At 44.5% G+C, this 72,089-nt stretch overlaps 2 long non-coding RNA genes across 3 annotated transcripts; both read left to right on the top strand.

Moving 5' to 3' along the window:
- Positions 1-21,151: 21,151 nt before the first annotated feature.
- Positions 21,152-31,296, top strand: LOC139005260 (uncharacterized). Its single transcript, XR_011470653.1, has 3 exons — positions 21,152-21,243; positions 25,571-25,636; positions 31,211-31,296. It is a non-coding gene; the product is annotated as an uncharacterized lncRNA (long non-coding RNA).
- Positions 31,297-53,095: 21,799 nt separating this feature from the next.
- LOC139006819 (uncharacterized) lies at positions 53,096-58,469 on the top strand. 2 transcript variants are annotated; one of them, XR_011470798.1, is made up of 5 exons: positions 53,096-53,255; positions 54,326-54,406; positions 55,484-55,640; positions 56,486-56,669; positions 56,945-58,469. It is a non-coding gene; the product is annotated as an uncharacterized lncRNA (long non-coding RNA). The 2 variants fall into 2 exon arrangements; XR_011470799.1 differs by lacking the exon at positions 54,326-54,406.
- Positions 58,470-72,089: the final 13,620 nt, after the last annotated feature.

The raw sequence follows: 72,089 nt of genomic DNA, 5'->3' as shown, positions 1-72,089 counted from the left end.
AAATATATTTTAAAAAAATTTTCATATCTCTGGAGAAATAAGGTGAGGGCAAGGTAAGTACTTAGAGTTCTCCTGGAAGGTTTTGGGAGCTGAAGGGGTTAGAACCTCAGGGCAAAGTACAGAAGAGCTCAGGTTTAGTAACTTGCGTTCTGTCATTATCGAGAGCCCACTGATGAGTCTCACTGGATTGCTGTCAGGAGATCTGATCCCCTCACCTGCCTTGGTCCTCTGTGTCCTCACCTGGATTATGGAGGGTCACACTGGGCAGTCCCTGACATTCCTTTCTGTCTTGTCATGTGATGGTCTGTGACTCCACAGGTGCCGAAGGTCCTCGTGCACTTCATTGAGATACTGGGTCAGCATAACTACTTGGCCTTGCCCCAGGGGAACGCTCTAATCAGCTATATCATCAAGCTTGTGGAGTCTGACTCATCAGTGAGCAAGGAGCTGGGCAGGGAGAGACCAAGGATGGGAGCACACCTCAGGGGATGGAACAAGAGGAAGGCAGGGTTGGGAGCAGGAGGGAAACAGGAGGGTATGCCTGGCACATGTGAAGGGTCTTTGGCCTGTAAAACCCTAAGCAGTGAGCCAGGGAAGGCCGTGAACCCAGAGACTTAGCTAGCATTGGTTTTAGATTTAAATCTTTCCTTTTCTCATCCTAGAATGAAGAGGACATCCGAATAATGTGTTCCAGAATCCTACAGATGGTATAAACAGCTAGGGCCAAACAGGCTTCTCCATTTCCTCCTCCCCTGACTCCCCAGATCACTACGCTGACCCGCACCCACTCCCGATTGCCTCCCACCTTGCCCTTCCATCAAATGCCTTGTGGTGTTTCTGTCACCTCAACCCACCTGCATTTCATTCCATACAAGTGCCTGGGGTTCCACTGAGAAGTGTTCAGTGCAGCAAAGGAGGGTCACTGAGTGTGGATCTGGAAGCCAGACTCTGAGTCCTGATCAGCCAGTTTTCTAGCTGTAAAATCTTGAATAACTTGTTCTCCCAGCTGCAGTGTCTTCTTTTTTGAAAAAGGGGGTGGTTATATTTCCTGACTGTTCTCAGCAACCTCCAGGGATTCTGGGAGGCTCATATGAACTGATTTGCATCAGAGCTGAGGAGAGGCCTGTGTTGTGGGAGGAAAAGGACTTAAGATTCACTCTCCCTCCCAGTGAGCTCTGCCTCCTGACCTTCAGCATGTCTCTGACTCTGGAAGGTTCCTCAATGAAGGTGATTACAAGTCACACATTCCAAATTTCAAGAAGTCCTCAACTGTCAAGTCAACTTATGCCTGCTATAAGTTTAATCAGGACCTTGGTTATACTTTTCCAACATGCAGTGAGGGGTTGGGGGTGGGGGAGAGAGAGAAAGAAGAGGGAGATGATGGAGAGAATAGATATGAATGGGTTAAGGGGGCTCTGTATACAGGCCTCAAATACTCGGTCCGGAAGGGAGACAAGGTCTTGGGGTTGGAGACTGATGACGGGCTGACTTGGGGCTTGGCATTGAAATTCTTGCCACATCTCCTGCCAGGTATCTTTGCCCAAACTGGTCACATTGGTGTGTGAGCCCAACAACACCTTGGCCTTTGTGCCTCTGTGTAAGGCAGCCACACAAATGGCTTCGAAGGCCTGTTCCCAGGGCCAGGTTCCTTACCTCAGCAGCTTTTACCAGGATCGTAAGTACAAGGGTGGGGCAGCCTGTGAAGAGGTGCTCACTGTGAAAATTAAGTCTGTTTGTGGGCATGGACTGTTGTAGTTGGGGGCTGGCTGAGACACTACAGGGGTGATGGGTGTGGGGAAGAGGAATCAGAGGATGCTGGATGAGGGGCTGTAGATCCCAAGCTTGGGCCATGATGGGAAAAGTAAGGCAAAGGGTTAAGGCAGCTGCTTAAGGCCATTTGGCCTTATGAATGAAAAGGGGATGCCTCTCAAAGTCGCAGTTCCTTCTTGCCTTCACTCCTTATTATAAAACACTTGAGTCAAGATGTACAAACATTGTTAATTACAAAGTAATGAATACACACACTCCTGACCCTTAGTTCTTCCTTTGCCCTAACTCTGAGCCTCACTGTGCTCACCCCATCCCTGACCTCTAACCCCAGTGGGACTTAGGGTTAGAGTTAGGATGTCTGTTCAGCATACCATTGGTGTGTGTGTTTTTTTAAAGGCTGTAGATATAATGGTTTGTGTTTTAGTCTGAATCAAAATGTCACAGCTCCCGTGGCATTGACACTGATGTTCCCTCTCCTCTCTGCTCTTTCTCCTCGTCTAAAGTACTGATGGGGAGCTGCCAGTGGAGGCTGGGGGTTGAGTATCCTGAAGTGTGCACTGACTCTGTCCTCTTCTTTTATCCTCTCTCTAACTTAGCTACTGAATACATTTCCCCTTAGAAACTCCTGACCCATCTTCTGGTAAGTGATGCCAGAATGAGTACTACAGTCATATATTCTTCCATCCACTATTCAACCCATCCATCCATCCACTCATTTCACAAAGAGCTGGTTACTACTTTGTCTCAGGCATTATGCTGGGTATGGAATAATGAGATAGGGGCCAAAGAGCATGGAGGAGGGACCTGGGAGCATAGTGGTGAGGCCTGGAGATGAGGATGTGGGCAATGGGAAAGGCTTGCCTTTCTCCTATGTGGCCTTATTGTGAGCTGCTCGCTGTTGACTGTGGATAAGCCCACATACCTTTCTGGATCTCTGTTTTGAGTTTCTCTATTAGCCCAGACATTATGTGCTAGAAATATGCACACTTGGAATGACAAAGGTAGTCCTGCCCTTGAGGTGTTCACAGACTTAGTGGGGTAGACAAGTGTGGGAATAGCTATCTATAGTCTAGTGTGACACATGTACTAATAGATGAATACATAAGGTGCAACGGGACTTAGAAGAGCAACAGGCTGACATGGTCTCCAGGAGGCAGGAAGGCATCACAGAAAAGATGATGTTTCCAGAGCATCTGGGAGGATGTAGGAGTTCAACAGGTGGCAAAGAATGGGCAGGGCCTAAGCTCCAGCTCTACCATTCTATGGACTTGATTTCATTTTTTTTCTCCTCTTCTTTTACATATTTTCTCTGCCTCCTGCTTGCTTCTCAGATGTGTTCCCGGAAGCCCTACAGGGAAAAGGAGTTTGGTACAAGCTCTCTGAGGCTACTATCTGCCCTGCATCCTATCACTTCTCTGCATCCTGTTATAAACCACAGTGTTGGCCAGCTGTGGAGGAAGGTGATCCCACAGATGTTGGAGATACTGGATGGTAAGGGCTTGGTTAGCAGGGGGAGGAATGAAGCTGGGACAGTGGCCAGACTCCAAAAGAGATGGCGTCCCCAGGTGCAGGATGGACCTTCCTTGGGGTGAGGAGAACTGGAACCAGTCTCTCTGTCCCTTTGAGGTGCTATTGGATGGGTCTGCTTTTGGGGGCAATGTTGTGAACTGAGCAGAAACACAGTCCAAAGTTCTGTGGCTCCAGGGTTCCCAGAATGACTCCTGCACTTGCTTATGGGCAGATCAGGGAAGAGTGTGGGCTTTGAAAACAGACAGACCAGTTTTGTATCCTTGCTCTGACACTGGTCAGCTGTGTGTATTTGACCTTTGGAAAGTCATTCATCTTCTGGAGGCTCTGGAAAGTGGGAGAGCAGTTACCTTGTAGGCTGAGTGCCGCATAGTACTTAAATGTTTTCTTCTCCCTGGCTGGGACCTTCCGGTTGAGTGGGTCCCCATGCTCTCTCCTTTCCTAGATCATACTGAGAAGAGCCTGAATCAGGAGGAGTGGGAGGACAGGCTGTTCCGGGTAAGCACTCCCTAAGTCCTCCCTCCCTCCACACTTGCCCTCTTTCCCATCTTCAGGTATCTGAGGGAGGATAGCCCCCTCCAGAGACTGGGGCCATGATCAAGGGCCTCCCTGCTCAAGCAAACCTCTTTCTGTGGTCCCCTTTTTTTCCTGGTCTCTGAATCAGAATATCTGACTATGTGCTAGTGTTGAGCCCCCTTCCATACCCTTACGACCCTATATCAAGGGGGAGTAAGGGAAAGGGCCCTAGCTGTATGTCCTTGGAGAAGGTATTTAACCTTTGCATGTCTCAGATTCTTCATTGGTTAAATGGGAGTACTTCCTGCCTCCCAGTATTAAAAAGGATGATATCAGAGAGGACCTTGTAAATTGGAAAGGGCTTCACACATGTAATAGCCATTACCATCATTGTCACTGTAATATCATTCTTCAGTCCTAACTCCCACCATGTGTTTCACCTCTTTATCCATATTTACAGGCCATAACCCCTTTCTCTTGCTTCTTCTTGACCCCACATTTGTGGAGCAGAACAGCCTACCACTGTCCTTTGTGGTCCTCTTCTCCCTTCTTCTTCCTTCTTCCTCAGTTTTTGAGTAAGTCATTAGTGGCTATTGATGATGACAGCTGGCAGGAGTAACTCATCAGAGTCATCTTGGAGAGGATGCATTTTTTCAGTGATGATGGTGATGAGAAGATGTGTCTGGGTGTGTGGTGGTTGTAAGGTGGGAGGGCATTGAAGGTGGAGGGTGGTGTTGAAGAAATATGGTGCTCACACAGGTGGCTGGGGAAAGAACAAACCAGTGTTCCTGCATCCTGGGAATCAAGGTGTGGAGAGGACCACAAACTGGAGGTCACACTGGCCTAACAAAAATATCAGTGTCTTACTTTTGCTTAGCCTTTTAGGCTTTATCAAGAACTTTGCCATCTATTGTCTTCATTGAAACCTCCTAATATTCTGTAATAGAATGGAGCTTGTACTTGGTGCAGTGGAAAGGTTGTTGATTTAAGAGTCCTATTTAAGCAATCAATTCAAGTAATATTTGAGGGCATCCCATAGACTGTGCTTCATGTTGGGGATACAGAGTTGAGGAAGAAATGTGGGCTCCTTTCCTCACAGAGTGCAAGGTTGGTGGTGGTGACGGCCTGGGGTCCTGCCCTGGCTTTTCCATGTGCTCCCAATTTAGTCTTGATAAAGTGTCAATAATAAAGATTTTTAAAATATTAGCCTAAATAACCTATAGCTGTTGTCATCCCTACCTTGAAGCTGAAGAAACACAATCCAGGAGGATTTAGAATCTTAAGAAAATTATTGGTTAAACTGGCACCTGAATCCAAGATTTTTCTTCCTTTCTTTCTTTTTTCCTTCCTTCCTTCCTTCCTTCCTTCCTTCCTTCCTTCCTTCCTTCCTTCCTTCCTTCCTTCCTTCCTTCCTTCCTCACCTGAGGATATTTTCCCATTGATTTTTTAGGGAGAGTGGAAGAGATACAGAAAGACAGAAAGATCTAGGTGAGAGAAACACATCAATTGGTTGCCTCCTGCATATGCCCTGACTAGGGGCCAGGCCAGGGAGGAGCCTGCAACCGAGATATGTGCCCTTAACTGGAATTGAACCCAGAACCGTTCAGTCCGCAGGCCAACACTCTATCCACTGAGCCAAACTGGCTAGGGCCTGAATCCAGGTTTCTTGATTTCGATTCCTGTTTTCCTGTCACCGAGAAATACTTTATTTGAGCTCTGGAGGTTTCCAGGAAAGAGGCCTTATTTCCAAGACCGTTTGCTCTCTCATTATTAACAGTGCTTATGAAGCACCTAATGTATGCACATCTTTGTGGTTGGTAGATTAGGGACACAAAATGAAGCAAGAGAGAATTCTGATCTTTTTAATTCAGTTATTTAAAAGGTGCACTAGCCCTAGCCGGTTTGGCTCAGTGAATAGAGCGTTGGCCTGTAGAGCGAAGGGTTCTGGGTTCGATTCCAGTCAAGGCCACATACCTTGGTGGCAGACTCCACCCTTTCTTGGGCCCTGTTCAGGGCGTGTGCTGGAGGCAACAATTGAGGTGTCTCTCTCACATCGATATTTCTCCCTGTTTTTCCCCTCTCTCTTCCACTCTCTCTAAAAAAAATCAATGGAAAAATATCCTTGGATGAGGATTTAAAAAGGGGTTCACTAAATGCCTAGAGCAGAGCAGACACTGGGCTGGGCCCAAGGTATTCATGTAAAAACAGCCTCTGCCGTCAGGAAAGCATCATCTGCTTGAGTGCATAGACAAGAAAGTGGGCAATTATTCTAAGCCTTGTAGGTGTCAGGGTGGAAATATGCCCTGTGTGCTTGGGAGCAGGGAGGAGGCCTGAGGGGGCTGGGCAGAGAAGCTTTGTCAGAGGCGATCCGCTGTTTAGGTTTGCTCAAGACTGTTTTGATGTTAGTGCTGAAAGTTCAGTGTCCGGGGAACCGCCTCAGTCCTGGGCAAAATGGGAAGACGAGTCTCATGCAGAGGAGTGGATAAGTCTGGGAAGATGAGTAGTCTTTGCCAGTGAAGCAGAAAAGTAGGTGCCTTAGGTCAGGTTTAATTGATGCAGAGCCTAAGGTGAGGATTCTTATCAAGTGACTTGGCGAGGAAATGCTCTCAGGAGAACTTGTGATAGAGTGAAGGGCACAGGATAGGGGAGAGGAGAAGCCAAGCCAGGATGTGGCCTGATCCCATGGGAGCCCTGCATGGAAACTGCACAGTCTATCCTGCCTGGAGACAAGTGAGGGGGCTTTTGTACCCTCTGACCCCAGGTTGTTTGTCATTGGCCCAGGTTTCCAAGGTTGGTCCTGTGCAGGGAGGGGAGAGAGAACAATGTAGCGCCTGAGCATCTGGGGTAAGGAGGCCCTAGTCACCTCAGGACAGTTCTCCCCCAAGGCTGCAGGGAGTAGCTGTTCAGAAAAGTTCCTGCAGCCAGTTGAAGGGAAGGAACCCTAAGGTCTGGGCAAGGCACCATGAGCATCTGCTAGAGGGGGAAACATACCCATAAGAGGGGGAGTTAAGGCATTCATTGAACAGCCGGAATGTCCTGTTTGCCTACTGCCTCAGGCACTGATAGCAATGGGGCAGAGTAATGAACTGGGTAGACACTGCTCTTGAGCTCCATTCTCACCTGAGTTGTGGGGTTGGTGCAAGTTGGGAACTAACGGAACAAATCCACAGTCAAGATGAGTGATTATGATGAAGCCCTGAAAGAAGGAAACAGGGTGATGAGCTGGAGAGGGACTTCGGAGGTCAGAGCAGGCTCACTGAGGTGATATCTGAAAGATGAGAATGAGACATTTTGAAGAGCCTGCGGAAGAGGGTTCTACACAGAGAAAATGGGGAGTACACAGACCCTGAAGAAGGGAGTGGTGAGTTGACACAGTCTGGTATTACAAGGTAGACAGGACAGTGTGCAGTAAGCAAGGATAAAGGCCACTGAAATTCAGAGGAGGGAGAAAGAATTACATAAAAGTACTTCTTCAATTATACAATTTTGGTTTTAAAATTATGCAAGTTTAAGGAACTTTTTAATTTCCTATCTGTAAGTGGGAGGTATGGGGGTCAGAGAAAGTTCCTAAAGGATGATCCCTAAGAGGCTGAGACATTGGAAAGGCAGCTTTCTCTTCGCTGTAACTTGAACCCCTGCTCTATGGGATCACTGCCTTATCCAGAAGCCTCTAGAGAGCAAGGGCCAGGGTGGAGGATGGGCTGTGGGCAAAGGTGGTGGATAGTATAGGAAATGCTGCCCTACCCTCATTTCAAGCTATGCGTGACCCTGCCCTCCTACCTTTCCTAGGCTTTTCTCTATAAATTCTTTGGCTTCGCCCTGTGGACCTCAAGAAGTGAGAAACTGGTGAAGATGATGCTCTCCGCCATCCTTCAAACTTCCCATGAAAACGTGCAGGAGAGGGAGGTGAGGCAGAGTGCATTGGCCAAGCATTTTTGGGTTGAGTCAGGATGGCAAGGTGGCTAAAAGCTTGGGCCTGGTAAACCAGAGCACCTGGGTGAGAGTTCCAGCTCTGCCACCTACTCGCTTTGGGCCCTTGAGCAAGTTACCGAACCTCTCTGTGCCTCAGTTTCCTCCTCTTTAAGACAAGGCTATGGTACCTTCCTGATAGGATATTTCTTTAAAAGATTTATTGAATATTAAATAATTTTATATTTAGAGGAAAGTTGCAAAAATATCCCAAAGAATTCCTATTTATTCTTCTCCCAGATTCCCAAAGTATAAATGTTTTTCCATGTTTGCTTTATCATTCTCTTTCTCATAAATTACATAATTTATTTACTAACATTATTACTGTTTTTTTTTTAATCTGAAGTGAAAGCTGCAGTCATGAAGCTCATTTACCCCTAAATACTTTACTGTCTACTAGCTAAAAATAAAGATATTCTCTTACATAAGCACCGTGTAATGATTAAAATCAGGAAATTAACATTGCTACACCACTGATATCTAAATTATAGACCCAGTTTTAAAATCATCAATTGTTCCAATAATGTGTTTTAGAGCAAAAGAAAAATATTCTTTTTTTTTTTTTTATTTGTCCAAGGTCAAATTCAGAATCAAGCCGTGCATTCAGTTGTCATTTCCCTTTATTCTCTTTAATCTGGAATAAGTTTCTCATCTTTATCTTTCATGACCTAGACATTTTAAAAATGCACAGACCACTTATTTTGTACAATGTCTCTCTCTTTTGGTTTGTTTCATATTTCTTCACGATTACATTCAGAGTGTGCATTGTTGGTGGAATACCACCGAAGTGATGTGTATTGTAGGATGGTTTTGAGGATTCAAATGTAAAACCACTAAGAGCAATGCTGGTACATAAGCAATCTCTACTTGCTGATTACTGGTAGTGCTGCTGTTCATGCCCTAAGGCTGAGTCATGCCTGAGACTGGGACATGGGCAGCCATTTTGCCCTGAAGAGATAGCCCCTCCCCTCCAGTATCCAGGCAACTAATAGCTCCGCACCCAAATTCCACCCTGATTGGTAAAAGGATTAAAAAACAAAAACCTAAATAGTCCCCGAGAGCATAAAAGGGGCTGGGCTAGAGACTTTGAGTTTCAGCAATAGGATCCTGAGAAACACTACCATACAGAAGACTGGGATCTTAAGCCAGCCAAAGGAACGCTTCACTTTTTCATTTTTATTTTATTTTATTTCTTTTTTATTACTTTGTTATCTATTTTTTCTTTTTTTTTTTGTTTACCTGTTTTTGTTTGTTGCTTTATTTTCTATTTCTTTTCACATTATTTTTCCATCACACTATTTTGTTTTATTTTTATTTGCTATTTTATACCATTTTTGAAATCAAATTTTTTGTAAATTTATTATTATTATTTTTTCTCATTCTCCTTCCTCTTATTCACCATCCCCTTTCTACTTCCTCTCTACTGAACTGAGATCCTCCCTATATTCATCCAACTCTTAACCTTATCTTCTATATATAAGCTCAGCATCTATAGATTCTGCCCCAACCTTCTTTGCTGGGGGTTTGGTGTTTGTATTTTTTTTTACTTTTATTTTATTATTATTATTATTATTATTATTATTTTTGTTTTTTTGTTTGTTTCTGTATTGGATCTGTGGTGTTTTCCATATATATATATATATATATATATATATATATATATAATCTCCTTTTCTTCCTTCTTCTTTTCTCTCTTATCTTTTTCGCTCTCTTCGATATCATTTATGCTCTCTTTTCTCGCCCCTAATTCTCTTTTCTCAGGTGGTCACTTATAGTAGGGTTATTGTTGTCGTGAGTACATTCGTGCTTTGGTCCTTTTCTGTTGTGTCTTGTCGAGGTGAATTTTATCCTGTCTGGTCAGGTGCTAGAGAATGAGCCTCATAACCAGACACCTGGAGAGGAAACTCCATCCACAAATGGGTCAATAACACCCCAGACCCAACTACAGAGGCAGGAAGAAGGCGGCAGTGAAGGAGAGAGCGTAAGTCAGTGAGGGACCAAAAGAGGTGTGTGGTCATGTGGGATGTGTGCGTGTGTATGTGAGTAAGGCACAGATAGATCCCGCAGGGCCTTAGAGGTCAGGCTAAATGGGCTCGCCTAACGAGGCAGCCTCTTCTACTGTATAAGCAGTTCCAGGAGGCCAACTTGTCCCAAGAAGCCTAGCGTTTATAAGGGGAGAGCTGCTGTAACTGGGAGCCAGGCCTCACCCCCACCCAGGGTGCCCTCAGAAAACACCTGGGATTCTACAGACACCCCTGCCAGGGACCTGCTACATTGGCTGTGGTCCCATGATCAACGAGTCTCCAGCCACCCTGGGCGCAGGCTCCTGTGACTTCTGAAGCACGCTCCCCTCTGACCGGTCCAATGCCTTAGCCCAGGGCACTGCAACCACCAAGCAGCAGACACGTGAGCAGCCCAATCCTGTCCAAGGAGCAGCAGCCCCACGAGCAGCCTGCCTCAGAACTAAGAGCAGAAACCTCATGTGGCCTGCCCCTCTCCAAGGAGCAGCAGCTGTCAGCTGTGTGAGCGCCCCGCTCCCTCGTCGGAGGAGCAGCACCCACATGAGCAGCCTGCCCACAATTGAGGAGCGGCAGCCCCACGCAGCCCACCCCCATCCGAGCAGCAGCAGCTGCACAGCCCACACCCTCCTCCTGTCTGAGGATCAGTAGGTGTGCGAGAAACCTTCCACCATCCAAGGAGCAGCAGTTGCACGAGCAGCCTGCCCCCATACGAGGAGCAGCAGCAATGTGAGCAGCCCATACCCATACGAGATACAGCATCGCTGCAAGCATCCTGCTCCCATTCAAGGAGCAGTAGCCGCCCGAGCAGACTCCCCCAATCCGAGGAGCAGCAGCCACAAAAGCAGGCCACCCTCATCTGAGGAGCGTCAGCCCTGTGCAGTCCACACTGGTCCAAGGAGCAGCAGACACACACAGCCTGCACTTGTTCGATGAGCAGCAGCTGGGTGAGTGGCCTGCTCCCATCCGAGGAGCAGCAGACACACGTGCAGCTCGCTCCCACCCGAAGAGAAGCAGCCACACAAGCAGCCCAACCCTCGTCCAAGAGGCATCAGCCACGTGAGCAGACAGCCCCCATATGAGGAGCAGCAGCCGCATGTGCAGCTCACTACAGCCCAAGGAGCTGCAGCTGCCCAAGCAGCTTGCCCCTGTCTGAGAAGTAGCAGCCACACAAACAGATAAACCGACCACATCTGAGGAGCTGCAGCCCTGCGCAGCCCACACTGATCCAAGGAGCAGCAGCCACATGCAGTCTACACCTGTCTGATGAGCAGCAGCAGGGTGAGCATCCTGCCCTGATCTGAGGAGCAGCAGCCGCACGTGCAGCTCACTCCCGCCCGAGGAGCAGTAGCCATACAAGCAGCCCATCTCCCATCTGAGGAGCAGCAGCTGCATGAGCAGCCCGCACTCTAAACAAGGAGCAGTAGCCCTGTAAGCAATCTGCCCCTGTCCAAAGAGTGGTAGCCTCACAAGCAGCCCGCCCCATTTGAGGAACAGCAGCGGTATGCAGCCAGCCTCGATCCAAGGAGCAGCAGCCATCTGAGCAAAGCAGCAAAGTGAAACAGAGGCATGGAATATGTCAGAAAAATAATTCAAACTCAGGGTACAAGAGTGCATAAACCGGATGGAGGAAAAAAATCAAAAACTTATGCAAGAATCAAGAAGAGACAAATGAAAAAATCAACAACTTATGTAAGAATCAAGAAGAAATGAAGAGTGATATAGCTGCCATAAAAAACATAAATCAGAAGAGTGATATAGCTGCCATAAAACACCATGGAAAGTTTCAAAAGTAGACTAGGACAAGTGGAGGACCGAATTAGCGAATTAGAAGATAGGGAAGCAAAACACACCCAAAACTGAACTGCAATTGGAGAAAAAAAATTAAAAGACAGGAGGAGATCATAAGGGAGATATGGGACAACATGAAACGAAGCAACATACGGATAATAGGGGTGCCAGAACAACAGGAAGAGGAACAATAAATAGAAAACCTATTTGAAGATATACTGTCTGAAAACTTCCCTGATGTGGGGAAGAAAAAAGTCACACAAGCACAGAGAGTCCCAAAAAAGAGGAACCCGAAAAGACCCACGCCAAGACACATCATAATTACCATGGCAAATGTTCAGGACAAAGAGAGAATCTTACAGGCTGCAAGAGAGATGGAAAGTTACATACAAGGGATCTCCCATTAGATTACCAAATGATTTCTCAACAGAAACACAACAGGCCAGAAAAGAATGGACAGAAATTTACAAAGTGATGCAAAGCAAAGGACTGAATCCAAGAATACTCTATCCAGCAACGCTATCATTCAAACTTGAAGGGGAAATAAGGAGCTTCATAGACAAAAAAAAAAAAAAAAAAAAAAAAAGGCTAAGGGAGTTTATCACTACCAAACCAGCAATGCAAGAAATGCTAAAGGGACTGGGGTAAAAGGAAGAAATAAAAAGCTCAGAAAGAACACAGGCACAAAAAATAAAAGTGGCTACAAACAAGTACTTTTCAATAATAACTTTAAACGTAAACGGACTAAATGCTCCAATCCAAAGACATCAAATGGCTGACTGGATAAAAAAACATGACCCATACTTTGGCTGTCTAGAAGAGACGCACCTCAGAAGGAGGGACTCACACAGACTGAAAGTGAAGGGATGGAAAAATATCTTAAAGGCTAATGGAAATGAAAAATTAGCTGGGGTAGCAATACTTACATTGGACAAAATAGACCTCAAAGTGAAGGCCATAAGAAGAGATAAAAGCCGAAACCGGTTTGGCTCAGTGGATAGAGCGTCGGCCTGCGGACTGAAAGGTCCCCGGTTCGATTCCGGTTAAGGGCATGTACCTGGGTTGCGGGCACATCCCCAGTAGGAGATGTGCAGGAGGCAGCTGATCGATGTTTCTCTCTCATCGATGTTTCTAACTCTCTATCTCTCTCCCTTCCTTTCTGTAAAAAATCAATAAAATATATATATATAAAAAAAAGAAGAGATAAGGAAGGTCACTTCATAGCACTAAAGGGATTGATACAACAAGAGGATATAACCCTGATAAACATATATGCACCCAATGCAGGAGCACCCAAATACATTTAAAAAACTCCTGCAAGATATCAAAGGAGAGATCCACAACAATACAATCATAGTAGGAGACTTTAATACACCACTGACATCACTGGATAAATCCTCTAGACAAAAAATCAGCAAAGAAACAGCAATCCTAAATTACTCACTAAATCAGATGGACTTAATTGACATCTTCAAAAGTTTCACCCCAAAGCCACAGAATGTATGTTCTTCTCAAGTGTACATGGGACATTTTCAAAAATAGACCACATATTGGGTCACAAGCAAAATCTCCCCAAATTCAAGAAGATTGAAATCATACCAAGCATCTTCTCAGACCACAATGGCATAATATTAGAAATAAACTACAATAAAAACAATCCAAAACACTTAGAAGCTGAATAGCATGTTATTAAATATTGATTGGGTTACCAATGAGATCAAAGGAGAAATTAAAAACATCCTGGAAACTAATGACAATGAAAACAAAACAATTCAAAACCTATGGGAAACAATGAAAGCATTCCTGAGAGGGAAGTTTATAGCTCTAAAGGCCTACCTCAAAAGCAAGAAAATAATGGTAGTAAATCATCGAACTTGATAACTCAAAGAATTAGAAAGTAAAGAACAAGAAAAGCCCAGAGTGATCAGAAGGAAGGAGATAATAAAGATCGGAGCAGAAATAAATGTCATAGAAACCAAAAAAACCATACAGAAAATCAATGAAACCAAGAGCTGGTTCTTTGAAAGGATAAACAAGACTGCTGAACCTCTAGCCAGGCTCCAAAGAAGCAAAGAGAGAGGACCCAAATGAACAAAATCAGAAATGATAGAGGTGAAATAACAACAGAACCCCACAGAAATACAAATGATTGTTAAAAAATACTATGAACAACTCTACTCCAACAAACTAGACAACCTGCAGGAAATGGACATATTTCTAGAAAAATACAACATTCCAAAATTCAATCAGGAAGAATCTACAAATATCAATAGGCCAATAAGAATGGAAGAAATTGAAGCAGTCATCAAAAAGCTTCCAACAAAAAAAAGGCCGGGGCCAGACAGCTTCACAGGGGAGTTTTACCAAACATTCAAGGAAGAACTAAAACCTATCCTCCTCAGACTATTCCAAAAAATTCAAGAGGAAGGAACACTTCCAAGCTCATTCTATGAAGCCAGCATCACCCTAATACCAAAACCAGACAAAGACAACACAATGAAAGAGAATTATAGGCCAATAACCCTCATGAAAATAGATGCCAAAATCCTCAACAAAATCCTAGCAAATCTGATCCAGCAGAACATCAGAAAGATCATACACCATGACCAAGTATGATTTATCCAAGGGATGCAAGGATGGTACAATATCTGCAAATCAATAAACCTGATACATCATATAAACAAATTGAGGAGAAAAAACCACATAGTCATATCAATTGATGCAAAAAAAATCAATTTGACAAAATCCAACACCCATTTTTGATAAAAACTCTCAGCAAGGTGGGAAGAGAAGGATCATACCTCATCATAGTAAAAGCCATATATGACAAACCCACAGCCAACATCATACTCAATAGGCAAAAACTAAAACCATTTCCCTTAAGAACAGGAATAAGACATGGATCCCCACTTTCACCACTCCTGTTCGACATTGTACTGGAAGTATTAGCCATTGCAATTAGACAAAGAAGAATAAACAGCATCCAAATTGGAAAAAAAGAAGTAAAACTGTCCCTATTCGCAGATGACATGATAATTGTACATAAGACACCCTAAAGATTCCATCAAAAAACTAGTAGACTTAATAAGTGAATTCGGCAATGTAGCTGGATACAAAATCAACGCCAAGAAATCTATGGCATTTCTATACGCCAATAGTGAACTTTCAGAAAGAGAGACTAAAAATCAATCCCATTTACCATCACACCAAAAAAAATTAAGATACCTAGGAATAAACCTAACTAAAGAGGTAAAAGACATCTACTAAGAAAACTACAGGAAATGGAAAAAAGAGATAGAGGAAGACATAAACAGATGGAAGAACATACTATGTTCATGGATTGGTAGAATCAATATCATTAAAATGTCCATACTACCCAAAGCAATCTATAAATTCAACACACTTCCCATTAAAATACCAACGGCATACTTCACAGATCTAGAACAAACTCTCCAAAAATTCACCTGGAATAAAAAAAGACCCCGAATAACTGCAGCTATTCTGAGAAAGAACAAAGTAGGTGGGATCTCAATACCAGATAGCAAGCTGTATTACAAAGCCACTGTTCTCAAAACTGCCTGGTACTGGCACAAGAACAGACATATAGATCAATGGAACAGAATAGAGACCCCAGAAATCGGCCCGAACCAATATGCTCAATTAATATTTGACAAAGGAGGCAAGAACATACAATGGAGACAAGATAGTCTCTTCAATAAATGGTGTTGGGAAAATTGGACAGATATATGCAAGAAAATGAAACTAGACCACCAACTTACACCATACACAAAAATAAACTCAAAATGGATAAAGAACTTAAATATATGACAGGAAACCATAAAAATACTAGAGGAATCCAAAGGCAACAAAATCTCAGACATATGCCGAAGCAATTTCTTCACTGATACAGCTCCTAGGGCACTTGAAACTAAAGAGAAAATGAACAAATGGGACTACATCAAAATAAAAAGCTTCTGCACAGCAAAAGAAACCATCAACAAAACAATGAGGAAACCCACTTCGTGGGAAAACATATTTGCCAACGTCATATCTGATAAGGGCCTAATCTCCAAAATTTATAGGGAACTCATACAACTTAACAAAAAGAAGATGAACAATCAAATCAAAAAATGGGCAAAGGATCTAAATAGACACCTATCAAAAGAGGACATTCAGAAAGCCAAGAAACATATGAAAACATGCTCAAAGTCACTAATCATCCGAGAGATGCAAATCAAAACAACAATGAGGTACCATCTCACACCTGTCAGACCGGCTATCATCAACAAATCAACAAACGACAAGTGCTGGAGAGGATGTGGAGAAAAAGGAACACTCGTGCACTGCTGGTGGGAATGCAGACTGGTGCAGCCACTATGGAAGACATTATGGAGTTTCCTCAAAAAACTAAAAATGGAACTCCCATTTGACCCTGTGATCCCACTTCTGGGAATATATTCCAAGAAACCAGAAACACCAATCAGAAAAGATATATGCACCCATATGTTCATAGCAGCACAATTCACCATAGCCAAGATTTGGAAACAGCCTAAGTGCCCATCAGTAGATGAATGGATTAGAAAACAGTGGTACATCTACACGATGGAATACTATGCTGCTGTAAAAAAGAAGGAACTCTTACAATTTGCAACGGCATGGATGGAGCTGGAGAGCATTATGCTAAGTGAAATAAGCCAGTCAATGAAGGAAAAATACCACATGATCTCACTCATTCATGGATAATAGAGACCATTATAAACTTTTGAACAATAATAGATACAGAGGCAGAGCTGCCTCAAACAGATTGTCAAACTGCAGCGGGAAGGCTGGGGAGGGTTGGGGGGCAGGAGGGAGGGGGGTAAGAGATCAATGGAAGGACTTGTATGCTTGCATATAAGCATAACCAATGGACATAAGAAACTGGGGGGTAGGGGAAGCCGGGGTATTGTCAAGGGCGGGGGAAAAAAAGGCCACATATGTAATACCCTTTGTAATGCTTTAAGCAATAAATAATAAAAATAAATAAATAAATAAATAAAAAGCTTCTGCATAGCCAAAGAAACCATCAACAAAACAACAAGAAAACCCTCTGCGTGGGAAAACATATTTGCCAATGTCATAGCTGATAAGGGCCTAATCTCCAAAATTTATAAGGAACTCATACAACTTAACAAAAGGAAGATAAACAATCCAATCAAAAAATGGGCAAAGGATCTAAATAGACACCTATCAAAAGAGGACATTCAGAAAGCCAAGAAACATATGAAAACATGCTCAAAGTCACTAATCATCCGAGAGATGCAAATCAAAACAACAATGAGGTACCATCTCACACCTGTCAGACTGGCCATCATCAACAAATCAACACATGACAAGTGCTGGAGAGGATGTGGAGAAAAAGGAACACTCGTGCACTGCTGGTGGGAATGCAGACTGGTGCAGCCACTAAGGAAGACAGTATGGAGTTTCCTCAAAAAACTAAAAATGGAACTCCCATTTGACCCTGTGATCCCACTTCTAGGAATATATCCCAAGAAACCAGAAACACCAATCAGAAAGGATATATGCACCCATATATTCATAGCAGCACAATTCACCATAGCTAAGATCTGGAAACAGCCTAAGTGCCCATCAGTAGATGAATGGATTAGAAAACAGTAGTACATCTACACGATGGAATACTATGCTGCTGTAAAAAAGAAGGAACTTTTACCATTTGCAACGGCATGGATGGAGCTGGAGAGCATTATGCTAAGTGAAATAAGCCAGTCAATGAAGGAAAAATACCACATAATCTCACTCATTCATCGATAATAAAGACCATTATAAACTTATGAACAATAATAGATACAGAGGCAGAGCTGCCTCAAACAGATTGCCAAACTGCAGCGGGAAGGCCGGGGAAGGTTGGGGGGCAGGAGGGAGGTGAGTAAGAGATCAACCGAAGGACTTGTATGCTTGCATATAAGCATAACCAATGGACATAAGACACTGGGGGGTAGGGGAGGCTAGCGGATTGTCAAGGGCGGGGGATAAAAGGGACACATATGTAATACCCTTTGTAATACTTTACGCAATAAAAAAAAACATAAATAAACCTTATCGAATAAAAAAAAATAAAAATAAAATCTGTTTTTACTTATTTTAGAGAGAAATGAAGGGAGAGGAAGAGAAAAAGGGAGAAATATCTGTGAGAAAGAAATATTGATCGCTCTGAACCACAACTGGTGACCTATTGGTGCACAGGATGACACCCATCCAACTGCGCCACACAGGTCAGGGCAACTCTGTTAATCATGTCGATAACTCCTTTGACCTACTTTAACATTTATAATTCAAACTTTTAAAGCAAGAATGTGAGCCCCATTAAATTCCTTTAGTAGTGTTAAAGATAAATATATTAGAATAAAAATGTATCAAATTCCTTAAAAGTTACGTAATTTCTATGGGGTATTGTAGATAATCGTTTTCTTTTACAAACATATATTTTAATCAATGATATGAGAAACATCCTTGCATGAGTGCTCTTTTTCAAAGTTTAATAAACTTTTTATTTGGATGCAAAAAAAAAATGTCCATACTACCCAAAGCAATCTATAAAATCAAGGCACTTCCCATTAAAATACCAACAGCATACTTCACAGACCTAGAACGAACTCTCCAAAAATTCATCTGTAATTAAAAAGACCCCGAATACCTGCAGCGACCCTGAGAAAGAAGAACAAAGTGGGTGGGATCTCAATACCAGATAGCAGCTGTATTACAAAGCCACTGTTCTCAAAACTGCCTGGTATTGGCACAAAGCAGACATATAGATCAATGGAATAGAATAGAGAGCTCAGAAATCGACCCGAACCAATATGCTTAATTGACAAAGGAGGCAAGAACATACAATGGAGGCAAGACAGTCTCTTCAATAAACAGTGTTGGGAAAATTGGACAGATATATGCAAAAAAAATGAAACTAGACCACCAACTTACACCGTACACTAAAATAAACTCAAAATGGATAAAGGACTTAAATATACGACGGGAAACCGTAAAAATACTAGAAGAATCCAAAGGCAACAAAATCTCATACATATGCCGAAGCAACTTCTTCACTGATACAGATCCTAGGGCATTGGAAACTAAAGAGAAAATAAACAAAAGGGACTACATCAAAATAAAAAGCTTCTGCACAGCAAAAGAAACCATCAACAAAACAACAAGAAAGCCCACTACATGGGAGAACATATTTGCCAATGTTATCACTGACAAGGGTTTAATCTCCAACATGTATAGGGAACTCATACAACTTAACAAAAAGAAGATGAACAATCCAATCAAAAAAAGGGCAAAGGACCTAAATAGACACTTTTCAAAAGAGGACATTCAGAAAGCCATGAGACATATGACAACATGCTCAAAGTCACTAATCACCAGAGAGATGCAAATCAAAACAACGAGGTACCATCTCACACGTGTCAGAATGGCTATCAGCAACAAATCAACAAACGACAAGTGCTGGAGAGGATGTGGAGAAAAAGGAACCCTTATGCACTGCCGGTGGGAATGCAGACCGGTGCAGCCACTATGGAAGACAGTATGGAGTTTCCTCAAAAAGTTAAAAATGGAACTCCCATTTGACCCTGTGATCCCACTCCTAGGAATATATCCCAAGAAACCAAAAACACCAATCAGAAAGGATATATGCATCCCTATGTTCATAGTAGCACAATTCACCATAGCTAAGATCTGCAAACAGCCTAAGTGCCCATCAGCAGATGAATGGATTAGAAAACTGTGGTGCATCTACACAATGGAATACTATGCTGCTGTAAAAAAGAAGGAACTCTTACCATTTGCAACAACATGGATGGAATTGGAGAGCATTATGCTACGTGAAATAAGCCAGTCAGTGAAGGAAAAATACCACATGATCTCACTCATTTATGGATAATAAAGTCCATTATAAACTGATGAACAAAAATAGATACAGAAGCAGAGCAGCATCGAACAGACTGTCAAACTGCAGCGGGAAGGTTGGTGAGGGTTGGGGGGTGGGACCGGGGGGTAAGAGATCAACCGAACGACTTGTAGCCATGCATATAACCATAACCAATGGACATAAGACACGTGGGTGTAGGGGAGGCTGGGAGAATGTCAAGGGGGAGGGGGAAAGGAGACACATGTAATACTCTGTTATACTTTAAGCAATAAAACAAAACTTTAAAAACAGACTTTGGGGAGCACATCTAGGGAACAGTCAGTGGTCCAGTGGGACTGGAGTGCAGAGTTCTTTGACAAGGAAGTAAAAGTGACCTCTTGCTAGCACTTGGGAACAGACTGAATGCAGAAGATAAAGATACGAGAAAAAAGGGCATCTGGGATTATTCTTGGGTTTCTGGTCCAAGTGGGAGGAGAATGGTATCCTTCCTTAAGACCAGGAACCCAGGACAAAGTGGGAGGAAGTAGATGTACTTAGTTTTTGACTGGGAGGGGTTGCAGTGTCAGGTGGACATGCACAGAAGCATGTAGACCGGGAACTCAAACCTGGGCTACGTGTCTAGATTTGGGAAACATTTTCCCTGCCTGTTAAATGGGGATGACAATATTTACCTCAATGCATTAGTGAGGATTAATCAAGTAACATGTATAAGGCTGGTAAACATTAAGCACTGATGTTCTGATGATGTCAGTTATGAAGATGATATATGATGTTGATGACCAGAAGGAGTGGTAGCCATGGCTAAGGGAGGACATAAGAAGAGGGACAGAATAGAACCCTTTCCTTTCCTTGATTCTCATTCTTTCTCATCAGCAAACTCTGAGAACCCACATTTGGGATGCCAGTCCCTGGATCTCCATATTTGATCCTCTTAGCATCCCAAACTCTGCCTCAGAGGCTAGGGACATCATGCAAGGTTAATAGATGCCAATGGGATAGAAGCCTTCTGGTTAGAGGAAGAGATATAGACAGGAGTCCTCACGGCTGGAGATCAACAGTCATGGTGGTAACGGTCTGTAGCTTCAGTGACTTCAGTGAAGTCAAGAACAGGCCATAGAGCAGGAATCCTTGTTGAAAATTAAACATTTAAGGGCTACGCAAGTAGGTTAGGAACTAAATGAGTAATTCTAATATTATGCATTTGAATGCCTTACATAGATAGAGCACTTTACAGTGTACGCTTTTACACCCATTATCCCATTGGAGCTATTCGTAGGTTAGGCAGGTTTTATTTCAACACTTCAGATGAAAAAATTGAGGCCAGTGTCAGGGCCAGTATTCAAACCTGGGTCTCCTGGCTCTACATCAGTTGTTTTCTCCCTTAACATGTTGTTACCAAGGAGCAAAATTCTCTTTATGAACTTTCTGCTGAGTCTGCACTTTTGGTGGGGTGGGGGTGTCTGAGTGTATAGGTTCAAATCATTTAAGCTGACTGAAGACAGAAAATGCTGCTGCTTGTGGACAAGGTGAGAGGGCCAAGACTGCAAGACTGTCTTCAGGCGAGTTCCCAGCAACCCCCCTCTCCTTGTCAGCATTACTCCTCTTTGCCTTCACAGGTGAATACATGCAAAAGACAATTAGTGGGGGAGTTACTGTTTCAGAGCTTCAGCTTCCTGAAGAGCTCCGAGTCCTTCCTACGGACAGCTGCAGTCCATTTCATAGGTAAGGTGGTCCCTCCTGTCAATTCCTCCCTTCTCTCCAGCAGGAAAGCCCCCCTTGACCTTTCACTAAAGGGCAAAGCCAGAACCATGGCATGATGAAGTTGGTTACATCCTTTCCTAGCTCTGACCTGGTTTGAGATGTTGTGCTGTCAGCCTCCAAAATTTGTGTTAGAAAAGCCTGGGGAGGAGGAGTAAGCTATCTGCCTTAGTCCTGGCTCTGTGTGCATCTACCCACTTTGTCAGCATGCTGCTTTGTTAGAAAGAGAAATGTAGGCATTTGGAAGGAAAAAACTATTTCTTCAACTGGAACCCCATGGATTTCCCAAAATATTTCTTGTTTTAACACATAAAGCAGTATGTGTTTATGTTAGAAAGCATAAAATATTCAGACTGGCTGAAAGAAGACAATGAGTAATGCCAGAACTTACATCATTTTTTAAAAAACATCTTTTATTGATTTTTTAAAAATTGGAAGGGAGAGGCATAGAGAGTTAGAAACATCGATCAGCCGCCTCCTGCACACTTCCCACTGGGGATGTGCCCGCCACCAAGGTACATGCCCTTGACTGGAATCGAACCTGGGACCTTTCAGTCTGCAGGCCGATGCTCAATCCACTCAGCCATACCGGTTAGGGCCAGAATTTACATCATTTGAATTTAAACACTACTAATACCCTAGAATTTGTTTTCTTAAAAATATGCTACACAAACACACACACACACACACACACACACACACACACGTGCACACACACATATACTTATAGCAATTTAAGTAATATATGTTTTTAATTGATTTTAGAGAGAGAAGAAGGGAGAGAGAGAATCATTGATTGGCTGCCTCCTGCATTCCCCTTAGTGGGGATTGAGCCCACAAGCCCGGTAGGTGCCTTGACTGGGAATTGAACCATAATCTCTTAGTTCCTGGGTTGATGCTCAATCACTGACCCACTCTAGCAGAGCTATAGAACTTTCACTTATTTGATTATTTTAAATATTTTTATTGATTTTTTGCAGAGAGGAAGGGAGAGGGATAGAGATTTAGAAACATCAATGAGAGAGAAACATCGATCTGCTGCCTCCTGCACAGCCCCTACTGGGGATGTACCCACAACCAAGGTACATGCCCTTGAGCAGAATGGAACCTGGAACCCTTTAGTCCGCAGGCTGATGGTCTATCCACTGAGCCAAAATAGCTAGGGCAAACTTTTAAAAAAGAAACTTTGGTACACAGCTGTATCACAAATACATGCATTACATACACATCAATATTATATTTAACTAGAGGCCTGGTGCACGAAATTCGTGCACTGGGGGTGGGGGGAATCCCTCAGCCTGGCCTGTGCCCTCTCACAGTCTGGGACCCCTTGCTCCTTACCGCCCGCCTGCTTGCTGCTCCCTACCACTCGGCTCGTTGCTCCTCAGTGCTGCCTCGGAGGTTCCTGCCACCTCCACTGCACTCACCAGCCATGAGCCCGGCTTCTGGATGAGCAGCAACCCCACTGAGGGAACTCATTGTAGCTCCAGGCCCTGGTTGGTGTGGATCAGTAGTTAGAGTATCCTCCCACGCTTCAAAGGGTCATAAGTTCGATTCCAGGTGAGGGCACATACACAGGTTGTGGGTTGCTTGGGCAACTGATCAATGTTTCTCTTTCTCTTTCCCTCTCCCTTCCTCTCTCTCTAGAATCAATGAAAAGAACATATCCTTAGAGGAGGACTTAAAAAGAAAAAAAAATGCTGGTTTCGTTCAGTGGATAGTGCTTTTGCAGGCAGACTGAAGGGTACCAGGTTGGATTCCAATTGAAGACATATACCTGGGTTGCCGGCTTAATCCAGGGCCCTGGTCGGGGATTCAGCAAGAGACAACCATTTGATGTCTCTCATATTAGTTTCTGTCTTTCTCCCTCCCTTCCACTCTCTGTAAAAAAATAAATAAATAAACAAAAAAAATCAATGCAAAAATGTCCTCAGGTGAGGATTAACCAAAACAAACAAACAAACACCCATTCCCAGTGTGATTATCGAAGGAGCATATGAAGTATTTGTTGAATGAACGGGAAGGGATGAGACTTTGCTTTCTAACTGTTTTAGCAACTCTGCAAGCCAGAGGGTTTATTTTTATTTTTAAAAAATATATTTTATTGATTTTTACAGAGAGGAAGGGAGAGGGATAGAGAGTGAGAAACATCGATGAGAGAGAAACATCGATCAACTGCCTCCTGCACACCCCTTACTGGGGATGTGCCAGCAACAAAGGTATATGCCCTTGACCAGAATTGAACCCGGGACCCCTCAGTCCACAGGCCGATGCTCTATCCACTGAGCCAAACTGGTTAGGGCCAGAGGGTTTGTTTTTCATTTTCATTGATTGATTATTTTAGAGAGAGGAAGGGAGCGAGAGAAACATCAGTGTGTTGTTCCACTTACTATGCTCTCTTTGGTTGCTTCTTGTCTGTGCCCTGCCCAGGGATCCAACCTGCAACCTTGCTGTATCAGGAGGAGGTTCTAACCCACTGCTCAGGGTGCTGCCTGTCAGGGCCCCTCAACAAAATCCCTCTGGTGTGTCCTGGCCCCTGCTGTGGGTCGGAGCTCCTCTGGCACAGCAAAGGTTTGGGTTCCATTCTGTCAGGTTTTGGGTTTGATTCCTGGTCCAGGCTGACTGCTGCTCAGCAAGTGACGGAGGACCATTGAAGTCCATGTGCTCTAGTCATTCGGGGGGACCCGGGGTTCCATGGCTGACTTGGCCGACTCTGATCCCTGCTACCCCCAGTCCTCCACCCAGGGCGACATCAACTATAAAAGCTGCATGGCCTCCAGGTAGGTCGCCCTCTCCATGGCTCACCAGGCTTGGTTTCTCCACAGTTGCCCTGGGAGGCTGATTTCCAGGTTACCAGGGAGAGTGCCCTCCACTCTGGACTTCCAGGGAGAGTCGGTTGGGGGCATGAGTGCTGGCTGACCTCTGCGGTTGCCCCACCAGCCCCAATCTCCCCTGTCTGTGGCCCCGCCCCTCCCTTCACGATAGCAGATCAGAGGGCTGCAGGCATGGCTGCACCCTGGGCCTGCACCCAGTGCCCTGGATGCTGCCATGCCTGCTGCTCCACCCCTCCCTTCTCCATTTTAGATCTGGGGGCTGCAGGCACGGCTGCACCCGATGCCCTGGGTGCCGCCATGCTTGTGGCCCCGCCCCTCCCTTCGTGATCGCATATCCAGGCCACAGGCACGGCTGCACCTGCGGCCCCACCTTTCCCTTCAAGATCACAGATCAGGGGACTGCAGGCTAGTTGGCATCCCTGGCCCCTGTGGTCCTGCACCCCGGCTCTCTCTTCCTCCGATTGCCATGGCGATCACCAGCACCCCTGACAGGGGTGTCGCCTGGCCTGCTGGGCTTTCTGATGGCATCACTGGGTGGGGGGCGGGCAAAGGCTGTCCTGACACCATTCTTCTGTCTTTCCCCTTTTGCCTCCCATCATTGCGCCTATGTATGCAAATTAGCCGCCATCTTTGTTGGCGGTTAACCCTATCTTGGCTGACAGCTAATTTGCATATACTCACTGATTAGCCAATGAAAAGCGTAGCGGTCGTATGCTAATTACCATGTTTCTCTTTTATTAGTGTAGATGACTACATAATATTAATTTTATTGTACAGATGGATTTATAAACCAGTCCTTATTTTTGAATATTGAGACTGTGTTATCTTTTGTTTTTATAGACAGGGACATAGTGGTTAAATCTCTGCATGCCATCATGATTATTTTGTTAAGATACATTGCTTAAAAGTAGAGTTGATGGACCCAAGGGGTATGCAGAATTTTAAAGATTTGGAACTGCCTTCTAAAAAGTTAGATTCATTTTCTCTTGTCACCAGTATGTATATGAGTATCCATTTCGCCAAACATTTGGCAACCCTAGGTAATATGTTTATAAAATCATTACCAATTTGATAGGTGGAAAAAAAAGAAGCTTCTTGTTTTGGCTAATTTTCTCTTTAATCAGCAGCTAGGTTATATATTTTGTCCTGTTTATTGGCAATCCATATTTTATTTTTGCAAATTATTGCCTTGTGCCCCCTGTCCATCTTTCTGTTGGTGTAGGAGCCCCATGAAGTTTAACATCCTTGGCGCAGGCTCCACTTATCACCTGGGTCACAGCTGCTCTGAGGGCTGTTCTTTCACTAGGACACTGACATGTAGCCAGCAAGGCATCTCTTACATACATTTTTTTCTAAAATCAGTTTATAAATGTCCTTGTTCACTACTGAGCCTGGGGAAAGGGATGGCCCAAAGGCCCAGGAATTCTGGATGGACTTTACATCTGTTCTGTCTTTAGCATTAATAGCTAAGAAGATAAACCTGCATTCCATACATGAGGATGATGTGCAGCTGTTACGAAATGGTGAGTCTGGGCCTCGCACCTGGGTTCTGGGTTACATAATGGGATCGGGCAAGATAGAAAGGAGGAAGGGGCAATTCCTGACGTACATGTGACATTATTTTAAATAAAGTTTACTCTTACCGATATGTTATATATAAAAATTTAAGTGAAGAGAAGAGAAAGGTAACATTATTCATCATCATACCAGTTAGATAAAAGCACTGCTAACAACATGTTCTTGTCACTGCCCCTCCATCCTATGCTCTGGGCTGATCCTGCAGCGGTGTGTAAGGCAGACATGGTTCCTTTTCCCCCTGAAGAACATGCAGTTTTGTGTTCTTTTTTACTGCCTTAAATATTTTAAAATTAATTTATACTTATAGAGCCCTTGATATATTAATATTTAAGTTATTTCAATTTTTTGCTATTCAAACAATGCTACCATGAACATTCTTATATATGCCTTCTTATATACAAGTGTAATTCTTAGTCCAGACTAGATACTAAAAAGTAGACTTTTATCATGCATGTTGAACTTAACCGAGTTTAAAGTACAACATTTTAATCTTTCCTACTATGTTAACATGAATTTCAATCACCACCTTTCCCAATTACAGACTTTTATTAACCAATATTTTAGTTCCTATTTTAAACTCATAATTTATATGCTATGATTATTATTGTTACTTTATACAAACCATAGATTTACAAAGTGTTACATGCTCACCATTCCTTTTTGTATCTGTGACCATCCCTCAGGGGTCATTTTTCTCCATTCTTCTAGAGTAAACCATTTAGAGGTGCTGGTATCTTTTTAAAAAGTCCTCACTGGAGGATATGTTTATTACCTTGAGAGGGAGAGAGGGAAAGAGAGAGAGAGAGAGAAAGAGAGAGAGAGAGAGAGAGAGAGAGAGAGAAACATCCATTGGTTGCCTCCTGCAACCTTTTGGTGTAGGGAATGACACTCCATTCAACTGAAACAGCTGGCCAGGGCTAGTGCTGGCATCTTTTTTTTTATATACACTTAAAAAATTTTTTTTATTGATTAAGTTATATTAGTGATGGTATCTTGATAATATACTCTCTTAGATTTTTTGGTTGTAAGAATTTCTTCTTACCCTCATCCTTGCAAGATAGCTTTACTAGTTTTAAAATTCCACACCAACAATTACTAACTCAGCACTTTGAAGACATTGTGCTATTATTTTCTTGCTTTCTTTGTTGCTAACTAGAAGCCTGCTATTCTTGTTTTGTTTTTTTCCTTTGTAGGTAATCCATCCTTTTCCTCTGACTGTTTTAAGATTTTTTTAAAATGTTTTTTACAAGTATAGAGAATCTATCCAATAAAGAGGGAATATGCTAATTGACCCTCATGCTGTCACAAAGATGGCAGTGCCCACACCCAATAAGGAGGGAATATGCTAATTGACTGCCCCACCCTCAGAGATGTTAGAGACCACAGCCAATAAAAAGTGAATGTGCTAATTGACCACCATGCCCTCAAAGACGGTGGTGCCCACAGCCACAAGATGGTGGTGCCCAGTCCCCTCAGCCCCGCAAGAGTGGCAGGCACGCGGGAAGGCCGAGCCTACCCCTGGTGGGCCTGGGTGCTCTGTGTGCCTGCCTCCAGAAATGGCCAGTCTCCTAAGCAGCCAGGTCGCCCAGGGCCAGCCTGAGGTGCAGACAAGCCTTGATTGGCAGCTTCCCAGATGCCCAGGGCCACCCGAGGCTCAAGTAACCAGGGCTGGCCAAGGCTTATGCTGCCGGCAGTGGCAGCAGCAGAAGTGTGATGGGGCATCGCCTTCCCCTGATCACTGGGTCACCTCCCACACCTGTGGGCTCCTGGACTGTGAGCGGGGACAGGCTGAGCTGAGGGACTCTTCTTCCAGTGCATGAATTTTCTATAGTACCTCTAGTAATATAGCAACCAGGTAACCATACCCCAATTTCGACAAGTAGCAAGTCACGGTCACCATTTCTGTTTTAAAATATATATGGTTTGTTGTTGTTGCTGTTGTTGTTTATTTCAGAAAGAGGAAGGGAGAGGGAGATAGAAACATCAATGATGAGAATTATCAATCAGCTGCCTCCTGCACGCCCCCTACTGGGGATTAAGCTCACACCCAGGAATGTGCCCCCTGGTTCATGAGTCAGTGTTCAACTACTGAGCCACGCTGGCCAGTGCTCCATTATTCTTACTCTTATCAAAGTACTAAAAAAGAGGTAGGGAGAGGAAGTTGGTAGTGTGGAGAAAGAGGAGCTGCTATTCCCAATGTCTATCAGAAGAGAAAGTTTTACCTCACCTTTCAAAACCCTTTGTTCCCTTCAGTCCCTGAAGAGCCACACCTATGTTTTATATAGGATGTACTTCTGCTGACTCCCTGCCATTGCTCTCTAGTAATTACATTTGTTAAGTATTGAAAACCTACTGTATACTATGTACTATTCTAAGCATGAAATACTGCAGTGAACAAAACTGATAACCTATCCTTCATGCAGTTTACATTCTAGTCGGGAAGGGAGGAATACCCCCTCAACAAATACATAGACATAGATGTTAGATAAGCACTGTGGAGGTCACTATCTCCATAAGGCAAGGGGTAAGAAGGGCCGGAGTGGGGCCCGGGTACCCCTCCTCTATGGGACATTTAAGCAGAGAGCCAGAGGAAATGAGGGAGTGAACCCTATGACTCTTTGAGGGATAAGCACTTGGCATGTTCAAGGGAGAACAAGAAGATCAATGTGATGGCATGGAGTGAGCAAAAGGCAGGGCAGGAGGTGATGAGATCAGAGAACAGCAGTGGGGCCACGTTGATGCGGCCTTTAGCCATGGTAAAGATTTAGGGTTTTACCTGAGTGTAGGGTGCAGCATTGAACACAGTTCTTAACTCTGCTAATGGACACTGGGAAGAGTTTAGGTAGCTTGTGATCAATGGTGGGTGGTAGAATTCATTCCAGGAGCAAATGGAAAGGATTTTTGAATTACTTATTCTTCACTATTTTTCATACCACAGTTTCCTTCCTTGATGTAGAGACAAGATGAAGAGAATGTTTGCTTTTCTAGCTCCTGTTCCTATGTCTCAGCCCTTTTGTAGTTGAGAGTGTTATGTGTTTGTCTGAAAGTCCTGGCATGAATGCCACAGGCTTGCTGTTCTGGTGTTGCAGATGCCTATCCTCAGGGGCTTTGCCCTCTGGTTTGAGCCCAGTTAGCGTTTCCTGGTGCCTGCTGTGAGGTAATATTTGAGGGATGCTGTTTGTGAGGTAGTGGTGGAATCCTGTCTCAGAGGAAATGCCTAGCAGACAACTGGAGATAGACAAGTCCTTATTGTATTTACAGCTCTTTGTCCAGAGCGTAAAATGGTAAATGACTTCTAAGGGTACTTTCTTCCACAAAGTCTGCATTACTCAGACCACTTTCAAATACTAGATCTCTTGATAATGAGCCATGTGAACTTGGGCCAGTTACTTTGCCTCTGTGCCTCAGTTTCTCCATTGGCATCATGAGGATAATAGTGCTGATCTTGAACATTGTTTTGAAGCTTGAACACAAAACATGGGAAGCACTGAGCTTTGCTGGGCACATAGATGTCTCACAAAACATCTGTGTTGAACTGACTCAGGCTTCTGGGCCAGGGGAGGGGTGGTATTGGGAGGGCAGGTAGGGACTATATTTGTAGTTAAGGTCAAGGAAAAATCAGTTTGTTTGTTGCTTCCCAGAGAGAAGCCATGCTACTGCTAGCACATAAACCATCAGCTGGTAGCATCTGCCCTCTGAGGGCTTGACCCTGGCTTCAGTTCTGACTCTGACATTTTGTATGCTGGCTGCCTTCTCTTAGGTTTTACAGTTGAGGTCTCTAGTGTATAGTTGACACCTATTTCAGCTACCATAGTTCAATTTCAGGGAAAGTATATACAGAATGGAAATCTTGGACTCCTAAGTCTATCAGAGAATTCACCTTGCCTTCCTCTTCCCACCCAGCCTCCTAGAAAGATGCCCAAATACCTAGATAGGAGGAAATTTTTCCCAAGGAAAATACTTCTAATTACACTTCCACCCATATGTAGTTCTGAGCAAACCTGTGGTTGAGAAGTGGTTCTTTAAAGGATTGTATTTTTTTCTAGATAGTCAAGCCCAACTCCTTTTTTTTTTCTATTCTAAATTGGATCAACATGAAGCTATAGACTTTGATGGGCCTGGTTGGCTTTTAGATTTGTTGAGCCCACATTCTTCCTGTCCCTATTCTCCTTTGCAATACTAGTAAGTAATTTCCTGTCTCCATCCCTCTGTTCCCACTCAACTCTAAACTATGCACCCCTATTCCTTAACTGGACCACTTTGACAGCTCCGGACATCCTGTTCCTCTCTCTACACTACTCTCCATGCAGCAGCCAGGATCTCCTTGAAACATGTACACTGGATCATGGCACGCCTTTGCTTAAACCCCTTCAGTGGCTCTCCACTGTTCTTTGGGTCAAAGTTTGGTCCCTTACCCTGGGTCACAGGCCCTGAGAAGTCTGGCTTCTGACTTCTCTCCACCCCTAGCCTACATCATGTCCCCCTCACTAGAAGGGGCAGCCACACTGGCTATTTTCTGCAGGATGACGCGATCCCTGCCTCCACTGAGATACTTTCTGCCCTTGATCTTCATGGGGCTGCCTTGGAGGCTGGCTCCCATTCTTTGCATCCCAGCTCAAATGTCACCTTCTCAGAGAGGCGTTCCCTGACTGGCCTATCTAAAGGGGTCCTTTCCAGTTAGCTGTTCTCAACATTCTGTTAAATTTCCTTTGCACTTAATTTATATTTACTTATTTTTTCCTCCACTAGAATATTAAGTTCTATTTTAAAAAATATCTATTTTTATTGATTTCAGAGAGGAAGGGGAAGGGAGAGGGAGAGAGAGATAGAAACATCAATGATGAGAATCATTGATCGGCTGCCTCCTGCACGCCCCACACTGGGGATTGAACCTGAAACCCGGGCAGGTGCCCTGACCAGGAATCGAACCATGACCTCCAGGTTCATAAGTTGATGCTCAACTACCGAGCAATTCTGGCTGGGATAGAATGTTATGTTCTTCACTGTGGGAAACCTGTCTTTCTTCTTCACTACTGCATTCTCCAGCACATGGCACGTTGCTTGATGATAGATAGTACTGTAAATCTCAATTAAGAGTTGTTGATCATTGTTTATAACAGTGAAAAATTGCAAGCAGCCTTATTGTTCACTAATAAGGTGTTCATCACAGAAATTATGATAGAATCATGTGATTGGATATTATGTAATAAGGGGGAATATTTCATGGGAAGAAAAATGTTAATCCTATTTTTGTAAAACGAAGTGTCTATGTTAGATTTTTAAGAAATACTGCAAGGACGGGGGCGTGGGGGGGTGAGTGCTTTTTCTTCCTTTCCGTTTTAAAAAACAATTTGTATTTAAATATTTTTTACAATAAAACAATATTACTTTTACAATGACAAAGAAGTATTCTAAATGAAGTTATATTATAATGTGACATGGGGGGTGGAAAACAATGGTGTTTGGGTAAACAGTTTTTGGAGCTTGAGAATCTGAGTTGACTTCCTTTCTTGTTTCAGCTCTTGAAAGTATGAAGAATGATCCTGTGGAATCTATCCAGATTCTGGTGACTACTCTTCTTCAAAATATTGAGGAATATGTTAATCCTGAGGAGAGTTCTACTTCCATTATAAGTACTAGCTTCTTCTGATTATGTAGCAGGAAAGCCCGAAAAAGAAAGAGGCACCTATTTAAGACTGTAGACAGGAAGGAGACAATGATACTGATCCGCAGGGAATTGGCTCCTAGGCCCTCTAAATTTACAGTGCAACTGGTGCAAGGGAGAGTAAAAAATACTCGCCTTATAATAGGCAACTTAGAAAAGTCAACACAGTCACAAGCACCAAAGTCTGAAAGTCTCCCTGAGGAAACTGAATTGATCCCAAAACAAGTTGCTCCTGAGTCACTGTGAACATTTAGAACTGGTGGCTAAAGCCTTTTCCACTTGTCTATTCTGACGTAAGTGCTGGACTCTGTGTAGTCTCTCCCACCTTTTTTCCAACTGGGTGGGCGACTTTGGTTTAACCCCAAATAGGTAGTTTTGATCTTAGAAGATATAGTATTCTAGAGGCCTGGTGCACAAAAATTTGTGCACTGCGGGGGGTGGGGGGGTGAAGGGATCCCTCAGCCCATCCTGTGACCTCTCGCAGTCTGGGACCCCTCAGGAGATAATGACCTGCTGGCTTAGGCCTGCTCCCGGGTGGCAGAGGGCACGCCCAATCCCTAGGTGCAGCCCCTGGTCGGGCTCAAAGCAGGGCCGATTGGGGAGTTGGGGCGCTGCCCCCTGTCATGCACAGAGCAGGGCGGATCGGGAGGTTGCGATGCCACCCCTAGTCACGCTCAGGGTACAGCCTATTGGGGGGTTGGGGCACCACTCAATGTCACACTCAAGGCAGGATTGATAGGGAAGTTGTGGCACCACCCCCTGTCATGCACAGAGCAGGTCCGATCACGGGGTTTGGGCGTTGCCCCCTGTCATGCACAGAGCAGGGCCCATCAGGGGGGTTGGGGCTCCGTACCCTGTCACACACAGAGCAGGGCCCATCAGGGGGTTGAGGAGCTCCCCCCTGTCACTCACAGAGTAGGGCCGATAGGGGAGTTGGGGCACCGCCCCCTGTCACACACAGAGCAGGGCAGATCAGGGGGTTGGGGCACTGCCCCCTGTCATGCACAGAGCAGGGCCCATCAGGGGGGCTGGGGCTCCGTACCCTACCACACACAGAGCAGGGCCGATCAGGGGGTTGAGGAGCTCCCCCCATCACTCACAGAGCAGGGCCCATCAGGGGGTTGATGAGCCCCCCCCTGCACTCACAGAGTAGGGCCGAGAGGGAAGTTGGGGCACTGCACCCTGTCACACACAGAGCAGGGCTGATCAGGGGGTTGGGGCACTGCCACTGTCACACTCAGGGCAGGGCCGATGGGGAGGTTATGGCTCTACCCTGTCACACACAGAGCAGGGCCCGTGGGGGGAGTTGGGGCACCGCACCCTTTCACACACAGAGCAGGGCCGATCAGGGGGTTGGGGCGCTGCACCTTGTCACACACAGAGCCGCAAGGTGATCAGGGGGTTGGGGAGCTCCCCCCTATAAGGCACAGAGCTGGGCCGATCAGGGGGTTGGGCAACTTCCCCTGTCACGAATAGAGCAGGGCAGATAAGGAGGTTGTGGCCCCATCCCCTGTCACACACAGAGCCCCAGGGCAATCAGGGGGTTTGGGTGCTGCCCCCTATCACACTGATCCCAGTGCCGGGAGGCCTCGCAGCTCCGTTATTCTATATTACCCTTTTACTATATAGAATAGAGGCCTGGTGCATGGGAGGGGGCTGGCTGGTTTGCCCTGAAGGGTGTTCTGGATCAGGGTGGGGGTCCCCACTGGGGTGCCTGGCCAGTCTGGCTGAGGGGCTGAGGGCTGTTTTCAGGCTGGTGGGCGACTGAAACTCCCAACCGCTCCCTTTTTTCTTTTCTTTTTTTATTCTGGGCCAGCTTTAGCTCTGAGTCCTCGGCTGCTGAAAGCAGGTTTCTGGCCTTTGTTTACCTTCTGTATTTGATACAATGTTGTGGTCCGGCTGGCTGAAGCCCGGCTGACTAAAGCAGGTTTCTGGGGTTTTGTTTAGCTTCTATATTTGCAACACAGTTGCTTAGAGTTGCAGCGGAGAGGCCGGCAAGTCAGGCGGGTAACGTTGGAGTCCGCAGTCACTGGAGCAAGCAACCCTCCCTGTTTGTTTCAGTGCATGGCTGCCGGCTGCCATCTTGGCTGGCAGTTAATTTGCATATCGCCCTGATTAGCCAATGGGAAGGGTAGTGGATGTAAGGCTAATTACCATGTTTCTCTTTTATTAGATAGGATTCCTTGTTCTTTATCTCCCCTAGGGTATTGTTAGCTATCAGTATATACATTTGTAAATAAACATTACTTTTACATCCTAAACAACATGGCTTCCATCCTAGTTTGGGGGGTTAGGGGATAAACCTGAGTGACAGCAACAGCTCTGGAAGCAGTTCCTTCTACCTTCAGGTAAAGTTTCAAATGGCAAAAGGGAGGAGTAGGGTGGTAGAATCACAGGGCACTTAGTTTTCAATCTTTCCCTCACCTCTTCACAGGTTGCATGAAATTCACATGCTTGACACATTTCCACTGGTGTATTCAGATTTCAGGTTAAAGCATAAAAGGTGGGCTTTGGGTTACATACAGTGGAGCAGCAATAACTCTAACTCTCACTCAGAAAGTACATCAGATTGCCACGAAAGCACATTATTGTTGAGATAACTTTGAATCCATTCTAATTTATTTTTTTAAAATTATTCTAGAACTTGGAGTTGAATCCTTGCTCCCTTTACCACAGACCAATTGTTACTAACTAGTTCGCTACACTATTTCAGTACTCCTGGTGCCTAATTTTTCATCTACAACATGGTATTTTAATACCTCCTGGGTGTTGTCCTCCAGTTTCCATCCTTCCCTTCTTCTCTGTTTTGTTTTGTTATAAACTATGCATTTGTTTTCCCAGAACAAAGAATATATATCCCATCCTCCCTTGCAGCTAGGTATAGCCATATAACTAAGTTCTGACCAAGTGGGTCTAAGGGCAAGTGGCATATGCAACTTCCAGGAAGTGTTCTTAAAGGCAGGGGCACATCCATTGTTGTACCATCAGTCTTCCTGGTGACTAGAATGTAGACATGATTGGAACTAAGCATCTACCTTGGACCATCAGGAGGAAGTGATATATTGGAAGTGATAGCAGAGCCAAAAGATAGACAGAACCTAGATCAGTTATGAGAATAGATCTGTTTCCCAGTTTCGATAGCTTACTCTGAAGACTGTTTATCTATTTTAACCAATCCTGAGTTTTCTGTCACCACCAAATCCAATCCTGATGGATTTACTTAATCTTTCAACATTGCTATAAGGATTAAAAGAGATCATGAATATAAAAAGCTTAGCAGTTTTTCTGGCATGAACGAAGAAGTCATGAAACAGGCTATTGGAACTTAGTTCTGAGAACTTTGAAAGGGGTGAAAAAACCAGAGAACTAGTTCCCAGTTTGGACAAATTGACTAATTTTACTTCTTTGAAGTTAGCAGTGATCAGAATGATTTTGATTGCTTCTAAATTTTATGAACTTTTAGATAAAATCTTTTTGAAACTTGGTTTCCTCATATAAAAATGAGAATATTTAAACTTTCTTCATGGGCTTTACAGAATTAAACAAAATAGTGCTATAGACTAGATATATCTAAGTGCTAAACTGTTAGTTGGACATTCTTAGTGCTGCCACGGAAGTGGGAGAGGCTCCTGCCACCACCTCTGCACTGGCCAGCCATGAGTCAGCTTCTGGCTGAGTGGCACTCTCCATGTGGAAATGCACTGACCACCAGGGGGCAGCTCCTGCATTGATCGTCTGCCCCCTGGTGGCCAGTGTGCATCATAGCAACCGGCCATTCTGCCGTTCAGTCAATTTGCATATTAGCCTTGTATTATTACTACTAGCAGCCCAGTGCACAAAAATTTGTGCACTCAGGGGTGAGGGTGAGTAGTGGGGCCAGACCCCTCAGCCAGACCTGCACCCTCTGTCATGTTCCAGGACCCCGGCCACTCCTGGCCTAGGCACAGGCCTACAGGCTTGGGCGGCCTGGCTCCCGAGGCTTCATTTTATCAAGAGAACAAAGTCGGCGTTAGTTACAGCCCTCAAAGAACCCAGTACACTGCATCTGTGCATACAACTGTCTCATTCATGTGCCTGCTTCGCCCTACTGAATTACTAACATCCTGAGGACATAGCTCTGTCTTGTCCTTTTTCAACTTCAGTGCCTGCCCTGGTGCCAGGGACCTGAGAGGGTTTGCTGAGTGAGTGAGTGATTGAGTGAGTGAGTGAGTGAGTGAATGAGTGAATGAATGAGCGAGTAAGTGAATGGGCAAATAGCTACCAGGCGGGAACTTCTGCCGCGTTGCCATGACAACGCAGCAGAAGTTCTGGCCCCACTCCCAGCTGCCTGAAGCCCACCCCGGGAAAGTTCCCGCCCTGCTCCCAGCGGCCCTGAGCCCCTCTTCTGGCTGCATACTGAATTTCTAACATCTTGAGGACATAGCTCCATCTTATCCTGCTTCGACCTCAGTGCTTGCCCTGGTGCCAGGGGCCTGAGAGGGTTTGCTGAGTGAGTGAATAATGAGTGAGTGAATGAGTGAATGAATCTGAGTAAGTGAATGAGCAAGCAGCTAAGGGGCGGGAACACGTTGCCATGGCAACACGGCAGAAGTTCAGGCCTCACTCCCGGCTCCCTGAAGCCCACCCTGGGAAAGTTCCCCCCTGTTCCCAGTGGACTGGGGCCCCTCTCCTGGCTGCATACTGAATTACTAACATCTTGAGGACATAGTGAAAGGACAGAGCAGGGCTGATAACCATGTTCCTAACTCCTCTTCAAGCAAAAGCCATAGAATGTATCAGTTGCTCAGCCAGCCCTTATCTCAGCCAATAGGAATGCAAGGAAACTAGCCTAAGGCCAAAAGTATGCTAGCCACCTCCTGTCTTTGTGTAACCAGACCCTAGCTGCACCCTGCCCTTGCATCATTAGCCCCCCCGGCCATCAATCAACCAACCAGAATCGGCCAAATCAGTGGTCCGAGTGAGCCCCCACCCCCTGACCCAAGCCCTATAAATTCTTTGTTCTCTTGGAACTTGGGGCTCTCTCTTGCATCCAGTAATGGAGGCAGGAGGGGGACCAAGTCCCGGGCTTGAATAAAAGACCCTTTGCTTTTGCATCGGAAAAGGCTCCCTGGTGGTGGATTATTGGGGACCCCGAACTCTGGGCATAACAATAGCTCTGTCTTATCCTGCTTCAACTTCAGTGCCTGCCCTGGTGCCAGGGACCTGAGAGGGTTTGCTGAGGGAGTGAGTGAGTGAGTGAGAGAGTGAGTGAGTGAATAATGAGTGAGTGAATGAATGAGCGAGTAAGTGAATGAGCAAACAGCTACAGGGCTGGAACTTCTGCTGCGTTGCCATAACAACGCGGCAGAAGTTCCCGCCTCACTCCAGGCTGCCTGAAGCCCACCCTGGGAAAGTTCCCGCCCTGCTTCCAGCAGCTCTGAGCCCCTCTTCTGGCTGCACACTGAATTTCTAACATCTTGAGGACATAGCTCCATCTTATCCTGCTTCAACTTCAGTGCCAGGCCTGGTGCCAGGGACCTGAGAGGGTTTGCTGAGTGAGTGAATAATGAGTGAGTGAATGAGTGAATGAATGAGCAAGTAAGTGAATGAGCAAGCAGCTACTGGCGGGGATAGTTCGCACTCTGCTGTGGGCTGCCTGATGCAAACCCCGGGAAGTTTCTGCCCTTCGTCCAGCGGCCCCACTCCCCTCTCCGGCTGCATAGTTCGAGCAGGGCAAACGTGGCCGGGGTGTGCGTTTTGGCAGATGGGTGCATTAGCACCTGTCAGGCGGGGATTACCTCCCCCCCCCCCCCAGGGCCCTTTGTGGGCGTGGCCAGTAGCAGATCAGTGCATTAGCACCTGTCAGCTGGGGATCCCCGTGGGAGGGCTGTTTGTGGGCGTGGCTGGTGGCCGATCGCTGAGGTCCCGCTGGCAGCCCTGGGTCTGTTTTCATACTGGCTGCCTGCAGACCGGGGTGCAAATAGCAGGCCCAGATGGCAGCGGGGCAGGCGGGATGGTGCTGTTCCGCCCTGCCTGCAGTATGAAAATTAGCTGCCATCTTTGTTGGTGGTTAACCGCCATCTTAGTTGGCAGTTAATTTGCATATCGCCCTGATTAGCCAATGGGAAGGGTAGCAAAGTTACAGTTAATTACCATGTTTCTCTTTTATTAGTGTAGATATAGGATGTCCCTTTTTCTCCCCTTTTGCCCCCTCTCTGGCCATCACCATACTGTTCTCTGTGTCCATGGGTTGTGCATGTATTTTCTTGGCTAATCCCTTCTTTAAATTCACTTCTTTGAATTTTTATTTTCAGACTAGTGGCCCAGTGCACGAAATTCGTGCATGGGGGAGGGTGTGTTCCTCAGCCTGGCCTGCACCCTCTCCAATTTAGGACCCCTTGAAAAATGTCCTGCCAGTTTACAGGGATTGGCCTAAACCAGCAGTCGGGCATCCCTCTCGTAATCCGGGACTGCTGGCTCCTAATTGCTCACCTGCCTGCCTGCCTGCCTGATTGCCTCTAACCACTCTGCCTGCCGGCCTGCTTGTCCCCAAATGGCCCCCTGCCAGCCTGATCACCCCAAACTGCCGCCCTGCTGGCCTGCTCGCCCCTACCTTCCATCCCCATTGGCCTGCTCATCCCCAACTGTCCCCCTGCTGGCCTGCTCACTCCAAACTGTCCTCCCCCCCCCCCCGCGCTGTCCTGATCACCTCCAACTGACCCCCACTGATGGCCTGCTTTCCCCTAACTGCACCCCCCTGCTGGTCTGCTTACCCCAACAGCCCCACCCCCCACCAGCCTGATCACCCACAACTGCCCTCCCCTCTTGGCCTGTAACCACCTCTACCTCGGCCCCACCACCATGGCTTTCTCCAGAAGAACATCTGGAAGGTCTCCCAGTCTAATTAGCATATTACTCTTTTATTAGTATAGATATGTTTGTCTGTAAATATGATTATGATTGCAGATATGAGTAGGACCAGGTAAAATTTTATAGAATGGGTCTTTTATTACAGATGGTTTGCTATGTATGCATTTTTTCTAAAGAAGTAAAAATTACTTTAAAAAATGTTTCAGGAAGACTTTGAGAAATTTACAGTATCTGCTTTTCTTCCAAGAGAAGTTGTCACTTTTATGCCAGAGTGAGAATTATTTGTATGCTTTGTATGTCAGCATTGGCCACCGTGACTGGGGGGCACTTAGCTTGACTTGAGAGTAATTATCTTGCTCACTGGCTGGGAGGGAGGGTGTGTGGCAGAGGAGAGAAATACTCGGTTCTGGATTATTCATAGATTGCTGACTTTCTGGATTGATTGTGCAAGCCCCTCCTTTCATTGATGTCCACCTTCTGTTGACAGACATCTGCCCTGGGAGAGAAATGAGATGAAACTCTCTTTCTTTTCATTGTAAAAAGCATTTGAATTCCTATGGTGTGATAAGGCCACCCAGCCATCCACAGTCAAGGTACACAATTTCATGAAGGATGTTCCCACTCTTGAATAAATTAAAACAATTTTTTGCTTTTAATTTAAACTTTCTTCTATAACTGTTTTCTTGTTATTTAAAAGCTAGTTTTTTTTTAAAACTGCTTCCAAAGCTTTTCAAGCTGTATATGACCTTGGAATGAATTTATAAATAAGAATTGAGCCCGGCCAGTGTGACTCAGTGGTTTAGCATTGACCTATGAACCAGGAAGTCACAATTTGATTCCAGGTCAGGCCACATGCCCAGGTTTTGGCCTGATCTGTGTAGGAGGCAGCCGATCAATGATTCTCTCTCATCATTGATGTTTCTATCTCTCTCCCTCTCCCTTCCTCTCTGAATCAGTAAGAATATATTTTAAAGAGAGAGAGAGAGAGAGAGAGAGAGGAGAGTGTATATGTTTGTAAATAAGAAAACATGTATTTGATGGTCTTAGAAAGTCTTATTTTCTTTCATTAAAACTTGTGCAGTATAGGGAACTCCATAGATTCCCTCAATTTGAAGAAAGTTAGAGGGAAAGGTACTAATTCAGAGTTCCTTGGGAAAATGTATCACTTACATATTTTTTTATGTTTCTGTTTTAAATCAAAAACATATATTTTCTATTCAGAAAATATATTTGGATCTAAATATCTTCTATAATTTTAACCCTAAAATATCAATTTAAATATTTTAAAAATGGTTGGGATGTTTGTTTTTTTAAATAAGTTAGGTTACTGGAGTTCTACATGTTACTGGATCACCTGGGGTAATTTTCTGATTGGAAAATTAAGAATTATAGTCAGAGGGATGGACATTAGAATTTTAAAAGAACATATTCAATTTACTTTAGAAGCCGAACCTATCTTATCATGTGACTTGTTTTGTATGTCTGTTAAACTATATTATCACATAAGCATTGCTGCTATTGGGACAAACAGTGACAGTTGATTCGGGTCATTTGAATGTCCACTGTCTGTTTTAATTTGTATGTTCGTTTTGATTCTGTCATATGCTCAAACTTCAGTGGAAGTCATGAGAACTTATTATTTTTGCCTGCTCCCTCCTTTACGTTGGAAATATTCTTTTTTACTCAGAGGGACCTTAACTTCGATGTAAGGGATTGTTTCCACTGCCAACTGTTTTCTTCCTTGCCAAGTAAGAGAGTTGTTGTGAACTCTTCAGTGATGCCTTCCCCAGGATATTTGCAGATGTGGTTGGGAAAAGTCATTTCATCCCCAACCTTTGCATGTCAGGTGCTGGGGTGCCCAGGTGCCACCTGGCCTGCGCCCAGGCTCTCCAGCCCTCCAATTGCCATGGTGATCACCAGGCCGCAGAGTTTTATTTGTTTCAGAGGAGTATAAATTATTTAAGAATTAAAGCTATGTGCACATGGCCAAAAAAAACCCCAAAAAACAGCTCCACCAGTCCCACCTGTCCCACCCGTCTGGGAAGTTTTGTGTGAAAGGGCCGGCAGGGGAGGGCAGTTGCGCCAATTGGGCTGGCAGAGGAGGGCAGTTGGGAGTGAACTGGCCAGCAGGGGTGCAGTTAGGTGTCAATCAGGCCGGCTGGGTAGTGATTAGGGGGCGATCAGTCTGGCGGGCAGGCCAGTGGTTAGGAGCCACCAGTCCCACATTGTGAGAAGGATGTCTGACTGCTGGACATCCCCCAAAGGGGTGCCAAATTGGAGAGGGTGCAGGCCAGGCTGAGGGACAACCCCGGCCCCCATGCATGAATTTGGTGCGCCGGGCCACACATCCTATATAACTTGAGTGGGCCTCATTCAGTCGGTTGAAAGCCTAAACAGAACAAAGACTGATCTCCCCAAGAAAGAGGAGATTCTACCAGCAGAAAGCCTTTGCACTTGAACTGCAACTGTTCCTGGAGTCTCCAGCATGCCAGTCTACCCCATCAGATTTTGGACTCAACAAGCTCCATAATTGTGTGAGCCAATTACTTAAAAGAAATCTCTCAGGATATAGTATATCCTACTGAAAAACCTTAACTAATGCATATGATGTCCTCAAGGTTCATTCATGCTCTAGTATGGGTCAGAATTTCCTTCAATTTTAATGCTCTTGCAGATACATTTTCATTCATTCATTCATCCATTGATGGACACTTGGATTGCGTCCACCTTTCAGCTATTGTGAATAATATGTCTAAAAGCAGGGAGATATAAAAATCTGCTCAAGTCTCTGCTTTCATATCTTTTGAGTATATTCCCAGAAGTGGGATTGCTGGATCATATGGTAATTCTATTCTCAATTTTTTGAGGAACTGCCATGCTGTTTTCCATAGTGGATGCACCCATTTTACATTTCCACCAGTAGACACAAGAGCTCCAATTTCTCCACCTCCTTGCTAACCCTTGTTTTTCTTCCTCTCCTTCCTACACTCCCTCCCTCCTTTCCTCCCTTCTTTCCTTCCTTCCTTCCTTCCTTCCTTCCTTCCTTCCTTCCTTCCTTCCTTCCTTCCTTCCTTTCTTCCTTCCTTCCTTCCCTCTCCTCCATCCTTGGCTTCTTTCTTTCTCTTTTTCTTTCTTTCTTTTCTCTCTCTCTCTCTCTCTCTCTCTCTCTCTCTCTCTCTCTCTCTTAACCATACTAATGGGCATGAGGTGGTATCTCATTATGGTTTTGATTTCCATTCCCCTGATGATTAGTGGTGTTGAGTACCTTTTTATGGGCTTGCTGGCATTTTATATCTTCTCTGGAGAATTATCTATTCAACTACTTTGTCCATTTTTTAACTTGGTTATCTGATTTTGTTGTTGTTTTTGAGTTGTACAAGTTCTTTATATATTCTAGGTAGTAGGTTTTTTAAAAATATATATATTTTATTGATTTTTTACAGAGAGGAAGGGAGAGGGATAGAGAGTTAGAAACATTGATGAGAAACATTGATCAGCTGCCTCCTGCACACCTCCTACTGGGGATGTGCCTGCAACCAATGTACATGCCCTTGACTGGAATTGAACCTGGGACCTTTCAGTCCGCAGGCCGACACTCAATCCACTGAGACAAACTGGTTAGGGCTAGGTAGTAGCTTTTTCTTGGATATATGATTTGCAATTATTTTCACCTATTCCATATGCTGTCTTTTCACACTGTTGATTGTGTCTTTTGATGCGCAGAAGTTTTAATTTTGTTTTAGTTCAAGTTACCGATTTTTATTTTTTCAGCCTTTGTGATTGTTATATCCAAGAATTATTGCCATCCAATATCTCGAAGTTTCCCCCATTTTCTTCTAAGACTTTTATAGTTTATAGTTATGTTTAATTCCATTTAAGTTATGTTTTATAAATGGTGTAAGGTCCATCTTCATACTTATGCATGGGGATATCACCCTCCCCCCTATTTTTTTTTAACTATTCACTCCTTCAGAATTTCTATCACTTACCATAGATTTAGTTCTTTTACCCAGAGGTGATCAAATCCATTCATCTTGACTGCCTCTTCCCTGAATTCTAGTCCCCCATTTTCAAAAACCATGGAATACCTCTTGGAGTCAATGAAAGTGGGGCAGCCTGGAAATTCAGTTTGATTAATTATTGACTATTACATGAGGAAAGAGAATATGTCCCATGCCCACTACAGTGTGGTTTAATTAGCAAAAGTAGTGTGATTAGATGTACACTGGAGAGTTATCAAAGAAACTGAGGTTCAGAGAGACAAGTATTATTAGGGTACACATTGTACTATTCCAGGGAGAGGCACATGGGGTCTGGAGGATGGGAACAACTGCTCTCTAAAAAGGTGTTTTCTCTTACAGGACAGGCAGATTTCATGGGACTTTCTCAGGCCTAGGTAATATGTCTCACTCAAATCCCTATGTTTTCCTGGTTTTGAGTCTATGATCAACAAGCAATTCCAACTCACATCTACTTCCCAAAGAGAAAATTAGCTTATGCTCACTGGAAAGGGCTCCTTTATAAATACACATCCCTTAGCAAATATAAATTTAGTGATTATGTATCTGTCGTGAACCTGATACTTTCTGAGTTGCTAAGATAATTCAGTTTCTGGACTGATGCTCAGTTAATGACGTTTCCTATAGCTGGTCATGTGGTTTAGATACCGTGACCTTTCCTCCCTAGACATAACATCTAGGCCTCAGTTTTATTTCAATTCCAGGGCCAGAAAAGCAGCAAAACAAGGGGGGCAAGCCAGGACCAGCTAACTAATGACCCCCTTCCCTGGCATTGACCCATCAGTGGAGACCATGACCCTGAAAGGATATGCCTGGAAAAGCAGATGAATATTCTATTGAGATCCTTCTCTAAGATCTCCCCTAAAGTCCCAGCCTTTAAAACCCTCAAGACAAGGACCCAGCTCGCAGGGAGTGTGCCTGTGCCTTTCCCTTCACTCATCATTCCCCACAGGTGTGCAACTCCTAAACTCTAAGGGCCTCCAGGAGACTTGCAACCAGGGGAGCAATGGGCAGCAGCATCTCATCCTGGGCTAACCCCTGAATCTGTCTCCAAGGCCCCTTTACTCTGAGCCAAAGTAGTCCTGCCTCAGCTAATTTCTTTCCTATAACATTTCCAGAGGCCAAAGCAGACCGCCTAGGTCTCTCCTGTTGCTGCTTTATCCTAAGCCCTTCCTGTTTCACTATCCACACCATTAATAAACATACTCTTGAAATACCTGGACTTGTGTTGTGAAATCTTTCCTGCAGCAAGTCAAGAACAAACATACAACTAGCCTGCCTGAGGCAGACTGCTGTGGGCCCTGTCTCTGTCCACTAACTAACTCCAATTGATATGAGTAATAGTTAACCTTTTTTAGCTTTTATAATGCAGCATGCAAAATGCTAAGCCCTTTATGTTACCAAGAGGATTTCAATGATCCCACAAAAATCCCATAGGATAGGTCATTCCCTCCCGCCCCCAAGCTCTAAGAGAAAATTTATTTCGAAAGTCGCAGAGGTAGAAGAAATGAGCAATAGAAAAATGGGCTCCAGAAACAAGTTATGGAGGCAAAAAAAAAAGGGCACTTTGAACTTAGGAGAAAGAGAGAGGCAAGGAGGACCAGCCTGGGGGGAAGAAGAGAGAGGAGGGAAATGGGAGGGGAAAGGCACAGGTGTGCTCCCAGGAGGGAGATCTCCAGGATAGGTCCTGTCATTATCTCCATTTTATAACTAAGGAAACTGAGGCCCAGAGGGTTTAAACAACATTCCAAGGCCACCCAACTGGTTACTAGTAGAGGAGGGATCTGAATCCAAGCAGTGTGACTCTTACTGGCACATATACTTAAAATTAGCAAGAAGTAATGAGAACAGGAAAAGAAACAATGCTGGCCAACGAAGAATTTAAACGACACACAATATTTAACTCTGTGATTACTAGAAAAAAGGCGAAGAGGAATACATAACAGGTGTAAATAGCTCTCACTGTTGAGTTATAGAAAGCATATTTGTACATTATGTGGACCAGGGGTCCTCAAACTACGGCCCGAGGGCCATATGAAAATACAAATATTGTATTCCTGTTTTGTTTTGTTACTTCAAAATAAGATATGTGCAGTGTACATAGGAATTTGTTCATAGTTGTTTTTTTTTAACTATAGTCTGGCCCTCCAACGGTCTGAGGGACAGTGAACTGGCCCCCTGTTTAAAAAGTTTAAGGACCCCTTATGTGGACAAAAAGGGGCCACATCTAAACCTGACAAGCTCAGGGGAGGCCTTACAAACTCAGAGACCTGAAGTAACCACATAGGATGGTCTGAAATTAAAACTCTAAGCAAAAGCAGTTCTTGACAGGCTAGAATCTTCCCTGACAAAAGAATCTTTCCCTTAATTGAACCTGTCTATTGCCTATGTTTTTCCTGAGCCCATTTCTTCTATAGCCACACTGGCTGGGCTAACGGGACTTCTTTAAGGAGAAGAGAAAAGATAAAAAAATATGAATAAGAGAATAGAGGGAAGCCCTGGCTGGTATGACTCAGTTGGTTAGAGCAATGTCCCATATACACCAAAAGGTCATGGATTTGATTCCCAGTCAGGGCACATACTAGTACCTATGTTATGAGTTCAATTCCAGGTCTGCTCAGGAGGCAACCAATTGATGTTTCTCTCTCTCCTTCTCACTCTAAAAAAAACAAAAAAAACGAAAACACTCCAAAAACAAAACAACCAAAACATGTCCTCAGCTGAGGATAAAATAAAAATTTTAAAAATAGAAAATACAGGAAAGACAAAGCTGATAAAGGCAAACAGTAAAAGCAGTGGATCAACCAACTATACAGCTAGTACAAAGGTTAAAAGGTATGTAGGAAGATCATGTATAATTACAACAATAAATTAAGAGACACACAAGAACTAAAAGTAATGATAAAAACATAAATGTAGAGAGGATGAGTAAAAATTGTAGTGATTCTAGAATGTGTTTGAATTTAAGTGACTATCAACTTAAAAGAGACTACTATAAACATAGCTTGGGACAACTAAAATAATCCAACCCCGGGAAACCAAGATGGCGGCATAGGTAAACACCGGAAATTGCTGCCTCCCACAACAAATTCAAAAATACAACTAAAAGAAAAGACGGACATCATCCAGAACCACAGGAAGGCTGGCTGAGTGGAAATTCTACAACTAGAAGGAAAGAGAAAAGCACATTGAGACTCAGAGGAGGTGCAGAAGTACAGGGGTACAGAGGCGCACGGGGCAAGGGCTGGCAACTGAGGAAGCGGCTGTCTTTTTGAATCAGGAGGGAGTCACAAGCCCCCAACTGCTCTGAACTCCAGTTCCGGGTGAGACTCTGGTGACATAGACTCATACGGGGAGAAACTGGACTGTCTGGCAGTGGGCAGAACTTGGAACTCGAGGGCGGCTTTCTCTCAGAGGTGCTTGAAGAGATTACCGGGACACTGAGACTCGGGGCCTCTTAGGGTAGGACTGAGGATCAGCCATAGCTGCTTGCTCCACCCTGTTGATTCCCTGAGACCCTGCCCCACCCAAGCTGTGGCAGAGGCATTTGCATATGAATGCCCTGGCCCTTTGCAATCTCAAAATTAACTAACAAACTGCAGCTAGGCCAGACAGACCCAGAACTTCCAAGAGAAGGCCCAAGCCCCACAGCAGCTTACATTGCTTCACAGCTGGGCCTCATTTGGGCACCTCCAAACCCCAAACAAGGAAGGGGAATCAGCAGATCTCCTCGTAGCTCCTCTTGGGTAGCCTCAGGCAGAGGCTAAATTAGCACCTCCTTAGATCCAAGAGCCAGTGTACCCAGGGGTCAGAGTGGGACCATCCAATTACAACTCCTCAGATCCATAAGGGACACACAAAGCAGGGGGCAGAGTCAGTGAGCACCAAAGCTCCAATGAACCAAGTCTTGCCTCATAAGGTTGTCTTCAGCACAGAAGTTCTCCCACCGTAGACACAGCTGAATCTCACAGCCAATTGGCCTGGAGGTCAATTCCTCTCAGTGATACCTACAACAATCAAGGCTTAACTACAACAAGACTGTGCACACAGCCCACAAAGGGGTGCACCAAGAGTGTCCACCTCTGGTAATTGGGGAGGCTGACCCACTGGGACCTATAGGACATCTAGCACACAAAGCCACTCTATCAGCACGGGGAAGCACAAAAAATGCGGAGGCAAAGAAACAGGTCACAAATGACAGAAATGGAGGAAAGCAAACTACTGGATATAGAGTTCAAAAGCACACTTTTAAGGTTTTTCAAGAAATTTCTAGAAACTGCCGATAAATTTAGTAAGACCCTCAAAAAGACTGATAAGACCGCCGATAAATGTAGTGAGACCCTCAAGAAATCTAGTGAGACCCTCGAGGTTATGAAAAAGGACCAACAAGAAATTAAGCAGACACTGACTGAAATAAAGAATATTATACAGACTCCCAACAGCAGACTAGAGGATCATAAGAATCAAGTCAAAGATTTGAAATATGAAGAAGCAAAAAACACTCAACCAGAAATCAAAATGAAAAAAGAATCCAAAAATACGAAGATAGTGTAAGGAGCCCCTGGGACAGCATCAAGCGAACCAACATCCGAATTATAGGGGTGCCAGAAGAAGAGAGAGAGCAAGATATTGAAAACCTATTTGAAGAAATAATGACAGAAAACTTCCCCTTCCTGGTGAAAGAAATAGACTTACAAGTCCAGGAATCGTAGAGAACCCCAAACAAAAGGAATCCAAAGATGACCACACCAAGACAGATCATAATTAAAATGTCAAGAGCAAAAGACAAAGAGAGAATCCTAAAAGCAGTAAGAGAAAGTTACCTACAAGGGAATACCCATATGACTTTCAGCTTATTTCTCAACAGAAACTTTGCAGGCCATAAGGGAATGGCAAGAAATATTCAAAGTGATGAATGCCAAGAACCTACAACCAAGATTAATTTATCCAGCAAAGCTATCATTCAGAATTGAAAGTCAGATAAAGAGCTTCGCAGATAAGGAAAAGCTAAAGGAGTTCATCACCACCAAACCAGTATTATATGAAATGCTGAAAGGTATCCTTTAAGAAGAGGAAGAAGAAGAAAAATGTAAAGATACAAATTATGAACAACAAATACACATCTATCAACAAGTGAATCTAAAAATCAAGTCAATAAATAATCTGATGAACAGAATAAACTGGTGAATATAATAGAATCAGGGGCATAGAAAGGGAGTGGACTGACTATTCTTGGGAGGGAAAGGGGTGTGGGGGATGTGGGAAGAGACTGGACAAAAATCGTACACCAATGTATGAGGACAGTGGGGGGGGGGCGTTGAGAGCGGGGGGGGGGGGAGTGGGTGGAGGGGAGCTATGGGGGGGAAAAAGGAGGAACAACTGTAATAATCTGAACAATAAACATTTAATTAAAAAAATAAATAAAATAAAATAATCCAACCCAAAGCAACAACAACAACAAAAAAAACATAGCTTGGTATAGCACAGTGGTCGGCAAGCTCATTAGTCAACAGAGCCAAATATCAACAGTACAACGATTGAAATTTCTTTGGAGAGCCACATTTTTTAAACTTAAACTATATAGGTAGGTACATTGTTATTAATTTAATTAGGGTACTCCTAACCTGGCGTTTGCTAAAAACGTCCTCAATCTGGTTGAGGTACATTTGCTGAGGTCGACCCCTTCTAACTCTCCCATCCATACTCGTCTTGTATACTTGTTTCCTCTATCTTTTGTCACCCGTGTGCGATTTGCTGAGGGGACTAGCACTAACCACTGCAAAATGAGACTGCTGACTGACTGGCTCACTCAACTCCTGCATGAATCGCGTGCCTCCCCAGCGCTGTGTATCCCGCGGCCCGCCTGTGCCTAGTCTCCCATAGCCTGACAGACTGACACCCCTCACTTCTAATGGCACCTTTTCAAAATAGACTTGCCCAGGCTGAAAACCAACTTCTGCCCATAGGCCACAAAGTTTCTATCGCACTGTACATGCACGCCCCCACGTGGTATTTTGTGGAAGAGCCACACTCAAGGGGCCAAAGAGCCTCATGTGGCTCGCGATCCTGGGTTTGACGACCACTGGTATAGCACATACTAACCACAAACCAAAAATTGACAAGAGATATAAAAAAAAAAAATAAAGAAATCTAAGTATAACACTATTGAAAGTCAACAACATGCAAGAGAGAAAGCAAGGGAATAAAAACAAACTGGGAAGAACAACAAACACAATTAGAAACCGATGAATAAAATGGCAATAACTACGTACCTATCAATAAGTACTCTAAATCTAAATGGACTAAATGCTCCAATCAAAGAGATAGGGTGGCTGGATGGATAAAAAAGACCCATAGTATATGGTCTATAGGAGACCCACTTTAGATTAAAAGATACACACAGACTAAAGATAAAGGGGTGGGGGGAAAAGCTATTTCATGAAAGTGGAAAAGAAATGAAATAAAAATATGGTAGCAATACTTATGTCAGACAAAATAGACTTTAAACCAAGGGTTGTAACAAGTGACTATGGCACTTCATAATGATAAAGGGATCAATCCAACAAGAGGACAAAATTCTTGTAACTGTCTATACCCAATGTGGGAGTTCCTGAATACATAAAGCAAATATTGACAGACATTAAGAAAGATATTGACAGTAATACAGTACTAGGAGGGGACTTTAACACCCCATTGACATCAATGGATAGATCAATCAGTCAGAAAATCAAAAAGGAAACAGTGGCTTTATTTTATTTTTTTCAACATAGACATTCATTCATGTTGCCTATAACATCTTTGTCAGGATTTTGTTACCAGAATTATGATAGACTTATTAAATGAGTTTGGAGCCCTTCCCGATTTGGCTCAGTGGATAGAGCGTCAGCCCATGGACAGAAGGGTCCCGGGTTCGATTCTGGTCACAGACACATACCTTGATTGCCGCCTCCTCCCCGGCCTGGGCCCTGGTCAGGGCTCATACAGGAGGCAACCAATCAATGTGTTCCTCTTACATCGATGTTCCTCTCTGTCTTTCCCTCTCTCTTCCACTATTCCTAAAAATCAATGGCAAAATATCCTCGGGTGAGGATTAACAAAAAACCTAGCTGGTTTGGCTCAGTGGATAGAGTGTTGGCCTGTGGACTAAAGGGTCCCAGGTTTGATTCTGGTCAAGGGGCACATGCCCAGGTTGCAGGCTCAATCCTCAGTAGAGGGCATGCAGGAGGCAGCCAATCAATGATTCTCTTTCATCATTGATGTTTCTATTTCCCTCTCCCTTCCTCTCTGAACCACATAAACAAAAATGATATATAAAAATCACATGATCATATCAATAGATGCAAAAAAATCATTTGAGAAAATCCAACATCCATTTGTGATTAAAAAAAATCTCAGCAAAATGGGTACATAGGGAACATATGTCAATGTAATAAAGGCCATATATGACAAACCCACAGCTAACATCATACTCAATGGTGAAGAGATAAAAGATATTTATTTTCTTTTTAAAATTTTTAAATATCTGAAAAAATTAAAAAATATATTTTTGTTGATTTTAGAGTGAAAGGGAGAGGGAAAGAGAGATAGAAACATCAATGATGAGAATCATTGATCGCTGCCTCCTGCACACCCCACACTGGGGATCGAGGCCGCAACCCAGGCATGTGCCTTGGCTGGCATTGAACCCAGGACCCTTCAGTCCTCAGGCCGACACTCTATCCACTGAACCAAACTGACTACGGCTAAAAGCTTTTTCTTTAAGATCATGAACAAGAGAAGGATGTCCACTTTCACCACTTTTATGCAACGCAAACTTGGAAGTCCTAGCCACAGCAATCACACAAGAAAATGAAATAGAAGGTGTCCAAATTGGAAAGGAAGAAGTAAAACTGTCATTATGTGCAAGTGACTTAATACTATATATAGAAAACTCTAAGGAATATACTAAAAAACCATTAGAACTAATAAATGAATTTAGTGAAGTTGCAAGATACAAAAAAAGAAAAAGAAAAAAGAAATGCAGGAATGTGTTGCAATTTTATACAGTAAGTAGAGGCCCAGTGCATGAAATTCATGCACAGGTAGGGTCCCTAGGCCTGGCCAGCCATCAGGGCCCATCAGGTTTCTCATCTCCCTGCCTTCCTGCCTCCTCCTTTCCTCACTGCCTGCTCACTGCCACTGTTTGGGTACCTGTCTCCTGCTTTCTCTTGCTCCCTCAGTGCCCTGACACTGGTTGCCTGCCATGTTCTGTGTCACTCCCTGGTGGTCAGTGCATGTCATAGTGAGTGACTGAACTCCTGGTCTCCTGGTTGAATTCCTGAGGGGACACTTTGCATATTAGTCTTTTATAAGTAGATAGATAGGTAACAAACTATCAGAAAGAGAAATTAAGAAGAGAATCCCATTTACAATTGTATAAAAAATAAAAATAAAATACCTAGAAATAAATTTAACCAAGGATGTAAAAGACCTGCACTCAGAAAACTATGTAAGACATTGAAGAAATGCGCTGAAGAAGATACAAGGAAATGGAAGGGTATAACATGCTCACAAATAGGAAGAATTAACATCATTAAAATGCCCATACTACCCAAAGCATTCTACAGATTCAATGCAATCCCTATCAAAATACCGATGACATTCTTCACAAAATTAGAACAAGTACGCCTAAAATTTAAATGGAATCACAAAAGATCCTTTGGAGCCAAAACAATCCTAAAAGAAAAACAAAAATGAGGTATTAAGTTACCTGATATCAAACTATACTACAAAGCTACAGTAATCAAAACAGCATGCTATGGCATAAAAAGACAAACAGATCAATGCAACATAATAGAGAGCCCAGAAATAAACCCACATCTCAGTTAATCTAACACAGTGGAGTCAAGAATATTCAATGTGGTGAAGACAGTCTCTTCGATAAATGTTGTTGGGAAAACTGGACAGATACATGCAAAAGAATGAAGCTGGATTGCTTTCTAATAACATATCCAACCATAAACTAAAAATGGATTAAAGACTTAAATGTAAGACCTGAAACCATGAACCACCTAGAAGAAAACATAGGCAGTAAACACTTTGACATTGCTCTTAATGATTTTGTGTTTGTAGGAGTGTGTGTGGGGGGTATCTCCTTAGGGAAGGGAAAAGTTTTTGCACAGCAAAGAAAACAATCAACAAAAAAAAGGCAACTCACTGAACAAGAGAACATATCTGCCAATGATACAGCAACACCGAAAAACCCCAAACAACCCAATTTAAAAATGTGCAATGGACCTGATTAGACATTTATCCAAAGAGGACATACATATGGCTATTAGACATATGAACAGATGCTCAACATCATGAATCATCTGGGAAAGCAAATTAAATTAAATTAAAACCACAATGAGATATCTCCTCACCCCTGTCAGAATGGCTATCATCATTAAATCAAAAGACAAATGTTAGCAATGATGTAGAAAAGGGAATCCTTGTGCACTGTTGGTGAGATTGTAAATTGGTGCAGCCATTGTAGAAAACAGTACTGAGGGTCCTCAAAAAATTTAAAATAGAACTACTTTATGACCAAAAAATCAACTTATGGATATTTATCTAAAGGAATCCAAGACACTAATTTGAAAAGATATATGCAGACCTATGTTCATTGCACCATTATTACACGAACCAAGAGATGGAAACAGCCTAAGTGTCCATCCATAGATTGATAAAGAATGAATAAAGAAGATGTGGGACATATATAATGGAATATTTCTCAATCATAAAAAGGAATGAAATCTTGCCACCTGCAACAACACGGATAGGCCGAGAGGGTATTATTCTAAGTGAAATAAGACAAACAACACAGGATTTCATTAATATGGGGAATTTACATAACAAATGAACAAGCAAAACGGAAACAAAATCACATAGAGAACAAATCATTGGTTGCCAGATGGAATGGGGTTTAGGGAAAAGGTGAAGAAATTAAGTACAAATCGCTAGTTATAGCCCTATGTGGTCTGGCTCAGTGGATAGAGCATCCACCTTTGGACTCAGAGTTGCAGGTTTGATTCCAGTCAGGGCACATGCCTGGGTTGTGGGTGATCCCCAGTAGTGGGTGTGCAGGAGACAGCCAATCAATGATTCTCATCATTGATGTTTTTGTCTCTCTCTCCCTCCCCCTTCCTCTCTGAAATCTATAAAAATATATATTTAAAAAGTTGCCACCTATAAAAACAGTCAAGAGGAAGTAAAGTAGAGCATACAGGAAAGTCAATAACATTATAATAGGTAAGTATGGTGTCAGATAGGTACTAGATTTAATTGTGTGAATACTAGGTAAGATACATAAATGTCCAGTCAGTATTGTTGTACTCCTGAAACTAATATCATATTGCATGACAACTAAAATAGGAAAAAAAAAGACGTCCAAGTTCCTGTACAGCCCAGTTGAGGCGAGTACTGTTCATTCAGAGGTAGAAATAACACGTTCACATATTAAGGCCTGGCAAGAGGGAGGATCAGAATACTGGTTTCTCAATTCTCTGCTAGCCTTTTTGCCAGCAGTGCTTGGTAAATATGAGCCCATTTCTTCAAGCCAATCATCTGTGGAGGTTAGAACATCTGCGCCAATACGGGGAGGATCACACATCCTGCACCGGGCAAGGACCGCGAGGGAGGTCGCAGGTTGGCATTAAGCCCAAAGGCTGTGTGTGGTTAGAAAGGCTGGCCCAGGGTCCATCACCTGCAGCTTTCCTACCGCCAGGAAACAGTCCCGCCCTGAGCCAGCCGCGCAAGCCCAGTGGTGCAAAAAGAGACCACGCCCACGTCCCCAAGTGAGCACGCGCAGTGGCGCGGGGCGTGGCTCCGCCGCACGCTCCTCTGGGGACTGGGTGTAGCCGCGCTTTTAAGCTCCGCGACCTTATCTCTCATACCTCAGCCGCCTGTCCTGAAGCGAAGCTGTCTCGCCCGGGAAGAGAGTGGTCACGGTGTCGCGTGGTAACAAAGCTTAGGACAGGAGAACCTACATGAGAAAGGACGTCCTCCGGTGTAAGTGCTAACCAGTGGCTGTTTGCGGAGGGGCGGGGGGCGTCGGGAGCGGGAAAAACCTTCGCGGCATGGAGGGGCGGAGCTAACGTGTGATTGATAGGCGAGAAACCTGTGCAAGGGCGAATGGGAGGTGAGTGAGGGCGGGATCTGCAGTTGAACTGAAGCTGTGCTTTGGAGTAATAATAACTAACACGCACCAGGGACTTCAGTAACCCATCTGTGCTAACCGCTTTTTATAAGTTACTTATTTAGTGGTCACTGCAGCCTTATGGATATGCAGTTTTATCTGTCTCTCCTTTACACGCGGGGAAACTGAGGGTTAGGGCTATTAACTTAGGCAAGAATACAGCTGGGGTCCCAAATTTAGAAGCCTGACCTCAGAGCCCATACTGTTAATGGCTCTGCCCTTCAGAAAAGCAAGGTGGAGTGGGGTCCAGTCAGGAGGGTTCGGTTGAATGGAATTGACCAGATTGTTGGAGGATGTGCAATGAAAAGTGGAAAAAACACCAAGTAGCAGGTTTTTCCTACAGGATGTGAGAGCTCTGAGGATGGAGGTGGGAGGCCGGGCCATGTCCCCTGCTGTGGGAGCATTGCAGCCCTGCTGGTGCTGTGCCTGGATTAACTGTAGGTGCAGAAAAGGTTTTCTTTTGTGGCTGTGTTGTCTCCCAGGTGTGTGAAGTTAAAGCATTTTAGGGGCTTAAAATGGGGATTGTGCTTTTAAATTGTTTCTGTCTTCTCTGGCTGCCATAACAAAACGCCATACATTGGGTGGCTTAAACAACAGAGTATTTTGTTTGTTTGTTTTTGTTGTATTTTAATTCTCACCTGAGGATATTTCCCCATTGATTTCTAGAGAGAGTGGAAAGGAAGTAGGAGGGGGGGGGGAGAGAAACATCGTGGGAGAGAAACATAGATTGGTTGCCTCCCGCCCCTACCAGGGCTGGGGAACTTGCACCCCAGGTACCCTTGACCAGGAAGGACCCTTGGATCTGCAAGCTGATGCTCTAACCACTTGGCTCACTGGCCACGGCCAGAGTTCTTTTCTTTTTTTTTTTTCTTTTTCCTTACAGTTCTAGAAATTGGGAAGTCGAAGATTAAGGTTCCAGCCTAGTCTGTTCCCTGTCCAGGACCCTTTTCCTGTCTTGCAGAAGGTCGGTCCCTTTCTTACTAGTACTTGTCCTCACATGGCTGGTAAGGAGAGAGCTCTCTCTTACTCCTAGAAGGCCACCAATCTTAATAAGGATTAGGACCCACTGTTATACCTTAATTTAATCTTAATTACCCTTTTCATTTTCTGTTAATTGCCTCCTAAAAGCCCTCCCTCCAAATAAAATAGAGTCTCATGTTGGGGGTTAGGGCTTTAACACATGAATTTGAGGGAGGGTGGGACACAGTTCAATCAGTAGCAATAATTTATACCCAAGTAAATAACAAGTGATAATTGAAGACTGAAGAAAATGAACACTTTTAAAACTTACACTTTCACATAACGTCTTATTACCTCATTTAATGAGCATGAGGTTTGTGCCTTAGCACTGGTGGGGAATTCTAGGAAGAACTTGTGTGGAAGGTCATGGTTATCCTTCAGGCAGCCAATCTGAAGAGGTCAGAAAAAGCTACACCAAGCATTCTTAAAGCACACATAGTGTATCTGCTATTTGTGGATTTATCTAAACCCTTCTTTAACTTCTGACTTAGCTTGTGCTGTTTCTGGAATAATGAGATCCATAATTACCATCCACGGGGAGTGAAATAATAATTACTTTTTCTTTTCTTTTAATCCTCCCCCGAGGATATTTTTCCATTGATTTTTAGAGAAAGTGGAAGAGAGAGGGAAAGACAGGGAAATATCGATGTCAGAGAAACATATCGATGGGTTGCCTCCTGCACATGCCCCAACCAGGGCCTGGGCCGGGGAACAGCCTGCAACTGAGGTATGTGCCCTTGACTGGAATCAAACCTGGGACCCTTTGGTCCACACGCTGGCGCTCTATCCACTGAGCCAAACCAGCTAGGGCAATAATTACTTTTTTTCTGTATTGTTTCAGTTTGGTAAACAAGTCTATTTTCACCTTACCCTGGTGAGAGAAGAATGAGGAAATACAAAGCTTAGGAGCTTGAAGGTCTGGCAGATGTGCATTCAAATCTTGGATTCGGGCAATTGCTATGTGACTATCAGCATGTCACTTAACTTTTTGTTTTAAAAACAAATTTTTTATTGATTTCAGAGAGGAAGGGAAACGGAGAGAAAATCATTGATCGCTGCCTTCTGCACACCTCCTACTGTGGATGAACCTGCAACCCAGACATGTGCCCTGATCGTGATTTGAATCGTGTCTCCTAGTGTCATAGGTCAATACCCAACCACTGAGCCACACCAAGTGGGCAAGTCATTTAATCTTTCTGTCAGTTTCTTCATCTATAAAATAGAGCTAGTAATAATACTGACCACATGGTGGGTGTGAGGTTATATGAAAACAGTTTGTAACGACTAACGAACTGGCCTTGCACTAGATATTTAAGTTATGGGACATCCTCCACTGACACCTCTGAAGAAGTTTCTGTAACAGAAACCTCCACCTACAGCCCCCATGTGAAGCTTGCTGTATATCCATCAAATTTTTATTGAATCCCTGCTACTTGTCAGAGCACCTGGCATGCTGAGTGCTAGGGGCAGGGAAGAACAAGACAGACAAAGTTCTTTCTTTTATGCAGCTTATACTGTAGTGGGGAGGACTCAATGAATTGAGTGCTAAGAACTATGAAGAAACTAAAAGCAGGGTAATGACAGCAAAGAGTGATTTTGCGTAGAGCGGCCTGCGTGTGTGCATGCACACGTATTTGGAGGGAGGGTGATTGACCACTGTAGGGGGGCCAACTGAAGGGAGAGACTTCCCTGAGGAGCTGAGCTGTCCTTGAGGATTCCTCATTCCCTGGGCAGGGACAGAAAGTGCAGAGCTGATACGATCAGGCTGGATGCCTTAGATGTCTGTAGGCTGACCAGTGATCTGTTTTAAAAGGGCAGGAGCCAGACAGAAGGCTCTGATTCTTGAGGCCAAAACTTTTTTTGGAAGCAGCTCTGGTTTGTACGGAAATGGAAGGCAGGATGAACGAAGCAGCAAACTAAAGGTGTATGTAAAATAAGGTTATGTACATTAACCTGTGCCATGTCAGAAAAACTATAATTGTACTTGTAATTCTCTGCCTGTGTGTCATGATTCTATTGACAGGTCTCCCATCAGGATAAAGCAGCATTTGTCATGCACATACCGCCCTGTGCAGAAGTGAGGGAAGACTGCTGCAGAAGTGAATACAGGCAACATCTTTGATCCCAGGGCACAAGTCTTTGAGAGGAAATCTCCAAGCCTCTCGAGGAGGCATTAGAAGGCTATCCAGGCAGCAAAAGTACCTCAGGTGAAATGCAGGGAGTTTCTGTATAAGGCCTTTCGTATTCTGTATTCTTCTAGAGCCCTTTGTGATAAATGTCACTGGGTGGACTGCATGATTTGGTGTGTCTTCATGGGGATATGCACATGATGGAGAGAACATGATCTCTTCTTGCCAAATAATGTAGAGCCTAAGGAGAAAATCCGTAATCAGTATTGAGACTGCTCTTAAGAACTGTTCTAGATTTCAAGCCGGTTCTTCCTGGCTCATCAGAGAACTACCAGATATTTTTCTCCCCTTAGGATCATGGCTGATAAAAACCAGGAGATCGGTGGCATCCGTTCCCTTTTCCCTTCACACCCTATTCCATCCAGATATACTTCATGACAGTGCTGTACCAGGTGTTGGAGGATGGCAAGATTGGGATATTTGAGAGTCCAATTGGCACTGTAAGTACGAACAGTTGCCCAAGAGGGCTCTTGGGAGACCTTGATTACAACTAGTCAGAGGTTTATTTGCCTCTGCAGAGGTTTTCATGGTTTGGAGTTGGGCAAAGTAGTTTTCTCAGTTTACCTTTCTGAGTAATGCTCACTTCCCTGTATTAAATTGTTAAACACAACCCCGGGTTCTAAGGAAAATTAGGCTACAGGCAAAGGAGAATTTGAATGGCAGTGGTTCTCCTTTAGGGAGCAACATAGAAATTTATTGCCGTGCCAGGTTGGGCTCAGTTGGTTGAGCATTCTCCCATGTACCAGGAGGTTACTGGTTTGATTCCCGGTCAGGGCACGTGCCTGGTTTGTGGGTTGAACCCCAGTAGGGGCATGCAGAAGATAGCTGATCCATGTTTCTTTCTCATCAATGTTTCTCTCTCTCCCTCTCCATTCCTCTCTCTAAAATAAATGAAAACATTTTTTTTTAAAAAGTCAAATTTATCAAATTTGGCGCGATGGGCTGGTGCTTTTAATTCTTTTGTCTGTTTCTTAAGAAATGTACTTTTCTCATAGCACATTTTGAAATTATAACCTATGTTCTCTTGTTTCTTGGTTTGTGGATTTTGGTGATTGGTACCTTCCTCTTGTGATGGATAAGATGTAGCTTTCTTACCATCCCTTTTCCCTGCCACTCCTGATGTAATTAGCTGTTTTTAGTCTCTGCTAAGTCATTATGCTATGATTGTTTTTTCATGGAATAATGTTATTTTTCTAGAGTTAATAATTGCCTTTTAAAAGCTTGTTTAGTTTTTAATATGCTTATGCTAATTCCACACACATCATCCAGTAGTCTCTCAATATGATACAGATTTTCACATTGTCCAAAACTACAGTTGGCCCTTGTCTGTGGGTCCTGCACCCATGGGTTCAACCAACTCCAGATCAAAAATATTGGGGGGAAAGAGCTACCTTGTTGCTGACATGTACTATGTAGTTAGACCTATGACAGTTGCTGAACATGTAGAGACTTTTTTCTTATTATTATTCCCTAAACAATATAGTATAGCAAGTATTTATATAACATTTACATTATATTATCATAAGTAATCTAGACATGATTTAAAGTATATGGGAGGATGTGCATAGGTTACGTGCAAATACTAAGTCATTTATCTACACTAATAAAAGAGAAAGATGCTAATTGACCGTACCTTTACTATACCCACCAGCCAGAGTTACTATGCAGATTAACCCAACAAAGATGGCGGTTAAATTTGCATACCCAGGTGAGGCAGGCAGCGTCAGATGCTGCCAGTAGGTCTGGGCCCCAGAATGGGACCCGGGGAGACAGGCCGGGCAGCGCCAGAAGCCACCCTCGGGGTTCGGGCCCCTAATCGAGGATGGGGGAAATGGGCAGGCAGCGCCAGACTCTGCCTGGGGGGTTCTGGGCCCCTGATTGGGGACGCGGGGGAGGCGGGGTGGGCAGCACCAGACACCACCCCTGTGGTCCGGGCCCCAGATCGGGACCTGGGGAGGTGGGTAGGAAGCGCCAGAAGCCACCCACGGGGTCCAGGTCCCAGACCGGGGGAAGGGGAGGTTGGGCGGGCAGCGCCAGATGCCAACCGGTTAGGCAGGGCGGGTAGCGCCATATACCGCCTGCGGGGTTCGGGCCCAAGATCGGGGACGGGCGAGACGGGGCAGGCAGCGCCAGACGCCACCACGGGGTCCAGTATAGCGAGAAAACTGGTGGCTTGGAGGGCATGGCACCCTCTGTCATCCAGCTTCCTCATCACAGCTGTGAAAACTGAGAGCAGGGAGGAGGAAGTCCCACCCCCACAGAATTAGCCAGAATCAGGCATTGGTCACACAGCTCTCAGCGGCCTGACAGCCAGGACTCTCATTCACCTGCGTCTCAGACCGTGATAGTAGAGAGGTGGGACTATGTCCAAAGAAGAACTGTTGATACAAGGTAGCTCTGCAGCCGAAAGATGCCTGCGTTATCGATAGAAAATGTCTGAAGAGCAACGTGCGTCTGATCTTGAAAGAAGGCGGCGCCTGCGACAGAATGTACCTGAAGACCAGCTACTGGAAAAACGTCACTGTGAAGCTGAAAAACACCGACGTCATCGACAGAAAATGTCTAAAGACCCACGTGCCTTTCAGGTTGAAAGAAGGCGGTGGCGATGACAGTCTAGAGAACAGTCATCAGCAAGTACTACCAATACTGGTAGGAACTGCCTTCTCAGCAAACATGGAGTACATGAGGATGCAATTCTCGAACACAGTTGTGGTGGAATGACTGTTCAATGTGAATTTTGCCTATCCCTAAATTTCTCTGTTGAAAAACCATCCGATGGGAAATTCACTCGATGTTGTAGCAAAGGGAAAGTCTTTCCAAATGATATACATTTTCCAGATTACCCGGCATATTTAAAAAGATTAATGACAAACGAGGATTCTGACCATAAAAATTTCATGAAAAATATTCGATCCATAAATAGTTCTTTTGCGTTTGCTTCCATGGGTGGAAATATTGCATTGCTATCAGGGTATGGGCCATACTATTTTAGAATACACGGACAAATTTATCACCGTACTGGAACTTTACATCCTTTGGATGGTGTTTCTCGGAAGTTTGCTCAACTCTATATTTTGGATACAGCTGAAGCTACAAGTAAAAAATTAGCAATGCCAGAAAATCAGGGCTGCTTAGAAAGACTCATGATCAACATCAACAACCTCGTGCATGAAATAAATGAATTAACAAAATCTTACAAGATGCTACATGAGGTAGAATAGGAAGCCCAATCTGAAGCAGCAGCAAAAGGTATTGCTCCCACAGCAGTAACAATGGCAGTTAAATACGATCGTAACAGAGACCCAGGTAGATATAATTCTCCTCATGTAACCGAGGTTGCTGTCATATTCAGAAACAAAGATGGAGAACCTCCTTTTGTAATGGACATGCTCATTCATTGTAAACCAGATCCCAATAATCCAAGTGCCACTAAAATGAAACAAATCAGTATCCTGTTTCCTACATTAGATGCAATGACATATTCTATTCTTTTTCCTCATGGTGAAAAAGGCTGGGGAACAGATATTGCATTAATACTTAGAGATAACAGTGTAATCGACAGTAATACTAGGCGAAATGTAAGGACACGAGTCAATCAAAGGCAGTATTATGATTTCATCTTTTTGTGAGGGACACATTCAATCCTATTTTAAATGCAGGAAAATTAACAGTTCATTGTGGATTCGTATTCAAAAATGGAGGCCAAGCGGATAAATTTCATCAAAGCAAACCAATCTAAGTTGAGAGTTGAAAAATATAGTGGTTTGATGGATTATCTCAAATCTAGATCTGAAAATCACAATGTGCCGATTGGTAAAATGATAATACTTCCATCATCTTTTGAGTGTAGTCCCAGAAGTATGCAGCAGCGATATCAGGATGCTATGGCAATTGTAAGGAAGTATGGCAAGCCCAATTTATTTATAACCATGACATGCAACCCCAAATGGGCAGATATCACAAACAGTTTACAATGCTGGCAAAAAGTTGAAAACGGACCTGACTTGGTAGCCAGAGTTTTTAATATTAAGCTGAGCGCTCTTTTAAATGATATATGTAAATTCAATTTATTTGGCAAAGTAATAGCTAAGATTCATGTCATTGAATTTCAGAAATGCAGACTGCCTCACACTCACATATTATTGATATTAGTTAGTGAGTCCAAATTACATTTAGAAGATGACATTGACCGTATAGTTAAGGCAGAAATTACAGATGAGGACCAGTGTCCTCGACTTTTTCAGATTGTAAAATCAAATGTGGTACATGGACCATGTGGAATACAAAATCCAAATAGTCCATGTATGGAAAATGTTCAAAGGGATATCCAAAAGAATTTCAAAATGTGACCAATGGAAATATTAATGGATATCCCAAATACAAACGAAGATCTTGTAGTACCATTTCTATTGGAAATAAAATTGTCGATAATACTTGGATTGCCCCTTATAACCTGTATTTGTGCCTCCAATATAACTGTCATATAAATGTTGAAGTGTGTGCATCAATTAGAAGTGTCAAATATCTATTTAAATACATCTATAAAGGGCATGCTTGTGCAAATATTCAAATTTCTGAGAAAAATATTATCAATCATGACGAAGTACAGCACTTCATTGATTACAGGTATGTGAGCGCTCCTGAGTCTGTTTGTAGACTTTTTGGAATGCAGATGCATGACCAATTTCATGCAATCACAAGATTAGCTATTCATTTGCCAAATGATCAGAATTTGTATTTTCATGCCGATGATTTTGCTGAAGTTTTGGGTAGGGCTAAAAGGCATAAGTCGACTTTGATGGCTTCGTTCTTATTGAATAGAGAAGACTCTGAAGCACATAATTATGATTTTGGGAGATTCCACAGCATTATGTGTTTAATAATTCTTTGTGGACAAAACACCGAAATGGTGGGAATAAAGTATTAGGTAGACTGTTCACTGTGAGCTTTAGAGAACCAGAATGATAATACCTTAGACATTTGCTTCTGCATGTAAAAGTTGCGATAAGTTTTGAGGATCTGCGAACTGTAGGAGGTTTAACTTATGATACATTTCAGGAAGCTGCTAAAAACCGAGGATTATTACTTGACAACAGTATCTGGAAAGATACGACTGATGATGCAATCATCCTTAATATGCCCAAACAACTACGGCAACTTTTTGCATGCATATGTGTGTTTGGATGTCCTTCTGCTCAGACAAATTATAGGATGAGAATAAATCTCATTTTATTGAAGATTTCTGTTGGAAATTACACTGAAGAGAAGGTGCCTGTGTGAACTGAAATGCATGCCCTTAACGAAATTCAGGAGGTATTCACATTGCATGGAATGAAATGTTCACATTTCAAACTTCCGGACTATCCTTTATTAATGAATGCAAATACATGTGATAAATTGTATGGGCAACAACAGGCAGAGGTTTTGATAAATTTTCTGAATGATGAACAGTTGGCAGCCTTTCAGACTATAACTTCAGCCATCAAAGAGCAAACTGTACACCCCAAATGCTTTTTCTTGGATGGTCCAGGTGGCAGTGAAAAAACATATCTGTATAAAGTTTTAACACATTATATTAGAGGTTGTGGTGGTACTGTTTTGTCCACAAGATCTACAGGAATTGCTGCAAATGTACTTCTTGGTGGAAGAATCTTTCATTCCGCATATAAATTACCCATTCCATTAAATGAAACTTTAATTTCTAGACTTGATATAAAGAATGAAGCTTCTAAAACCATTAAAAAGGCCCAACTTCTTATTATTGATTAATGCACCATGGCATCCAGTCATGCTATAATCGACGTAGACAGATTACTAAGAGAAATTATGAATTTGAATGTTGCACTTGGTTGGGAAATTCTCCTTCTCGGAGGGGATTTTTGACAATGCCTCAGTACTGTACCACATGCTATGCGATCGGCCATAGTACACTCAAGTTCAAAGTACTGTGATGATTGGGGATGTTTTAGAAAGTTGTCTCTTAAAACAAATATGAGATCAGAGGATTCTGCTTATAGTGAATGGTTAGTAAAACTTGGAGATGGCAAACTTGATAGCAGTTTTCATTTAGGAATGGATATTATTGAAATCCCCCATGAAATGATTTGTAACGGATCTATTATTGAAGCCACCTTTGGAAATAGTATATCTATAGATAATATTAAAAATATATCTAAACATGCAGTTCTTTGTCCAAAAAATGAGCATGTTCAAAAATTAAATGAAGAAATTTTGGATATACTTGATGGAGAGTTTCACACATATTTGAGTGATGATTCCGTTGACTCAACAGATGATACTGAAAAGGAAAATTTTCACATTAAATTTCTTAATAGTATTACTCCTTCAGGAATGCCATGTCTTAAATTAAAATTGAAAGTGGTTGCAATCATCATGCTATTGAGAAATCATAATAGTAAATGGGGTCTTTGTAATGGTACCAGATTTATTATCAAAAGATTACGACCGAACATTATCGAAGCTGAAGTATTAACGGGATCTGCAGAGGGAGAGGTTGTTCTGATTCCCATAATTGATTTGTCCCCATCTGACACTGGCCTCCTGTTTAAATTAACTCAACGACAGTTTCCCATGATGCCAGCATTTGCAATGACTTAATAAATCACAGGGACAAACTCTAGACAGAGTAAGAATACTCCTACCTGAACCAATTTTCGCACATGGGCAGTTATATGTTGCTTACTCTCAAGTTTGAAGAGCGTGTGACGTTAAAGTTAAAGTTGTAAATACTTTATTCCAGGGGAAATTAGTCAAGCACTCTGAAAGTGTTTTCACTCTTAATGTGGTATACAGGGAGATATTACAATAAGTTTAATCACTTTATCAGTCATTATTTGCATCAATATTGTTTTTATATCATGAATTTGTTGTTATTATTTATTAATAAAATTATGTATTATTTTCATATACAATGTACTCATTTCCTTTTATCTCTCACACTTTTATTATAGAGGAAGGGCAAATAACAATATTAAAATATTTCCTCTAATTCCTTTTCAATGTGCACAAATTTCATGCACCGGGCCACTATTCTAATCTAATAAAGGAGAAACATGCAAATCGACTGAACCTCCGCTATGCTGAAAGCCACGCCCATCAGCTAATCAGAGCGATTACATGCAAATGAACCCAACCAAAATGGCGGCTGTTAGCCTCGGAGCTGGAGCAAGCAGGAGACTCGGTTGTCCTGGCAATGGAGGAAGCCAAGCTTCCCGCCTACCCTGGTCAGTTGTGGCCTCTGCTCACGGCAACAAAGTTTCAATTATAGAAGATAAATAAATCCCATATACCTGCTTCCAGCTACTGGGAACTCTACTGTGAGTTTGGGTGGCTGGGGGCTGTGGCCAGCCTGCAAACAGCCATAAGCCCCTCAGCCAGACTGACCATGCACCCCAGCAGGACCTCCCGCCACCCTGAAGGGAGTGTGGCCAGGCTGAAAATGGACCACAGCCCCTCACCCAGGCTGGCCAGGCATCCCACCAGAACCCCCACCCTGATCTGGGACACCCTTCAGGGCAAACCAGCCGTCCCTCACCCATGCACCAGGCCTCTATCCTATATAATAAAAGGGTAACATGGAAATTGATCCTAACAGCAGAATGACTGGGAATGACTGGTCACTGTGACACACACTGACTACCAGGGGCAGATGCTCAATGCAGGAGCTGTCCCCTTGTGTTCATTGTGCTCCCACAGGGGGAGCTCTGCTCAGCCACAAGTCAGGCTGATGACTGCCCGTACAGTGTTGGTGGTGGGAGCCTCTCTCGGCTCCTCAGCAGCGCTTAGGATATCCGACTGCAGCTTAGGCCTGCTCCCTGCTGGCAAGTGGACATCCCCCAAGGCTCCTGGGCTGCCAGAGTGATGTCTGACTGCCAGCTTAGGCCCAACCCCGTGGGGATCGGGCCTAAGCCAGCAGGTAGTCATCAACCAAGGGGTCCCAGACTGCGAGAGGGCACAGGCTAGGCTAAGGGACCCCCCCCCCCCGCCAGTGCACAAATTTTTGTGCACTGGGCCTCTAGTCTTACCTAATAATAGACAAACATGTAAATTGACCGTACCTTCGCTATGCTAACCAGCCAATCAGGAGAGCGCAAATTAACTAAACAAAGATGGTGGTTAATTTGCATACGTAGGCTCCAAGCGGTGGAGCGAAGCCTGATGGCTCGCGGCTGGTGGATCAGTGAGGCCTCATGGCTCTGGGGCTGGCAGAGCAGAGAGGCCTGACTTTTCCGGGGCCGGCGGAGCAGCGAGGCCTCATGGCTATGGGGCCGGAAGAGCAGTGAAGCCTGATGTTTCCGGGGCCGGCGGAGCAGTGAGGCCTCATGGCCCTGGGGCCGGCGGAGCAGCGAGGCCGGACGTTTCTGGGGCCAGCTCCGGCTGGAGCCCGGCCAGATCGAAGGCCTGGATCCCGGGTGCCGGAGGCAAACCGGTGCCAGCAGCCAGGGGAAAGGAAGGCTTATTGCACGAATCTCTTCGTGCGACAGGGCTCTAGTCCTATCTAATAATAGACAAATGTGGTAATTAACCGTACCTCCGACACGCTTCCCATTGGCTAATCAGAGCGATATGCAAATTAACTGCCAACCAAGATTGCGGGTAACTGCCAACCAAGATGGCCGTTAATTTGCATACATAGGCGCAATCATGGGAGGCAAAAGGATCGGAAACCCAGGCGGCAGGCAAGACCTGGGCGGCGGGCAGAGGTGGCCCAGCCGGCAGCCTTTTCCCTCCCCCCAGCAGGTGAACGCCATTGGAAAGCCTGGCGGCAGGTGAGGCAACAACCCCAGGCCTGGGGTGCTGGCTGCCTGTGGCCAGTGATCGCATTGTGGATGAAAGGGAGAGAGCCCGGGCGCAGGCCAGTCGGCATCCCCGGTCCCCCCGGGAGGTCCAGGGGTGCCGGCTGGCCTGCTTCCCCGTGATTGCCATGGCGTTCGGAGGGAGAGAGCCCGGGCACAGGCCAGCCGGCACCCCTGGAACCTCTGGGGCCAGAGGTGCCGGCTGGTCTGCTTCCCCGTGATCGCCATGGCACCCTCGGCACCTCAGCACCTGAGATGCAAAGATTGAGGGTGAAATGACTTTTCCCAACCAATCTGCAAATATCCTGGGGAAGGCATCACAGAGAAGTTCACAACAACCGTCTTACTTGGCAAGGAAGAAAACAGTTGGCAACGGAAACAATCCCTTACATCGAAGTTAAGGTCCCTCTGAGTAAAAAAGAATATTTCCAACGTAAAGGAGGGAGCAGGCAAAAATAATAGGTTCTCATGACTTCCACTGAAGTTTGAGCATATGACAGAGTCAAAACAAACAGACAAATTAAAACAGACAGTGGGCCGAACCGGTTTGGCTCAATGGATAGAGCGTCGGCCTGCGGACTGAAGGGTCCCAGGTTCGATTCCGGTCAAGGGCATGTACCTTGGTTGCGGGCACATCCCCAGTAGGAGGTGTGCAGGAGGCAGCTGGTCAATGTTTCTCTCTCATCGATGTTTCTGACTCTCTATCCCTCTCCCTTCCTCTCTGTAAAGTATCAATAGAATATATTTTTTAAAAAAATAGGACAATGTACATTCAAATGACCCGAATCAGCTGTCACTGTTTGTCCCAATAGCAGCAATGCTTATGTGATAATATAGTTTAACAAACATACAAAACAAGTCACATGATAAGAGAGGTTCGGCTCTAAAGTAAATTGAATATGTTCTTTAAAAATTCTCATGTCCTCCCCTCTGACTATAATTCTTAATTTTCCAATCAGAAAATTACCCCAGGTGATCCAGTAACATGTAGAACTCCAGTAACCTAACTTATTTAAAACAAACAAACATCCCAACCATTTTTAAAATATTTAAATTGATATTTTAGGGTTAAAATTATAGAAGATATTTAGATCCAAATATATTTTCTGAATAGAAAACATTTCAGTTTTTGATTTAAAAAAAATAAATATAAAAAAATATATAAGTGACACATTTTCCCAAGGAACTCTGAATTAGTACCTTTCCCTCTAACTTTCTTCAAATTAAGAGAATCTATGGAGTTCCCTATACTGCACAGGTTTCAATGAAAGATAATAAGACTTTCTAAGACCATCAAATACATGTTTTCTTATTTACAAACATATATACTCCCCTCTCTCTCTCTCTCTCTCTCTCTCAAATATATTCTTACTGATTCAGAGAGGAAGGGAGAAGGAGATAGATAGAAACATCAATGATGAGAGAGAATCATTGATCGGCTGCCTCCTACACAGATCAGGCCAAAACCTGGGCATGTGGCCTGACCTGGAATCAAACTGTGACTTCCTGGTTCATAGGTCGATGCTAAACCACTGAGTCACACTGGCCGGGCTCAATTCTTATTTATAAATTCATTCCAAGGACATATACAGCTTGAAAAGCTTTGGAAGCAGTTTCAAAAAAACTAGCTTTTAAGTAACAAGAAAACAGTTATAGAAGAAAGTTTAAATTAAAAGCAAAAAATTGTTTTAATTTATTCAAGAGTGGGAACATCCTCCATGAAAATGTGTACTTTGACTGTGGATGGCTGGGTGGCCTTATCACACCTTAGGAATTCAAATGCTTTTTACAATGAAAAGAAAGAGAGTTTCATCTCATTTCTCTCCCAGGGCAGATGTCTGTCAACAGAAGGTGGACATCAATGAAAGGAGGGGCTTGCACAATCAATCCAGAAAGTCAGCAATCTATGAATAATCCAGAACCGAGTATTTCTCTCCTCTGCCACACACCCTCCCTCCCAGCCAGTGAGCAAGATAATTACTCTCAAGTCAAGCTAAGTGCCCCCCAGTCACGGTGGCCAATGCTGACATACAAAGCATACAAATAATTCTCACTCTGGCATAAAAGTGACAACTTCTCTTGGAAGAAAAGCAGATACTGTAAATTTCTCAAAGTCTTCCTGAAACATTTTTTAAATTAATTTTTACTTCTTTAGAAAAAAATGCATACATGGCAAACCATCTGTAATAAAAGGCCCATTCTATAAAATTTTAGCTGGTCCTACTCATATCCGCAATCATAACCATATTTACAGACAAATATATCTATACTAACAAAAGAGTAATATGCTAATTAGACTGGGAGACTTTCCAGGAGACCTTCCAGATGTTCTTTTGGACAAAGTCATGGTGGCGGGCCGAGGTAGAGGCAGTTCGAAGCCAAGAGGGGAGGGCAGTTGTGATCAGGCTGGTGGGGGGCGGGGCCATTGGGGGTAAGCAGACCAGCAGGGGGGGCAGTTGGGGGCAAGCAGGCTATCAGTGGGTGTCAGAGGTGATCAGTACAGCGGGGGGGGGGGGGGGGCAGTTTGGAGTGACCAGTACAGCAGGGGGGGCAGTTTGGGGTGATCAGGTTGGCCGGGGGCATTTGGAGGCAAGCAGGCCGGCACTTGGGGGGTTGGGGGGGGGCACGAGCAGTTGGGGCGAGCAGGCTGGCAGGCACAGTGGTTAGAAGCAATCAGGCAGGCAGGCAGGTGAGCGGTTAGGAGCCAGGAGTCCGGATTGGGAGAGGGATGTCTGACTGCTGGTTTAGGCCCGATCCCTGTAAACTGGCAGTAGGACATCCTTTGAGGGGTCCCAAATTGGAGAGGGTGCAGGCCAGGCTGAGGAACACACCCTCCTCCATGCATGAATTTTGTGCACCGGGCCACTAGTTTAATCTAATAATAGACAAACATGGTAATTGGCCGTACCTTTGCTACGCTTCGCATTGGCTAATCAGGGTGATATGCAAATTAACTGCCAACAAATATGGCGGTTAATTTACATACGTAGGCACAGTGCCGGGAGGCGAAAGGGGAAGGGCGGAAGAAGCCGCCTGCCATGATCGGAAACCCAGGCGACAGGCAAGAGCAAGGTTGGCTAAGGGAGCACACTGACCACAAAGGGGCAGCTCCTGCGTTGATCATCTGTCCCCTGGTGGTCAGTGTGTGTCATAGCGACTGGTCATTCCAGTTGTTATGGCTTTCGGGTCGCTTAAGCTTTTATACATATATTAGTAGCCTGGTGCACAAAAATTTGTGCACTCCGGGGGGGGTTCCCTCAGTTATTAAACGTTTATTGGCACAACACTGACCACATTGGTGGTGGTGGTGGTCTTGTCAGAATGTGTTCTATTATGCAGATGAAAATCTATTTAAACAGATTTGATGTAGATATTTTCAAAGATGGAAGAATTATCTCTGTCAACTATTTTAGTTGATTCATATCTTCAGTAATTGTCAGCATTGCAAAGTTTTCAGTTCCCATGTGGATTGCTGGATATAATAGGTCATGCATCCTTGAAGCCCGCCATGTTCTATGCCACCCCCTGGTGGTCAGCATACATCATAGTGAGTGATCTAACTCCCGGTCGAGGGGACAATTTGCATATTATGCTTTTATTATATAGGATATCTTCAAATACTCTAGTATTCCAAATTTCCAATGGTCTGACATATTTTGTATAATGTATTTTTTTGAACCACGATCCAAATAAAGTCCTACTTTATGATTTTTAAATTTGTTTCCTTGAATTTTTAAAGCAATTGTTCTAATTTATTTTTAATTTAAAACACTTTTAAAACTATGGTTTTATTGATTTTAGAGAGAGGGAGAGGGAAAGAGAGACATAGAAACATTAATGATGAGAGAGAATCATTGATCAGCTGCCTCCTGCATGCCTCACACTGGGACCAAACCCACAACCCAGGCATGTGCCCTGACTGGGAATTGAACTTCGACCACTTGGTGCATGGATTGATGCTCATCACTAAACCATACCGCCTGGGCTTCTTGGATTTTTTTGAGCTTTGGTTTCTACTTTGATCTCTTGTTTTTCTTCCCTTGCAATTTATTTATTGAAGAAACGAGGTCATTTTTCCATATTTTGGATTTTGCTAATTATGTCTTCATGAAGTTGTCTAACATGTTTCTCTGTTCTCTGTATTTACTGTAAATTAGTAGTTTGATCCAAAGGCTTGATCAGCTTGGCCAGTGTGGCTCACTGATTGAGTGTCAACCCATGAACCAGGAGGTCACAGTTTGATTCCTGGTCAGGGCACATGCCAGGGTTGTGGGCTCCTTCCTCAGTGGGGGGTGTGCAGGTGGCCAGCCGATCTATGATTTTTTCTCATCATTGATGTTTCTGTCCCTCTCTTTCTCACCCTTCCTCTCTCTGAAGTCAATGAAAACATATTACAAATATTTTTAAACATAAATAAAGGCTTGATCAAATTCAGGTTAAATATGGAGGGATAACAAATATTTTGCTAAATTCTTCTATCAGGAGGTACACAATGTCTGGTTGTCTATTTTTTTTGCTGATATTAGCTGTTGATCCATTATGGATTGAAAAATGGTGGTATTCTTATATTATTTCTTCTTCATTGATTAGCTGGTATCTACACTAATAAAAGAGAAACATGGTAATTGGCGTACAACTGCTACCCTTCCCATTGGCTAATTAGCGAGATATGCAAATTAACCACCAGCCAAGATGGCGGCTCATTTGCATGCTGCAGGCGGGCCCACAGTGCCAACCGCCAGCTCCCCTCCATCCAGGGCTGGCGGCAGAGGTCCCTGCCCTCATCTGGGCCTCCCACCGGGAACCCGGGGCTGGCGGGTGGGACCACGGTGTTCGGCACCCGCTCCGCCCTCATCCAGGCCTCCCGCGGGGGACCCAGGGCTGGCGGGTGGGACCTTGGTGTTCAGCACCCGATCCGCCTTCATCTGGGCCTCCTGCGGGGGACCTGGGGCTGGCGGGTGGGACCGCGGTGTTTGGCACCCGCTCCACCCTCATCCGGGACTCCCACAGGGGACCCAGGGCTGGCGGGTGGGACCAAACCCGCTCCACCCTCATCCGGGCCTCCCGCGGGGGACCTGGGGCTGGCGGGTGGGACCGCGGTGTTTGGCACCCGCTCCACCCTCATCTGGGCCTCCCGTGGGGGACCCAGGGCTAGCGGGTGGGACCAGGGTGTTCGGCACCTGCTCTGCCCTCATCCGGGCCTCCCACCGGGTCCTGGGGTTGGCGGTGGGGCCGCAGCTATCGAGTACCCACCCGGGTATCCGCTGTGCTACGGGCCGGGCGGCAGCAGTGATCTGCCCGCTGGCGCATTCCATGTGCTACCCAACTCGGGCGGGCATGCCCGGCAGCCTCAGTCAGTGCCTCAAGCCCCAGCAGCAGCAGCAGCAGCAGCAGCAGCAGCAGTGGCAATAGCAGTGGCGGCAGTGCCCCTGACCTGCCCGCCCAGGTTTGAGTGGCCCCAAGCGGGCAGTGCTTTCCATCAGCCGATGGTTGGCCAACACGCATGCAGGTGAAATCACCAGCGCCTGCTTTCCCACAGGCCTGAGCCCCTCAGGCCTGTGGGAAAGCAGGCGCCCTGAGCTGGTGATCCCAAAGGCCTGATAGCCAGGCAGTGGAGGCCGTGTTGGGCCTGGGGAGTGGTGAGTAGGCAGAACATGGCCCTGATTGGGCCAGTCTCTATGACGCCCACTGTAGCCAGCACACCGCCTGATCAGGGGGCCAGCAGCCAACCTTGCAGCCCCTCCCCCCTGCAGGCCTTCCCCTGATCAGACTCTCCCATCCACATGGAGAGCAGGGTGCTCAGAGCCTGGACCCTTCCTGGCAGCCCCGAGTCCCTGGGGTTAAGAATTCTGATGGCCCTGCCCAGAGAGTAGAGGTGCCTGAGGGGCAGGGACAGGGACCACAGGCCTCCAGGGAGCACCGCAGAGTTGGCAATGAGAGGAGAGGGCCTGTGAAGGGGGAGAAGGTGAAGCCAGTGGACATCAGCCCAGAATCCAGCTCTTCCCCTCCAGAGGCAGCAGGACCTAAACCCCAAACCCCAGCCAAAATTGGAAGAGCCTGGGGGAGCTTCAGGAAACTCTACGAAAAGCTGCACATTGGGAATGAGAGATTTCGTGAGGCCCTGACCCAGACCATGCTGCGGCTGGAGCAGCTCAAGGTGGAGCTGGAGTGCGCCATGCAGAGGCAAGAACACTTTGCAGAGAGGCCGGCCATCCTGGAGCTGGCGAGATTTGAGTGCAGGGCCCTGGAGTGCAAGGCTGCTGAGCTGGAAGAGGAGCTGAAGGGCCTGTCCAATCTCCGAGCTGACAACCAGCGCCTCAAGGATGAAAATGTGGCCCTGATCTGCGTAATCAGCAAACTGTCCAAGTGACCCCAGAGGACTTGCTCCTGCACCCGCATTTATACAGCTGCTTTTGCCACATGCACCCCTTCCCTGTGTGAACATGAGTGATAGGGCTGTCGAGGAGCCTCTGAGAAGCCATAACCTTCCTTGAGATCTCCAGGTTAGGAGGGGAGGACAGAGCCCCCAGGAGCCAAGGGGGCCATCTGAGGCCAGGTAGGGGGACCAAGGCTGCAGGCAGGACCAGAAAGGAACTGGGGACCAGGAAGTGCCAAGACCAGT

Source organism: Myotis yumanensis, unplaced genomic scaffold (assembly GCF_028538775.1).
Source record: "Myotis yumanensis isolate MYYU_CA2020_CCGP unplaced genomic scaffold, mMyoYum1.0.hap1 SCAF_3, whole genome shotgun sequence".
NCBI classification, from domain to species: Eukaryota; Metazoa; Chordata; class Mammalia; order Chiroptera; family Vespertilionidae; genus Myotis; species Myotis yumanensis.
This window is presented reverse-complemented; position numbering and strand designations above follow the sequence as displayed.